Source organism: Lactuca serriola, chromosome 8 (assembly GCF_051521515.1).
Source record: "Lactuca serriola cultivar US96UC23 chromosome 8, Lser_US96UC23_V15, whole genome shotgun sequence".
Classification (NCBI taxonomy): Eukaryota; Viridiplantae; Streptophyta; class Magnoliopsida; order Asterales; family Asteraceae; genus Lactuca; species Lactuca serriola.
Window position 1 is genome coordinate 134,938,504 of NC_136415.1, and position 72,089 is coordinate 135,010,592.

At 37.7% G+C, this 72,089-nt stretch overlaps 2 protein-coding genes, 1 non-coding gene and 2 pseudogenes across 4 annotated transcripts; 3 read left to right on the forward strand and 2 right to left on the reverse strand.

Moving 5' to 3' along the window:
- Window positions 1-1,402: 1,402 nt before the first annotated feature.
- Window positions 1,403-1,509, reverse strand: LOC145071627 (small nucleolar RNA R71). The gene has a single exon (XR_013690634.1). It is a non-coding gene; the product is annotated as a small nucleolar RNA R71 (small nucleolar RNA).
- A 12,806-nt stretch (window positions 1,510-14,315) lies between these two features.
- Window positions 14,316-16,282, forward strand: LOC145070854 (uncharacterized). Of its 2 annotated transcripts, XM_079017810.1 has the most exons (5): window positions 14,316-14,584; window positions 14,780-14,995; window positions 15,109-15,694; window positions 15,773-15,911; window positions 15,987-16,282. In XM_079017810.1, the coding sequence occupies exons 3-5, from the start codon at window positions 15,109-15,111 to the stop codon at window positions 16,072-16,074; spliced, it is 813 nt and encodes a 270-aa protein (XP_078873936.1). In that variant the 5' UTR covers window positions 14,316-14,584; window positions 14,780-14,995; the 3' UTR covers window positions 16,075-16,282. The 2 variants fall into 2 exon arrangements, with proteins under 2 accessions (XP_078873936.1, XP_078873935.1); XM_079017809.1 differs by lacking the exon at window positions 14,780-14,995.
- A 7,302-nt stretch (window positions 16,283-23,584) lies between these two features.
- LOC145067429 (uncharacterized) lies at window positions 23,585-24,505 on the forward strand (annotated as a pseudogene).
- Window positions 24,506-30,981: 6,476 nt separating this feature from the next.
- LOC145067430 (uncharacterized) lies at window positions 30,982-37,497 on the forward strand (annotated as a pseudogene).
- A 13,206-nt stretch (window positions 37,498-50,703) lies between these two features.
- Window positions 50,704-53,818, reverse strand: LOC145066271 (peptidyl-prolyl cis-trans isomerase FKBP62-like). Its single transcript, XM_079013479.1, has 10 exons — window positions 53,505-53,818; window positions 53,324-53,410; window positions 52,583-52,843; window positions 52,420-52,494; window positions 52,255-52,335; window positions 51,982-52,176; window positions 51,824-51,898; window positions 51,573-51,748; window positions 50,979-51,488; window positions 50,704-50,872 (listed from the first exon to the last, which is right to left on the reverse strand). The coding sequence occupies exons 1-10, from the start codon at window positions 53,692-53,694 to the stop codon at window positions 50,819-50,821; spliced, it is 1,704 nt and encodes a 567-aa protein (XP_078869605.1). The 5' UTR covers window positions 53,695-53,818; the 3' UTR covers window positions 50,704-50,818.
- Between the last annotated feature and the right edge of the window lie 18,271 nt (window positions 53,819-72,089).

The following is a 72,089-nucleotide window of genomic DNA, read 5'->3' on the forward strand; positions in this document are numbered from 1 at the left end:
TTGCTTATGTATGACCATACAAGGTAGTTCATGAATTTGTGAAAATATTAGTAAATTTGGACTTGAATTGCTAATTGAATAATAATTGGTAACCAACTTTAATAATCCAAAATTAGTAGCTAACCATAGAGGAGAAGTGGATTCGAACTAAACGTTAGTGTTTTTAGAATATTGATTAAAACTATTAGTTAATTATCTAAGTTTGTGTCTGAACTTGCAAAATCAGATAAAAAACCATTTTAAACTTTTGCTTGTTTAGGTTAATTTTTAGTAATAAGGTTAGTTAACTAAATTTGTTCCCTTTGTTCGATACCCGATTGTTTGTGCTATATTTTTTGCGAGCAGGTCCACTACCTTAGTCATAATAGTTAGTTAGATAGTTGGTAAAACTAATAGGTGTAATATTACGAACATCAAGTTTTCGGCGCCATTGTCGGAGAACGGCTATTTCAGTTATTAGTTTAATTACTTTAGGTTAATCGATCATTTTTGTTGGGTAAAAAACCGCAAAAAGTTATTTTTTTGCAAAATTTAATTTTTGCTCAAAAACATCGACTTCACGACGTGGTGGCCTTCTCCACGACACGATATCGGTGATATTATTTTTTTAAGTGTTTTTTCGTTCTATCGACTTGTTCTGCTTCACCACGAGGTGGTACCACGACGTGGTTAACGATCAACAGGGAATTTTTAATTACTTTTTGTTCATTTTTATGTTTTTATTTATGTTTTTGTAGTACTATATGACCCGTGGATCAAACACACCTTTGATACCACCGTTTGAAGATCCAGAGTAAGCTTTACATAAAAAGAATGACAAGAACGAATGAGAGTCAAACACACCAAGGAAATCACTATTCAAGGATATAAAATCAATTTTTCATAAAACGAAAGGCAAGCATGTAGGAGAGTCAAGCAACATCCCGAAAGACGAAGGCACTTTTGAAGGCGTTGAGAACACTCATAATAAAAAGGAAACTGGTTACGAAACAGACAAACATAGTGAACCCGAAGGCGAGCCAAAAGACAAAATGGTGGACATTGCTGACATGGCAATGGAGGCCTACAAGAAAACACCGGTCCTGGACTTGTGCAACCCACAATTCCCGCTAGTACTACTTTCGAGCTTAAAAGACATATCCTTATCGTTCTAAAGGATATTCCATTTTCCGGAAAAGACAATGAAGATGCATACAAGCACCTCGATGAAGTCAATGATATAGCCGAATATTTTAACATTCCAAATGTTCCTCGAGATAGTGTCTTATTATGAATGCTCCCGATTACTTTTAAAGGAGCAGCTAAAGACTGGTTAAAGGCACTTGCGCCAGGTACAATCACCACTTGGGCGCAGATGTGTGAAGAATTCCTCCAACAATTTTTCCCACCATCTAAAGTTTCTAAACTCAAGAAGGCCATAGAAAACTTTGAGCAACAAATAGGGGAGTCCTTGTACGAAGCTTGTGAGAGATACAAAGGGTTAATAAGAAATTGTCCCCAAAATGATTTAACAAGCAGCAAGAGGTTTCGATCTTTAATGATGGGGTGAATGTCACTACGAGGCAACTCTTTGATTCACACGGACCTTTAACTAAGAAGAATCCCACTGAGATAAAAGAATTAATAGAAGAATTTTCAAAGCACTCATGAGAATATTACATCCCTCGTAATGATGGAACAAGGGGAATCGGGAATGGTGCATCGGAAGATATGGCGGCGGTTAAGGAAATGCTAAGTAACATGGATAGAATAATGAACAAGATGGACCAATCCATACATGCAATACGTGTAGGCTGTGAGACGAAAGATTGCCATCTTGATGAAAATGGGAATAAGAAGGCTTTAGTCTTCTACTCAAGTGGAGACTGATATGATGAAGACTAGAGGAAGCCGAAGAAGGAATGGTTGTCTTATAACGAGTACAAAAAGAAAAAAAAAGAGAAGTATAATCAAAATGAAAGAGGGTTTTATTAAAAAGAAGAACTGGCACCCGAAAAGAAAACAGACTTTGAAACAATGCTCGCCCGCTTTGTAGCTGCGTCAGAATAGAGGCATGATGAAACAGACGCATCAATGAGATCAGTTAACCCTAATAAAAGATCAGAAAGCTTTACTTAGAAATCATCAAGCATCAATCAAAAAAATTGAAGCTCAACTCGAGTAGTTGACTACGTTGGTTAACGAGTGGCTACCTCCACCAATTCACGATAAGAAACCACCACCACATGTCATGGCCATTGATACTGAAGAAGACACTATTTCTGAGTTCGTAGAAACCTTGGAAGAAGAGACAAAGCAGCCCGGACCATAGCCAAAGCGTTCAAAACTCAATGATCAAATTTTTGCTGAATTACCATCATCACGACGCGAAGATTCACTCTCCACGACGTGGCCTAGGTCTGAATAGAAAAATTCTTCGTGTGCTCAAGTTTTTCGTCCTCTGCTACCATTTCCTTCTCGAGCCGAAGTTCACCCACTGGAGCAAGAACATAAAAAGTTTATGAAGCAAGTTAAGGGTATTCCTATCAATACTTCTTCTATTGAATCCTTAGCACAAGTACCCGAATATGCCAAATTTCTTCAAGATTTACTCGATACTCGTCTACAATTAGAAAAGGCCTTCAAGATAGTCCTTAGTGAGCATAGTTTTAAGGTTATTATGGAGGGGATACCAAGGAATATGGGAGATCTTAGACGCCTTACACTTCCATGTGAGTTCGTAAATAATATGAAGACATATGCTTTAGACAATTATGGAGCAAGCATAAATTTGATGCCCTATTCGTTCTATCAAAAGCTCAACCTTACAGAATTGAAGGCTACTAAAATGACAATTCATATGGCCAACCGTTAAGTAACTCATCCTCGGGGCATAGTTGAGGAAATTTTGGTAAAAATTGGAAATTTTATTTTTCCAATAGACGGTGTTGTACTTAATATAAAGGAGAATAAAGATGTCCCAATTATCCTTGGACGTCCTTTACTCAATACCGCACGTGCCTTGGTTGATATACACGAGTCTAAGCTAACCTTACGAGTGGGAGATGATGAAATAACTTTTGGATTAGAAGATGGATACAAGAAAAATTATGTTCAAAGTGAAGTATTTTTCATGCATGAAGAAAAAGAGCTTGAGGAGTTGAAGTAATTAATGGAAGAAGAAATTCAAATAATAAAACAAGTCAAGCGTACTAAGCCTAGAGCATCAATTCCAATGATGTTTGAAGTCTTTGCTTATAAAACTCCAAGTTCTCTAGTTAGCGAGGAAAGTGAAGAATGTTTGGTGTCAAGTGATGAAGAAGAAGAAGTTACACAAGACTTGATACAACTAACTTTGGATAAGGAAAATCTCGAGGATAAGGAAGTACAAAAAGAAAAAGAAGGGCCTAAACATGTTATGAAGAATAAAGGGGTGAAACGTAAGCACGAAGAAGGTGATTCTAAGGTAAAAAATGAGAACTCTAAGAAAGCTTATTTGAGAAGAGTGAAAGCGTACAAGAAGAAATGGAAGGAGAAAAGATGCAAGTGGAGAGCCCAATCCCAACCGATCGAACGTACGGTGTAACACCCATAAAAACCATGCCAAATTTAAACTTTTTAAAACGTTCAAAATCAATAATTATTACAAAATTAGTTTTCAAAATAGTTTAGTGTCAGAGTATCCCAAAATCAAATCATGAAAATATAAGGAGGTGTACGACCACACCTTCACCTTCCAGCGATCATCAAAAGTACCTGAAACAAAATCAAAAATTGTAAGCCCGAAGCTTAGTGAGTTCCCTCAAAATACCATTGCGATAAAATCATAATCATATCATATAAACAAACAACATGCATAATGAGCCTTCAGCCTGAATGGACTGCCTCGCAGGCCTTCAGCCAATCTGGACCACTCTCCGAGCCTTCGACATGTCTGGACCGCCTCGTAGGGCCTACCGCCTATCCAGACTGCTCGCCAAGCCTTCATCATGACTAGACCACCTCGCACGGTCTTCAATCTATCTGGACCGCCCTGGGTATGTTGGCCATCAGCATAAAGCAGGACCACCTCGATCCAACCCCCAATCAAACAATCATGTGTACATAAATAGCATATGCTAGCATATATAACAGTCAAACCGATCTAACAGATCACTAATCATAACAACATCCTATAACTAGGATACGGACCTAACTGGTCACTAACATAGCATCATCCTATATACCAGGATACCGACCTAACCAGGTCACTAAGCATATCACCATCCTAACTACCAGGATGTAAATAAATAAGCATATCATGCAATAACCCGGATACAAATCCGAAAAAGGGACGAAATTGGTAGCTTAGACCCTGTTGATATAGTGAGGAGAACTCACCTCACACTGCTGAAGTCCCGCAGACAAAACCCTAGTTGTTGGATGATAGATTCCCAAACTGTTAACATCAAAACAACACCCAATTAATAATTGGGTTCCAATACATAACCATAAGTCCATGCTTGGGGTAAAAGACTACTTTACCCCAACCTATCTTGATTCAAGCCCAAGCCCAAGGCCTAAACTCACACTCCAATGGCCCAAATCAATGGACCAAACCCAACATATGACCCAATTTTCCAAATTGGGCCTAAACCCTTCACATGGTCTTATCTTTAAGGCCCAACTATTTATTCTAGTCCCAACACTTGCATACGGATGGTCCAATACTCAAAATTATCAAGGCCCAACTATGGCCCATCTATGGCCCAATTTTCCAAATTGGGCCCAAGTCCCTCACACAGGCCTTACCCAAAAGCTCATCCAAATATTTTAGTCCTTTTACTTGTTCTTGGATGGCCCATTAATAGCCCAATCTTCGAATCCCAATAGAAAGGCCCAAACGAAATTAGGGTTTTTACATAAAATGACGCTTAGGGTTGAGTGTTTCTTACTTAACTCATTAAGGACTTAATCCATTAAGTCCATCACTCAACTAGATAGATCATATGGTGTGATTGGATGAAATTCATAATTCAATTCCATTGGCCCAAAACGCGGGTCCCGATAAGCCCAAACCAACAAGTCCAAATTTAGGGTTTTCTAAACCCTAAATAGGGTTTCCAACCCAATCGTGTGCCCATTAATCAAATGGTTAGTTTATTTTGGTCAATTAGGGCTTCATTAGGACTATTAGGGTTAGATAAGTCGGGCACCACCCACTACCACCTCAGGTGGCGGCGGTCAACGGCGGCGGCCACCACCACGTGGTGGTGGTTATGATATTTGGCTAAAAATATCCAAGCATCCCAAAATAACAATCACACACACAAAAGCACACAACCTCCCGGCGGTGACAGGTTGTTTTCTTTGATTATTTCGGCCTTACAATGCATTTTACATCGAAATATCCGAATAAACACACACACATAAAATAACACACACACACCGCCGCCCTGTGGCAGCAGGCAGTAGACGGAGGTGCTAGCCACCACCTCACGGTGGTGGTGGTGGTTCACTTTTGTTTCCTGATCACGCAACACACATCCATCTTTTGCTCGGAAAATGAGCACAGTCACCCACCTTACGGTGGCGTACAACGATGGTGGAGATTTGGAGTGGCGGGCAACAACATCGGTTCACATCGGAGACAACGTAACGTTTGGCGGTACCGGAAGTGTGGCTGACGACGGGACAGAAGAGGAAGAAGAAATTAACTACAACGGAGAGGTGGTGGTTATCCGCCACTAGAAAAAACCGTAAATGGTGGTTTGATCTTTCACTGCCCGGATGAACGTTGCCTTCGCCGTTCGTTGTTCGTCGTTTGTTGTTCGTCGTTCGTCGGTCAACAGAATAGCGAAGCGTTCGGCGGTCTTCGTCTTCAACTGCGGTGGTCGCGCCTCCACTGTAAAAACGACCACGACGACTATGGTTCCCGGTTCACCCGTGATTCCCCCGTCGATCTTCCATATCTCCAGTCATGATGGATGTCGTCGGTGCTCTTGGTCGATCGAAACAACAAGGGGTGTCGGGTGGCGGCTGCTGGACGATTGAGGAAGGAGGTGGCGGTTGGTGTATGATGCTAGGGTTAGGGTTACGGAGAGGTCGAAGGGTTATATACCCGGTTCATACAAACTTCAACCCATAATGGCGGAAATGGTCCCTCCTTCTCCATTTTCTTTCAAAACGGACCCTTAATTTACCCTTTTAACCCCAGGCATTCAAAATCCTTTCAACTAAAGTTCTTATGTTATCAAATGGCCCCTCACCTACAAAATCCTTTTTCAACTTAGGTCCAAAATTTACTCTTCAACTCATGCTTCCATAAATCCTTTCATATTAAGTCCAAATGATACCAAATACCCCCTGACTACTGAAAATCTTTACAAAATAAGTCCCAAAGTTACACTTTAACCCCCGAAACTCCAAATCATGTCATTTGGCTCCACTAAACCAACATCCCACTGATTATTATTTGATTTTGGGCTGTAATAATATAAAATAATACGTAAAAAAATTACCTCTCGGGGTTCCGGGTTTATTATTTAATTATTCTACTTTAAACGGAATGTTACATACGGCGGCACGGAGTCCGACTCATGACTCTTACAAAAGAAGCGCTTCTCATGAGGCAACACGAGCTCGGTTTGCGTTTTTCTTTTCATTTTTATTTTAGTTTTTTGCATTTTTGGATTCTAGCATATTTATTAGGACAGATCATAATCATAGTCATTTAAATTTTTAGAAAAAGGTAAAAATCAAGTGTGGGGTCCTTTTCGTAAACGAAAAATATTTTTATGAACAACATTTTTTTATAATAATATTTTTCAAAAACTAAATGAAAGGAAAAAAAACTACTTTTATGGATCATATGGACTAAAAGACTAATACCCAAATTCAAGGTTTTGAGCCCAACGTTCATCGGCCCATAAAAATTAGCCCAACCCTGGTCCACAACGTGAAGCCCAAGTTCACGACATGGAGTGGTCAAAAGTCACGAACTTCGGTCAGCATAACAGTCTCTTTCTTAAACCTCTTTTGATCATACATTACAACGTGATATCAGATCTGGTCCCCCTCCCCACACTTCGATTTCGACTGAATTCTTCGTTTTTCTTGCTTCTCTTCTACATTACGTCGTCAAGGGTAAGTTCTACAAGTTTATAAATCTTCAATTTCTTAGATTTTTAGGCATTTTGACTTAGGGTTTGGTCTTAAAGCTTTGATGCCAAAATTGAGTCGATTTGTCAAGTGCATCATGGTTGCATGTATGTTAAAAAGCCTTAGAATAACAGATTACACAAACCCCAAAAATCAGTTTGAGCTCGATTTAACCTTGATGAACGACTACATTTTTCGTCACGAACCGACTTCATGAAGTGGTCTTCGTGACCACGCCGTGAAAATTGGGCGAACAATTTTCTAGTTTGTTGGTATTTGCTTAATTGTTTGGTGGTTTTTGTGTTTTGTTTGTTGTTACTTTTTCAGGTACCATGGGACCAAGGCGTGCAATTCTGGAAAAACAAGAACACATTGATGTTCCAAGTATACATCCGTTATACCGATTTCTTCAAAATGTTTCTCTAACAATGCTCAATAATTATTCAAATAAGCTAGGATGGTTGTACAATCGAGAGTTTGCATTAGCACCATTGGTCTATTGGTCATGGCTACGTGGGGTTGATATGGTAGCGGAAGTGGAACGGTACTGGACAAAGTTATTTGTAGGAGAAGGTTTCACTTTCCAATGTAACAGGGGGCGCAATTTATTTTCTATTCAAGAGCCCGTTTATCGGGAATTATCCGTTGAATTCTTTGCAACAGTCAGTTTTGAAGAACGGACAACCGACCCGACATACAACCGAGTCCTTGCATTTTGACTGGGTGGTGTTTATAGAGAATGCCGCCTTTGTGAATTTGCTTGGCGAATGGGGTTATATATTAAAGAAGAAACACCATCACCCCCATTTTATCTTATTTCTACTAGGTTGTGTTCAAGATTTTACTACAGGATTGCTTGACGTACAGTTCTTGAGAAGCATTTCCAATAATGAGTATAACTCGCGTGGTGCTTGTGAAGGACATATTTGGTCTCCTATATATCGATTCTTACATCGTCTAATCACTTTCTCTATTAACCATAAATAAACATCATGGCAACAAGGTGCCTCAGCATAATTTGTTCTACCTTTGGAGCATAATCACGCCAGGAGTTTTCTGTGACCTACCATACATGCTTGCAAGATTTTTAGGGATGAAGGCGGCAAGTTCTCGGCCTGATAGTCCCATCACCGGTGGACATTTGGTCACTCTCCTAGCTCGCTCATATGGGATTTTGATTCCTAACTTTATTAGGAACTTGACACGTGTTAAAGATCCTGACTTGATGACTGAATTTTTGATTCTTATGCGAGTTGTGGTGAATACTAGCGGGGGATATGTCATACCCCCAGAAGATGTTGAACAACCAATTGGTCAACAAGGGGAGCAATCGAGGCAACGGGGTAGGAGGAATGTTAGAGCTCATGGGGAAAGAGGCCGACAACAACAACCACCTCAACCATTTGAGGGTGGGGTATCAACCGACCCATTCCAAAGTCGGGTTGGTACATATTTGGAAAATCTCCGTGGGGGTGTTAATTATCATAATCAAGTGATTGATGTTTTATTTACACACCTTAATGTTGAGCGACCGCCGACCATGCCTCTTCATTACCTGTATACTCCGACATGGGAAGAGTTGTGGGCGAGGCAAGGAGACATATTTGTTTTTTTTTTCTGAGTTTTTTTTGGCATGTTTAAAAACTTGTAACCAAATTATGTGATGGTTGTTTTTCTTCTTTCCACAAATTGTTTTTTTTTGTTGCAGATTTAGTAGAATATCATGAGAGAAAAATGAAAGAATAGATATAAGAGCGTACGAAGAAAACTATGTGCTTTAGAGTTACAGGTCAAAGCCCATAATTTTTTAATAAGTGTGGGGTCAATACCGTGCGAGAAAAGAGATTAGAGGAAGAGAGTGTCTAGAAATATTAAGTTTTGAGAAGAATCTTAATCCATTTAGAAGGTAAAATTAACATCACCTGCATGGAAGAAGTCTTGCAAAAACAGTTTTCTGGAACTCCCAATTTTCACGATGTGGCCTTTCTTTCCACGTCGTGACTTGGATGCCATCATTATTCAAAACTTGTTTTACATCGATACCACAACATGACCACTCTTTCCACATCGTGACCAGTAAAAGATGGCATTTTCATTCTACTCTTTCCAATTTACATTGTGACATATGTTTTCCCACATTAAGATGTATTGCTTTGAAGATCTTATACACTACACTTTTTGAAGAGGCAAGCTTCTTATTCACATTTTGCCATCACCTTCACATGTCTCATAAGATCCAAGTTCCAGTCACATACTCAAGGTGTTCAAGTTTACCACACGCATTCAAAATCCGATCTTGTCGCTACTAACCCAAGGGAGTCTGTTCATTTTTCTCCCTTTTATTACTTTTAAATTATTTTATGATTACAACGAGGGCATTGTATGTAATAAGTGTGGGGTAGGGGCGAAAAATTAAATTGCTAGAAATTTAGAAAATTTAAAAATAAAATAAAAATAGATTTGAACTAATAATCTAAAAATTGAATCTAGTGATAACTAAAAACTTAAGTTGCTAGTGTTGTGTGAGATGATCCAATGAAAGCTCAAATGTTTAATTGAACCAACATATGTTATAGTATATTTGTGGTTTCCCATGTTTTAGTGAAAAGTCATGAGATATGAAATGTAATCTGGTAGTTTATATGACATAATAAGTTTTGCAGCCTGTACCTGTAGAGTTTATGTAGTCACTGCACTTAGACTAATATCTCTAACCAATAAATGTTGAAGTTAAGCTCCCTTGCTTAAGCATATAGTAATTGAGCAAAAAAAAGTGAGTTATATTAAAAAAAAAAAGAGAAATTACAAAAAAGTTGTAAGAATTTTAGAGCTATCAAAGTATGAAGATCAAAAGATCAAAAATTCCGATGAATCAAAAATTGAAGATACCAAAAATCAAACCAAAAGATGGTGAATTCAAAGAAATCAAAGATTAATTATTCAAATAAGTGAAGACTTCGAAGAGCTTCATTATGGTATCAAAGTTGTAATTTTTTTCTAGATTATGTATCCTTGGGTAGCTTAACCAAAAATACCTTGAGGTTAAGAAAGATTTATGAGGATAAATTCGAAGAGTTGTAGAAATGAGTGTCGTATAAGCTAAGGGGTGAATGTTCATAAGGATTGTGAGTATTTAGGATTGAGAAGTTATTAAGAACACTAGACACAAATATGCGCATTGAGGTCTTCGTATAATGGTTGAGTTCAAAATGGATTGTCTTATATGATATTGGTGATGAGAGCTTAATTTAAGATTAATTAATTTTGCTTGAGGGCAAGCAAATGATAAGTGTGGGGTATTTTGATAATGTCATATTTATACACATTTTTAGGCAACATTTTAATACATTTTATTTAATATTTTGGTTATTTTCAAAGATATGTGGCACTTATTGAATTAAATTGTATTTTGCAGCCAATAGGAACATTCTTGAAGAATAGGGACCATAATTGACAAGAATTGGGAATTTGGAGGATGAAAGCTTAAAAGAAGAAAATTTCAGCGAAAAAACCCAAGACATGACGTGGCCATCAACATCATGACGTAGAGTGATTATTCTAGAAGATAAGTATGCTGGAAGTTAGAACCTTTGCCCGATAAGGATTTGAATCAAATTCATGACGTGAAATCCTTATTCACATCGTGATGCACGAAAATTCCAAAACTATAAATACTCCTTCACTCTTACGATTTGAAGGGGCTTTTGGAAGGTTTTTGGAGAGTTTTCTGGATGAGAATTATTCTGAGAAACCGAATTTAAAGTCTAGAAAATGCACAAAACATTCTTTGGAAAGAGAATTTCTTGGAGATCAAGAGATTCAGGAACACCTCATTACATTGGTTTGATTACTTTAATTATGTCAATTTATGTTGAACTTGTGTCTATGTTTTCAGCCATGAGTAGCTGAATTTAGTTGCTTTCGTTTAGCTAGATGAAGCTTTAACTCTATGGTTTATTTATCTAATTTATGGAACTTAATAGTTGGTTCTATGCCTGTGTTTGATTATTGTTACCTAGCATACTAATATTTGTGAGTTAGATTACTTGAATTTAGGTTCTGTGTAGCTTAGTGACCATTAAATTGTATGAACTTGTTACCTAGTAGTTTCGTGACTATTAAATTTCTAGAGCAATAATCGACCAAATCTTAGATAAGTGATAAAAGTAACTAATTTAGATGTGTTGGAGAACATAAATTATGACCATAATTGTGTCTGCTTAGATAAATCTTATTGTTGGATTAGGTGTCTAAGTCCATAACTATAATTGGTATGTACTTGAATTGATAGTGACATGGTCCTTTTTTGGTTGTCTTCACACGTGCAACTAGATAGAATGATTAATTAAGGAATATGAATAATTTATTAATTTTTTAATAAATTGGAATAAACGATTTATCAATATGTTATGGAAATAATATATTAATTAGTAATCATATTATTAATTAGTATATATTTAATCAGAAATTAATTTGAAATTAATTTTGGGATTAAATGAATTAATTAAAAGTGCAGGGACTAAAAGTGCAATTGTTCAATAGTTGAGCAAAAGGGTCCAGAATCTTCCTAGGGAAGTTAGTGGACGATTTCAATGATATGTAGAGTTATACAATACAACATTTTAACACACAATTTGTTGTGTACGGAAAAAATTTGTTGTGTACGAATCAACTCCCTTATAGAATATCTTATCATATATGGATAATAAAGGAGGTGGATAATTACCATATTTGAGATTAGGGTTATCCATGACATCCTTGGTGCACTGTAAATAGAGTCCTTAAGCCTTGGATTTTCGGCCACTCTTTAGAAGAAACAAGAACCAAAATTTTGATCATCTCCTCCTCTCTCTTATTTGCATTATGTGTTTATGAGACATTATTGGTGTTACACTTATGACACTAAGTTCTCAAGCTTCAAGATCTACAATAGAATCATTGTTATTACAATATAACAATCAAGGTATGTAACCAAACCCTAGTTTTATATAGATTTCAAAAATTGTAGACATTTCCTAGGGTTTCTCTTTTTTGTGTTCAAGTTTGCATGTTTAATTAGAGAAAACCTAGATCCAAAGCATTAGGGTTGGATGCATATTTAGGAATTGTTGATATGCTCAAAACCCATCAGTGGTATCAGAGTCAGGTTTAGTTTTCTGTTGAATATGATGCAATTGTGAATTGTTCAAAGGAGAAGGGAACGGAATCGTCATTCTGTTCATCGAACAAGTCGAGTTGGTCTTTGAACTCGACGAGTAGACATGCAAATCGACGAGGTCATGGCCCAACTCGACGAGTTGCACTGTCAAATCCTAAATTTTCGGTTTTGATAATTGTCTCATGGATTGATTAGAATAATTACCTTAAATTCGTTTTAATTGTTTAAAATTGGAAATTTTAATCAATAATTTTGTATCCTTATGATGAATTCATGACTTGGCTAAAGTTTTTGATAAAAATAAAATTAATTTGTTAATTTAGTTATTAAAAATTTAACCGAGTATTTTTGAAAAGTTTTAAAAATACATCCTTGGTTTTGATATTTAAAATTTAAATTAAATAGTTTAATTTTGAAAATTTTTAAATTTAAGAACCCTGATATTTTAAAAGTTTAAAATACATCTTTATATATATTGTAAAATTAAAAGTTAATATTTATATATATATATATATAAGAAAAATCAGTCTTACCATTAGTAGGCCTCATTCACGAAGTTGATCTATAATGGGAGTTTAAGGAAGCGGCCTATAAAATGACCGTCATTAGATATTCACTCTTACCCATCGCTCTCTTGAATAGTGGATGATCGTTAGCTGAATGGGTTTGATAAGACTCATTCACCATAATATTGATTTCTACATAACATTACTTGACACCACAAACATCTACGACCCTCGCACCGATGAAATTCTTGCCTACAAGGTAAGTAACGAAGCTCTGGTTTTAGCTAAGATTTTTTTATTTTGGTTGTCATTTAGAGAAGGATTATGAATCGATCCATGATAGGGATACCACACATCATTACACTCATTAATAATTGCAAGAAGGTTTGTTTTTGACATTGCTTGGTTGTTGGAATGTTTCTAATAGCCCTGTGTTCTTGAACCGATTTCCATTTTAAAAATATGATCATCTTATTTAAGTAGAAATTGTAACAAAAGGCGTCATTTTAGTGCATAAAAGATGAAACAATGCCATGTAAGTAAAGAACAAACAAACCAACAGTATGGGCCATAATTAGAGAATAGGAAAAAATGTAAGTGTTAATACAAAACTTAAATGACTAAATGATAACGTTTATGTAATATCGATGCCCATTTATATCAAAAGTCCTTGATTGCTATTTATGATATTGTCCGTTTATTGGGTTTGATCCAACCTCTCTCATAAGTTGGAAGTGATCCATTTTTGTATTGTAACTTCATATGTATAGTTTGTGAACTATAATGTTAATATGTTTATGCTAATCAAAAGACTTTTAACCTAGTGGCATCAAGGGTTCTCTTTAAGGATGAGCATATGGACCGGGGAACCGGCCGGAACCGGTACCGAAACCGAAACCGGCACCGGAACCGGAACCCGATGGAACCGGTCGGGCCGGGACCGGGACGTTATTTTTGTGGATTTTTGGAATCGGGAATCGGTAGGAACCGGCACCGATATAACTGGAACCGGTAGAACCGGCAAAAACCGGAACCGTATGATGCTATTTTTCGAATACCGGTTCCAACATTTGAAGACACGACAAGAACCGGTAGGAACCGGGAACCGGTAGAACCGCTGGGCCGGTTCGGTTCTTGATTTTGGCCGAAGCCGGTTCCCGGTTCCGGTCCGATTCGGGCCAGTTCCGGCCGGTTCGGTCATTTTGCTCATCCCTAGTTGTCTTTCCTTTTTGAGGTTGAATGTTCAAATCTTAGATATAAGTGAATTCAGGAGTATTGTATAATTAAATTATATTTGTCCTTCCAAAATATTAAAATAAATGTTTATGCTAAACATTCTTTAGATCTATTTATGCTAAACATTCTTTAGATCTATTTATGTAACAATGCAATTCAAATTTAGAAAATAAATAGGAAAATAAACAGCACTATCGCTAAAATTAAATTAAATATTCTTAAATAAAAACGGACAAACAAAATATAATTTAAAAATTAAAATGTCATTGTAATCGGAGTTAAAATATATAAGCAACGGGTAGAAATTTATGAAGATTGGGAAAGGGGAGAACAGACATCCCTCTGCTCTTGTGTTCATAGAATTTCGGAATATGTTCTTCAGCATTTGATAATTATCAACGATAAAAAGCCGGCTCGATTTTTTTATGTATTGTTCATCTAATCTCATTGCATTTGCTCGACAAATGTTTTAGTTTGGAAACGCGATTGAAAATTTTGCGGCATTGGAAAGGTGTTCTGTTGACGACGATCGGTGTTGCTTGAAGACGCTCACGCTCCGGCGGAGGTAATACGCTTTTTTCCTCAATCAGCTTCTTGTTTTATGTTTCGTGCTGTTCTATAGTTATGACGATCGTGTCCACCGACGCCGCCGATGATGGCGTAGCCGCCGGTTCGCTGTGGAATTTTCTTTCGTTTCGTACACGTTATTTGCGAAGTAGGTCAAACGGATAATGTTTGTTTTTGGTTTTTTCTGATTTAGAAGCGGTGGTTAGAAACTATCTAAACAGGAATACAAGATACTTTTTTAACCTAATTTTGGTCGAGTTAAATCCATGGGCCTGCTTCTTCAATCAATCATAAATCTAACGATTGCGATGCAATCTATGGGCGACTTGTCATATTTAATTTATATTTGAGAAGATTTTCCTATGATTTGTCAGAAAAATCCAGAAACAAACCCTACCAATGATTTAGGGTATAGTCACCGATCTAAATTCTGATATGTTTTATTTTTTCTTTTACATCTTCTGATAATGTTTTCTATTCTTTTCACTATTCACCATGATGATAAATTGACTACGTGATCAGATGGAAACCAATCAACCGCCAAAAGACAGAGACACCATTGTTGACATCGTGAGCAGTGAAAGTGAAAGTGAATGCGAAGGTAACAAAAGAGCAAAAACTGTGGTTCGATCTGCTGCTGGTAGAACAGCTTTAACTGTTGAAGCATCAGAGGAAGGTGAATGCAGCAGTAATTCCTACAGAAACTCAGTGAAATCAAGCGATGATGACTACGAAGATCTGGAATCATTAACATACCACAAATTTGTAAAGAATGGTGAACATAATACACCTCTTTTAGAAAAGACAAGTCTGAAAGAAAAGCGCAAGATTCCACATACAAAAAAGGCTCCAAAACCACCTAGACCACGTAAAGGTCCATCTTTAGACACAGCTGATTTACAACTGGTTAAAGAGATTGCTGAACAGACAATGAAAAGGCGTGCAAGAGTTGAAAGATTGAAAGCATTGAAGAAGAGAAGAGCAGCTAAATCATCGTCACCATCATCACCATCATCATCATCATCATCATCATCATCATCATCATCAAACAGCAGCCTCTTTGCTATGGCCATAACTGTTCTCTTTTTCCTTGTCATAATTTTCCAAGGTATGAAATACAATCAATCATATTATTTTATAGCTGTTTTGTATGTAGTTAAATGATTAGTGTTGACCTTTGTTGCAGGTTTTGGTTCAGGTCAAAGTTCAAGTTTGAGTTTTGATGATTCTCCAAAGTCATCAGGGGGAGCACCATCAAGTGGTTTGATCTCCATTGAGATTGGGAATAACTTCAATGATGTTCAACAAATTGCAAACCCTCCAAAGTATGTTGTCAATTTGGTTATATTTTATTGATAACAGATAAACTAATATTTGGTTATTTTGTCTTTGTATTTCAGAAAACATGTGACACGTAAGATATATGGCACCAGTTCCAGTTTTGTGGAACAAAAGTCTGTTTCTGAGTCTAGGACTTTGGTTGAATGAGGAAGTTAAAACATAAAGCATGTGGCTGCATAGGTGGATAATCGTTTTTTGGCTTCTTAGGCTAAAATTGTTTTTACACATGTAGTTGCTAGTTTTTTTTTACTGTGCATAGTAATTTTAGACTTGATTTTCATTTCTAGAATGCCATCTTTGTTGTTATTTATTGAAACATCAACATTTTTCTAACAAGTAACCGTTGTTTCTGTTCTTTGTTGTTGTTGTTTTTTTTTTTCCTTGTACATAGTTTGGATTACATTATTGGTGTCTTTTGTTTGTTGTGAAGTAGGGACAGATTTGTGAAGAAGTTTTGCGTTTCTGTAAATTTATTCCATGGATTAACAGAAATGGATGGTTGGTTAATTTTGTAATGTTGAGTATGTCGGGTGGACTTTTACCAAACTAATGAACTACCTAAAATATCAAATTTGATGCAACGTTTAACATTGGTATGAATACAAACTAGATTATGACCCGCGTTAAACGCGGGGAACACATAAATAAAATACAAATTTATGTAGATATTACAAAATAATTATAAAAAAACAGGGTTATCTTTATTATTGTGTAGAAATTACACTAAAATAGGTAAATATATATAACGTTGAAGGACCTCTTTATAGACAATATTTTTTGTTTTATTAGTTCAATGACCTTTCTTGTCGTATATAAGTATCTTCAAACATTTTTTACTTGTGACACGAAAAACAACTATATACAACCAACCATGCGTGAAAATGGGTCTAAACAAGTATAATCCAACATTTGACAATATACTTTCAAAATATATTGTTATTTTATAGCTATATTGCGAAATATAACTGTTTATTTCAAAAAATAGCAACTTATTTATGTTCCTTCAAAATGAACCACATAAAACCCCCCACAAAGAAATTATAACCAATAAATCTGCAACGAAGCTAATCATCCCCTTCCACTTCATCTCTAATATCATGTCTTTTTTTCCTTAATCTGAGTTGGTGTCACTATCATCGATAATGTTAAGATTTATTGATGACTTCTTTTTTATTTTCGGGATAACTATGACATAAATCATTTATCAGGTCCATCATTTATGTTTATATCTTCGTTTTTTTTTTTTTTTTGTTAATTTTGATATGCCTTCTTCGGTTTACCACCATTTTTTTTTTCAGAATCCTTTTTTTTTTTATGAAATAACATTTTTTTGTGAAATCCGTTTTACGGTTTTTAGTATGTGTAGGTACGTTGATTTTTTTGAAGTAAAGAAAGTAGGATTTTTGTTCGATGTTGGTTCCTAGGTTTGGTTCTTATTTTTTGTGATTTCTCATAATCCATTGCGTTTTATTTTCCATCTTTATCTACAATCTTTAGGTATAGAACATTTTATTCATATATTCATTCACTACAGAGTTTAATAAAGGAAAAAAGAAACACCCCCTTAGTTTTATTTACTTTGCAGATCATCGAGCCTCCATGCAAAGCTTACAACATAATGAAAAAAACAAAAAACCCTTATGAGATAAATGCCAATTACGATTCTACACATTTTCCTCTGGTAACAATTGTCTCACTTCAATACTTCAAAACATCTGTTTTTGTGTTTAAACATATTATTGATAGCATGAAAGATCCAAACATTGTTGCATTTTGGTTAATCACAATGCCTCAAATTATGGGAGGATTTAAATATGATGATGACGTTAAACATAAAATATGATGGTAATACAAGGTTCGTCTTCTTCTTATTTATTTATTTACTTATTTTTTAATTCAACTTTATTACAAAATTAAATAACTTTTTTTATTGATATTAGAGTTTTTTATTTAGAAAAATATGCGATATGATCAGCTTCTTATGCTATAGCAATGAGAAAACTTGGATGCGCAGGAAGTGAGATAAATTTATAATTTATTAACTTTAATGAGTAATTAGTTAATTACAATTTTGTTATTGAATTTGAAATACAACAGTGATTATATCAATGGATCCTGAACGTGCAAGAAATGATCTAGTAGTAGCAAAGAACATTCGTTACTATAAAGCAAAGAGCAAATTAGAGGCAGAAGTGATGAAGCTCTATCCACCACCATGACCTCAAAACTGTGTGTGTGTGTGGGGGGGGGGGGGGTGGGGGGGATAAGTGTAAACAAAAGTTTTTTCATTTATTTTTAGTAATTTACATATTTGGTCCCTTTGTTTAGTTGTCGGTTTTGGTCCCTAAAAGAATCAGGTTGTAGTTTTCGGACCTTGTTTCACTGTTTCATAAAACTTTTATGATTGCCTAAGTTAACAGCCTAACTGTTAGTTTTTTTTAAATGACCATTTTGCCTTTGAACCAAAACTAAAAACCATATAGCATAACAACAAAATTTATATTTTTCTTTTTTTTTTTTTCTATTTTTTACTTAAGTTTAGAGAAAATTACATTTTGGTCCTTGAGTATACCTGATTTTTTTTTTCAGAAGATTCTGATGGGTGTTTTTGGTGTTTCAAGGTCAAATGCTGACTCTAGTTGAGTACACACTTCTACTATACCGTGCATTCTTACCTGCCCATGTATGGTACCGATTCTTTTTGAACAAAGAATACGGGAGCCTATTTTCATCATTCACAAGATGCTTATATTTAACTTTAAAGCTCACATCAATTGTTGAGAATGTATATTTCTTATTGTTATTCTGTTACTACCGGAGACATAAGAAAACTTTTTAATGAGGGCTTTCATGTCTTTTGTACAACTCGTCTGTTATATTATGTCATGTCATCTCTTGTCTTGTCTATTGATTTTTTACAAAGGTATACACACACATGTAACATCATAATTTCAATATATATAACATCAAATTTTAACATTGAGTTTATCGTTTTCGAAAATAGGATCATAGTTACCGATTAAAAAGATGGAACCAAGAACAAAACACAACATTAAAAAAAAATCAAAAACAACATTATACATCCAAATTATAAGTAGTCAACAAAGAAACATACGAATGAGTAAAAACATATAAATTCCAAAACAATATCAAACTTATAGATTAAAAGGATTTAACGAAGAAGTACATACATTTATTCGACTAATTCGACTGATGAGAAGGTTGAAGTTTTTTTGCATTTGTTTTCTGCGGAGGATTATGACATAATGTCTGTGTAAATCGATTATTAAAAAGGTTTGAAATATATATACAAGTGAATATGATGAAAATTAGCAGGTAATCAATTGAAATCCCATTTAAACTTAAAATAGAAGATATTATGCTTCAAAGTGTATTGGTTCATAATAATATCCGAAACTTTTGAAATTTGAAATTAATAGTTTCCGAGATTTCAACATATAATATATTTAGAAAGCAATTTTGAATGGAAATAGAGCCTAAATTTAAGGTTTAAATTAATAAGGAACCAATTTTGTAGTTGTAAGTTTGGAAAGAATTCAAGTATCATTTTCATTCAATTCCTACATTTAATTTCCTAATATAACGGGTTGACTTCTTGTTTGATCAAGGTGACGTAAGCAAATTGATCTAAGGGTGTAAAACCTATAAAGAAAATACAATCAACGGCGCAGATTGTTTTAGATGATGTCATAAGGTTTCTCTTTTAATAATATTTAGAGATGCCAAAATATCTAAGATATCAAATTTGATACAACTCATGTAGCTACAGTAGTGTTGAGTGCACACTAACATGATGGATGGTAGGGGTCGAGGGGCAGAGCCCGTTTTCGGTGGTGTTAGCCTATTAGGTTTGTGGAAAACCGAAATAGAACTATCGTATCATAATAAGGGGATGAAATTTGATTCTTAAGGTGATATATGCCAATGTCAATCTTCCAAAGACAACTAACTACACGGTGGTGTATGTGGTAAGCCGCTTACATGAACATTTTCATATTGTTCTGGTTACGTAATTTTAGGGGTGACAATTTATGATAGGACACGACAAAAATACACGACACGAAACGAAATTGAGACGAAATAAAATTTGAATTTGTGTTCGTGTTAGCTGTAAAAAAACGATGTCGTGTCGTGTTCGTGTTCGTGTTCAAAATTTGACACGAAATTGACAAGATTTAGCAGTTCTTTATCGTTTTTTTCGTGTTTGTCGTGTTTATATTTGATAAAGTATTCATTAAATAAACTAGTATTTAGTATATGTTATATTTGTCGTGTCGTGTCGTGTTTGTCTTTTTTAATTCGTTTGTTTTTGTGTTAATTAAAAAAACACGACATTGTGTCGTGCTGTGTCGTGTCAGACAGAAACACGAAACGATAACAGGATTTGTCACCCATACGCAATTTGATTCTTAAGGATTAAATTAGTTATCCTAAAGATTTGACGAAAGTTGATTTCGGGCTATGGCATATCGCATTCTTTAGAGGGTCGCAACGCGATGCATCAATGCATTGATGCAGCGTGTCACCGCCACACCTCAAAACCCTAAGTCTCGGGTTTTGGACCACATTTAAAGGCTCTAAATTCAAGGATTTCTCTCTTATCAGCCTCCATCAGATAGAATCCCTAGAGCAAGCAAACCCTAGCCTCATCTCCTTCATTCTTGGTGTTCTTGAGCTTTGGTGTTTTAGGTGAAGAAGAAGATTGTTGTTTTGGTGTAAGGAAGCAAGATCCAGTGAAGTTCCAACCTTCTTGTCACATCATTTTCCCATGTAAGTGATAAAGTTCCAACCTTTGTGACTTTTCTTCGTAGATATAGTAGTTAAAAGTGTTTTAGTGCATTTTGGTCCCATTTAGTTCATTAGTTGACATTTGGAAAGTTGAGCCATGGATTAGGCCTTGGGTGGTTTTTGGTAATTAGGCTCTTATGGATTATATAGTTTAGGCCTAAGTCTTGGTCCAAGAGAGGTTATGGGTAAATTGGTCTTTTTACCCCGAGTATGGATTTATGATATAGATTGGAACCCAATTGTTTATTGGGTGTTGTTTTGATTTTGATAGTTCGGGGATTTGTTAGCTAGCAGCCAAGGATTTTCTGTATGATTCGGCAGTGCGAGGTGAGTTTCCTTACTGGGTTTAGCGAGTCTAAGGAACCAAGGCCGACCCTCGATTGGTTATGTTATTATACTTGTTGTTTGTGTGATACTTGTATGTACTTGTATATGTATGTTCATTGGGTGGGGCCCGTCATTCAAGTGTGGGCGGGACTCGTATCTCATTGTTATTCGAGTGTGGGCGGGGCCCGTTATATGATATGTATGGTATGTGGTATCTTGGGGAACTCACTAAGCTTTGTGCTTACAGTTTTCAATTATGTTAAAGTTACTTTGGTTTTCAAATGGAAGAGCTCGGGATGGTTGTGGGACACACACCACATATTTTCCACATTCTATGATTTACTTTGATTCAATGATGTTTTGCTAAATCTTGATTACCATGGTTTTATGGAAATGATATGTATTAATGACTTCTTTATTTGATAAACGATGTCATTATTTTTGGGACGTTACACTAATCTCTATAGATAATCTACAAATGATTCATGACAATCATAATTCACTACTTACTTCCAAAACTATAGACGACTGTATAATTTGAATAATATCAAAATCACCTGGGGAAGTAAACGTACAAAGTGAAACACAATAATAAACTAATTAATTATGGTATCATACTCCTTGAATATAAATAAATCCCTATTGTCTAATCACCATAACAATTATGAATTTATTCATTATATATTGTTTCGAGTAGTCAACTAATCACTTGAATTAAATAACATCAGTCATGTTATGTTATAAACATGCATACAATGCCTCTCTATGGTCATTTCCTTTTGTGAACATATCGAGTGGACATTACTCCTATGATACTCATTTCACAACTCCTAATTCTTATTATTATGAAACAAAAACTAAGGCTTAGTGATAAATATATCTAGGTTTTTCAAAAGGAAACGTTAAGGTGTTAGGAGAAGCTCTACCCTAATCACAAGTCATCCATTTTACCAAGTGATTACATATTTACTTTCATCTTACATAGATATAAAGCATTTAGATGATTAAATTTTATATGTGCTTATTATCTGTATTCATGATTTGTGTTAGATGAAACAATATGATTTTACTTGAATTGATTGTATACATATTTAGGTGGAGGAGGGTTATGAAAGATGAAATGATGATGAGAGGTCGTGACTATTATAGTACTAGTGTACAAATGAATAGTCATCAAGAAGGGTATAGATGACGACTACAAACTATTATAGACAGTCCATTAGAACTCTAGCAGGCTCGCAACCTGTAGGTGTTAATTAACCATATGTTCATTCGATGTACTCTATCCCCTCATGGTTTCCTTATTCACTTATATTGCTAAAGAAATGCACGAAGCAATATTGTCTACTCGTTGCTTACGTTGATCCTTAGGATAGGTCCCATGCGATCAGTATCTTAGGATCAGAAAGTGAGAAGAATGGGAATGAGTAATTAGGTTAATTATTTGATGTGAAATATATAATTAAAGGAATTAATTATTATGGGTTAAAAACCCTATATGTTCCCCAGGCTCCCAAGCCTGACCCACTCAGTTTCTTTGTATCACATGTAGCGGTAAGAAAACACAAGGATTGTGACTTTAAATCTACTGAGAGATTTAAGAAGCTTTTAGGCCATTAGTATAATAAATTATAACAATTCTATGTTTATGTTTTGTATCAGTTATGACATCACAAGTTTTTAAATATTAACGAAAACAATTAATTTGGAAATGATTTGATAAATGATATTATCTCACAAATGTTTTGGGAACGAATTCCACACAAATAAAAGAATATTCTGTTTTAAAGAAGCATAAAGAAAAGTTCTTTTCTGACCGTGAAATTGGGGATGCCATAACATATGTAACACTCGGTTTCGAATCGCTTCATTATTTGGGGTTGTGTCTCGATCATCAGTTATCATAAGGCTTAGGGCCTTAGGAAAGAAAGGATTTGGCCCTTTTTGGATGTGGGTGCTATAGTCTAATTGATCCGAGTATTCGATGGTGTTTCAGAGCCTAAGGGTATAATTGTAATTTGATAACTCAGTCCTTTATGGATTTTGGGGTTTTGCACTACTAGAAAACATACCTTAATGACGCGCTTTTTACGATACGCGATAATTAACGATACGCAAAAGGACGTGCCCTTAAAATAGCGTCATCTTTCCAAAAATTTTAAGGATTTACGTCACGCTTTATTGGGTGCCCTTAATTTAGTGTCTCAAGAAAAAAAAATTAAAAACACGGAGGACGCTTTTTCTTAAACGCGCGTCGTCTGTACCTGTCGCTTTATAATTTTAATGAAACGCGCTTTTAATAGACAAGGGGGAAACGAAATCCCCAAAATTTTGAAAACCCGCCTTGTTTTTTCTATCTTCTATCTATCTTTCATCTTCACAATCACGTCCATTCAACCTAACAAGGATGAGCATTGCACTCTTGATTTCCCTAACTCTTTCTCATTTTCTGATTCAAACTTGAAAGAATCGAAAAAAAATCTATCAATTTTGAAGCCTAGAGAATCACAACAACCGACTTCATTACATCTTCATCTTATTCACATTACCACTTCGAATCTCCTACCCTAATTTTCCCTCAGCAACAATTCTAGCAGCTTCGCAGACATGGCTCAAAAACCCAGATGGGGCGAATTGGAGGAAGAAGATGATGGCGGTGACTATGACTATTTGTTGCCGCCGAAACAGGTTATTGGACCCGACGAACACGGGTTGAAAGTACAAATTCAATGACGAAGGTAATCGGGTTAAGATTACCACCACCACACGCGTCCGTAAACTCGCTAATGCTCGGCTGAGCAAGCGCGCCATGGAGAGGCGTTTTTGGCCTAAGTTCGGTGATGTCGTTCAAGAGGACATCTGCGCCAGACTCACCATGGTTTCTACCGAGGAAATCATCTATGAGCAACCAAGGGCTCCAGGTACGTCATCCCTAGATCTGAAATTTCATATAATTGTAACAATCATGTATAATTATTTATGTGAAATTGTTAAGACATATGTAGTTTAAGAAGTTTATTACTTTATTTACATCTAGCCCTAGTTCTTTACATCAGGTTTATTGCCTAGATCAACAGTTTCAGTTGCGATTCACGATGCACATATCAATCATCATGACAATAGTCAATCACTACCGATTTAAAAACTTAGGAATCTATCTCAATTTCATTGCTTCTTGTTAGATATGCAGATTGTGAATGCGAAGTTTTGTCTTTTAGGTACAAAAGTTGAAGACTCAAATGCAGCTGGAGACCCATTAGCCCAAATGTCGAAAGGAGGAGATGTATTGATGGTATGCAGGACATGTGGGAAGAAAGGAGACCATTGGACCTCAAATAGTCCTTACAAGGACTTGGCTCAGCGTACCGAGTCCTTCTCTGAGAACCCAAACCCTTCAGACTCATCAGCCACGGGTGAATTTGGACTCTGGTTCCCATCATAATCGCACTAATTTTCTTACACTTATAGACCTGATGATTTAGGGCACTAATACTTGATTGAAGTGACTGATTAAGATGAAAGCATTCAGTTCTTTCTTTTTCTTTTATTTGACAAGTGCCACCACATATGAACTTCATATGTGGGTTGCCCTATTGCAAAGCTTGAAGGATGGGGACCTAAACGTGGGAGGAGAAACAAGAAGTAAGTTTGATTCTCTGTAGACTTCATTTTAGTGATTTAACCGTGGATATTATGTATGATTAGCTTATTATGAATTCATATTTAGTTGTTTGTGAATCTTTACTACGAGAACAACTTGTTGGCAACATGGTTTAAGTTCTTTTTCGCATCGATGATCAGGGTTACATTAGTTGATGAAACTTGAAAGAAAGAAGCTTTAACAAATTGTCCAGTTGAAGTCAGGTTGATAGTTTTCACATGTTTGCCTGTTCTAGATCAAGTGTTAATAGAAGGAGAAATGGTTTTTTGATTGAATGTACTTTGATCTTTTTTTTATCTTTATTGTTTATGGGGTTATGTTTATCTAGCGATTAATTTGTTGATAAACTTGTGGCTTCCAAATTCACAGGTCGATTTAAATAATTTGGAAGAGTACATTTCACTGGTGGTTGATGCTACTGTCAAGACTGGTATCACAAGGCAATTGGAAGCATTTAGAGTTGGCTTTAATCAGGTCATCATCTTTTTCCAACATTCTAATATGCTAAATTGTTTATGGAATTAGAAAATATACAAAATAATTTTTTAAGCTAATATTTTATCTTATTACTATCAGGTTTTTGATGTTTCAAGTTTACAAATACTTTCTCCAAGTGAGTTGGATTATTTACTCTGTGGGCGTAGAGAAATGTGGGAGGTAATTTGCTCATCTTTTTTCTACTTAAACATAACATGTATTCTTTGTGAAAATGATATGATGTTGAGAATTCATGTTTCTTTTAAATGCAGGCTGATACACTTGTGGAACACATAAAATTCGACCATGGGTACACATCCAAGAGCCCTGTAGTAATTAATGTGAGTAATTTATTTTTTTAGCGATATTCAAGGAAGATTTATAAATTTATAGTATAGTTAATATTAATAATTTTGTTTATGTCTCTTTGTTAGTTGCTTGAGATAATGAGAGAGTTCAATCCAGAACAGCAAAGGGCATTCTGTCAATATGTTACTGGTGCACCTCGGCTTCCTCCAGGTGGCTTGGCTGTCTTGAACCCTAAGTTGACCATTTCCAGAAAGGTAAAAACACCCCCCTCAACCACCCCTTGTTTTCAAAATTTTATCTAGGTGAATTACGAAATTGCCCCTCCTCAGTCACTAACCCTTTATTAATTACAACACTCTTTAAGATCCAACAACACTGCATCAAATGTTGCGGGTGGAGTGTCGGAATCTGCAGATGATGATTTGCCAAGTGTCATGACATGTGCCAACTACCTCAAGCTTCCTCCCTATTCCACCAAGGTAAACAAACTTTTCATTTCTTTCTATCACAAAGAAATGGTTTTTTGATTGAAGAGTATTGTTTTCCCTCTTCTCAATAAGACTTTGATGCAAATATAGATCAAAATGTCTGGATTTTAGACAAATCTGATTAGAAATAGTTTTGAATCAAATTGATAAAGAAGTCACAAAACCCTAAATTATCTGGATTTCTTTTACACTTGAGTTATGATGTTTTGTGGTCTAAGTCACCCTTATGTCATATTCTGTGTGATTTGGCCGGAATTGGAATTGGGATTGGAACTGGAGTTCGATTCCTTTTAACCCTGCATCATGTTTGCAACATTGTCTCTTTATAAATACTAAATACTCTAACTACCCTTTTAACCCTATATCTCACAAGTAAACATATCTCTTGCATTGCCATCTACTTTTCCTCTTCATATTGTTTACAAATTCCAATCTATTTCTTATCAACCAAATGTGTGAGAGAATCCAATTTCTTCAGATTCCAGATCCTTCAAATTCCAATTCCTTTGAATATGGTTCATTTATTTGTGTATTATATAGCATCATACTTTCATTTCTTTCTTTAAGACATTCTATTTTCAAATTTTTTTCTTATCAAGGCATTGTATTTTGAAAACTTTACCCAATTATAATATTCTTATTGTTTGCATTTACACTTCTTTACACGTCCCAATTTCAATTCGTTTATTTAAAAATTGATCATTTTAGGTTTTAGATTTTATTGATAACAGGTGAGACATGTGATATTGAAAGAATCAGCTAATAAAAATTAGATATTCACCTCTTTTTCTATATTTTGTACGATAATAACATACAAAATTTGTATATTTGGCAGGAATTTGAGTCTGAATGGAGGAAATCATGGCTGATACTTGAGAATGCAGTTGTTGTGGGTTTCAATTTCATCTGTGTTTCTTGTTTGTCTATTATTATTAGTATTACGGAAGGTTTAGTATGTTTTTACTTCTGATTTGTGTGTTTATTTTTTCTAATTATTGCCTTTGCTTCGGTTTCAGAGAAACCTTTATTAATTTCATCTTTATAGTTAAGCATAACAATCTTGATACTTGATTTTGGCATTTTTCTGCAGTTTTATTTATCAACTGGGGCTTGCAAATATTGGAAATCTTGTTGTGTAAACTTTCATATACATGTATCTGTTATGTATCTGTCTCTGCTTGCAATGAATATGATTTCTCATGGTCTAAATTACTACGACTTTTATTTTCAGATAGAACTGAATGGTGAACAAGCAACAAAATGGGGTCCTTCTTGCTAATAAAATACCACTATTCAAGGAAGCTGGCTTGGCCAAAGGGAACCACCCTTCTAGAGCAATGCACAATGGAACCAACTCAGAGTAGAGATTTTCTAGTAAAGTTGTGGGTTCTAGATCCAATCTACTCATTACAAGGGGCATATATGGGCCAATCTTATAGTTGGATTTGAACAGGTAAAAAAAATAGTTGTGTTATTTGAAATTGATACATTTTAGGCGAAAAAATTTGAAATATTTGTTTTAATCAATTCATTTGGTATCTGGTAGCATCTATACAAAAGAGCTTTTATATAAACGTTGTCTAAAAAGCCAACATTGATCTTTTTGTTTTTTCAATTGTGGTAGTTGATGAATATTGTTTGTTGGGTGTGTAAGGGTAAAATGGTCATTATTTCTATTTTTTTTACTTTTGATAAAAATCTTTCTTAATAATTTTGCCTACTTATTTACAGTCTAGCATTCCTTGTTAATTATTTGCAAGATTTATTTGATATTTTACAGGGCATCACCCATGACATGGAAAAATAGAGCAACTTTTATTGTGTTTGGTCTTCATTGGACTAAGACAGAAACTTTGACCAGGACTTGTTTTCAATCTCTTGTGTGTGCAAATGACGTAACTACCCCTAGAAAGTTTTTTAAGAAAAATAAATTGGAAGCAAGCATACCAGATCAACATCAGGATCTGAGGAAGGCACCATGACATTAACTTCAGTTGCTTTAGCAGTTGTTATAGAAGTTTCTAGAGACTCTCCGCTCAAGTACAACTGGCACCCTACTGTATTATCTATAGAAATCGTAGGGGTTGCGCCCTATACATTTATATAATAACAAAATAACATATTTCTCTTTCACCATATTATTATTAACTAACATTAACTCAACAAAACTAATATATAGTATACATTACCTGGTCCCATTTAGTTCATTAGTTGACATTTGGAAAGTTGAGCCATGGATTAGGCCTTGGGTGGTTTTTGGTAATTAGGCTCTTATGGATTATATAGTTTAGGCCTAAGTCTTGGTCCAAGAGAGGTTATGGGTAAATTGGTCTTTTTACCCCGAGTATGGATTTATGATATAGATTGGAACCCAATTGTTTATTGGGTGTTGTTTTGATTTTGATAGTTCGGGGATTTGTTAGCTAGCAGCCAAGGATTTTCTGTATGATTCGGCAGTGCGAGGTGAGTTTCCTTACTGGGTTTAGCGAGTCTAAGGAACCAAGGCCGACCCTCGATTGGTTATGTTATTATACTTGTTGTTTGTGTGATACTTGTATGTACTTGTATATGTATGTTCATTGGGTGGGGCCCGTCATTCAAGTGTGGGCGGGACTCGTATCTCATTGTTATTCGAGTGTGGGCGGGGCCCGTTATATGATATGTATGGTATGTGGTATCTTGGGGAACTCACTAAGCTTTGTGCTTACAGTTTTCAATTATGTTAAAGTTACTTTGGTTTTCAAATGGAAGAGCTCGGGATGGTTGTGGGACACACACCACATATTTTCCACATTCTATGATTTACTTTGATTCAATGATGTTTTGCTAAATCTTGATTACCATGGTTTTATGGAAATGATATGTATTAATGACTTCTTTATTTGATAAACGATGTCATTATTTTTGGGACGTTACACTAATCTCTATAGATAATCTACAAATGATTCATGACAATCATAATTCACTACTTACTTCCAAAACTATAGACGACTGTATAATTTGAATAATATCAAAATCACCTGGGGAAGTAAACGTACAAAGTGAAACACAATAATAAACTAATTAATTATGGTATCATACTCCTTGAATATAAATAAATCCCTATTGTCTAATCACCATAACAATTATGAATTTATTCATTATATATTGTTTCGAGTAGTCAACTAATCACTTGAATTAAATAACATCAGTCATGTTATGTTATAAACATGCATACAATGCCTCTCTATGGTCATTTCCTTTTGTGAACATATCGAGTGGACATTACTCCTATGATACTCATTTCACAACTCCTAATTCTTATTATTATGAAACAAAAACTAAGGCTTAGTGATAAATATATCTAGGTTTTTCAAAAGGAAACGTTAAGGTGTTAGGAGAAGCTCTACCCTAATCACAAGTCATCCATTTTACCAAGTGATTACATATTTACTTTCATCTTACATAGATATAAAGCATTTAGATGATTAAATTTTATATGTGCTTATTATCTGTATTCATGATTTGTGTTAGATGAAACAATATGATTTTACTTGAATTGATTGTATACATATTTAGGTGGAGGAGGGTTATGAAAGATGAAATGATGATGAGAGGTCATGACTATTATAGTACTAGTGTACAAATGAATAGTCATCAAGAAGGGTATAGATGACGACTACAAACTATTATAGACAGTCCATTAGAACTCTAGCAGGCTCGCAACCTGTAGGTGTTAATTAACCATATGTTCATTCGATGTACTCTATCCCCTCATGGTTTCCTTATTCACTTATATTGCTAAAGAAATGCACGAAGCAATATTGTCTACTCGTTGCTTACGTTGATCCTTAGGATAGGTCCCATGCGATCAGTATCTTAGGATCAGAAAGTGAGAAGAATGGGAATGAGTAATTAGGTTAATTATTTGATGTGAAATATATAATTAAAGGAATTAATTATTATGGGTTAAAAACCCTATATGTTCCCCAGGCTCCCAAGCCTGACCCACTCAGTTTCTTTGTATCACATGTAGCGGTAAGAAAACACAAGGATTGTGACTTTAAATCTACTGAGAGATTTAAGAAGCTTTTAGGCCATTAGTATAATAAATTATAACAATTCTATGTTTATGTTTTGTATCAGTTATGACATCACAAGTTTTTAAATATTAACGAAAACAATTAATTTGGAAATGATTTGATAAATGATATTATCTCACAAATGTTTTGGGAACGAATTCCACACAAATAAAAGAATATTCTGTTTTAAAGAAGCATAAAGAAAAGTTCTTTTCTGACCGTGAAATTGGGGATGCCATAACATATGTAACACTCGGTTTCGAATCGCTTCATTATTTGGGGTTGTGTCTCGATCATCAGTTATCATAAGGCTTAGGGCCTTAGGAAAGAAAGGATTTGGCCCTTTTTGGATGTGGGTGCTATAGTCTAATTGATCCGAGTATTCGATGGTGTTTCAGAGCCTAAGGGTATAATTGTAATTTGATAACTCAGTCCTTTATGGATTTTGGGGTTTTGCACTACTAGAAAACATACCTTAATGACGCGCTTTTTACGATACGCGATAATTAACGATACGCGAAAGGACGTGCCCTTAAAATAGCGTCATCTTTCCAAAAATTTTAAGGATTTACGTCACGCTTTATTGGGTGCCCTTAATTTAGTGTCTCAAGAAAAAAAATTAAAAACACGGAGGACGCTTTTTCTTAAACGCGCGTCGTCTGTACCTGTCGCTTTATAATTTTAATGAAACGCGCTTTTAATAGACAAGGGGGAAACGAAATCCCCAAAATTTTGAAAACCCGCCTTGTTTTTTCTATCTTCTATCTATCTTTCATCTTCACAATCACGTCCATTCAACCTAACAAGGATGAGCATTGCACTCTTGATTTCCCTAACTCTTTCTCATTTTCTGATTCAAACTTGAAAGAATCGAAAAAAAATCTATCAATTTTGAAGCCTAGAGAATCACAACAACCGACTTCATTACATCTTCATCTTATTCACATTACCACTTCGAATCTCCTACCCTAATTTTCCCTCAGCAACAATTCTAGCAGCTTCGCAGACATGGCTCAAAAACCCAGATGGGGCGAATTGGAGGAAGAAGATGATGGCGGTGACTATGACTATTTGTTGCCGCCGAAACAGGTTATTGGACCCGACGAACACGGGTTGAAAGTACAAATTCAATGACGAAGGTAATCGGGTTAAGATTACCACCACCACACGCGTCCGTAAACTCGCTAATGCTCGGCTGAGCAAGCGCGCCATGGAGAGGCGTTTTTGGCCTAAGTTCGGTGATGTCGTTCAAGAGGACATCTGCGCCAGACTCACCATGGTTTCTACCGAGGAAATCATCTATGAGCAACCAAGGGCTCCAGGTACGTCATCCCTAGATCTGAAATTTCATATAATTGTAACAATCATGTATAATTATTTATGTGAAATTGTTAAGACATATGTAGTTTAAGAAGTTTATTACTTTATTTACATCTAGCCCTAGTTCTTTACATCAGGTTTATTGCCTAGATCAACAGTTTCAGTTGCGATTCACGATGCACATATCAATCATCATGACAATAGTCAATCACTACCGATTTAAAAACTTAGGAATCTATCTCAATTTCATTGCTTCTTGTTAGATATGCAGATTGTGAATGCGAAGTTTTGTCTTTTAGGTACAAAAGTTGAAGACTCAAATGCAGCTGGAGACCCATTAGCCCAAATGTCGAAAGGAGGAGATGTATTGATGGTATGCAGGACATGTGGGAAGAAAGGAGACCATTGGACCTCAAATAGCCCTTACAAGGACTTGGCTCAGCGTACCGAGTCCTTCTCTGAGAACCCAAACCCTTCAGACTCATCAGCCACGGGTGAATTTGGACTCTGGTTCCCATCATAATCGCACTAATTTTCTTACACTTATAGACCTGATGATTTAGGGCACTAATACTTGATTGAAGTGACTGATTAAGATGAAAGCATTCAGTTCTTTCTTTTTCTTTTATTTGACAAGTGCCACCACATATGAACTTCATATGTGGGTTGCCCTATTGCAAAGCTTGAAGGATGGGGACCTAAACGTGGGAGGAGAAACAAGAAGTAAGTTTGATTCTCTGTAGACTTCATTTTAGTGATTTAACCGTGGATATTATGTATGATTAGCTTATTATGAATTCATATTTAGTTGTTTGTGAATCTTTACTACGAGAACAACTTGTTGGCAACATGGTTTAAGTTCTTTTTCGCATCGATGATCAGGGTTACATTAGTTGATGAAACTTGAAAGAAAGAAGCTTTAACAAATTGTCCAGTTGAAGTCAGGTTGATAGTTTTCACATGTTTGCCTGTTCTAGATCAAGTGTTAATAGAAGGAGAAATGGTTTTTTGATTGAATGTACTTTGATCTTTTTTTATCTTTATTGTTTATGGGGTTATGTTTATCTAGCGATTAATTTGTTGATAAACTTGTGGCTTCCAAATTCACAGGTCGATTTAAATAATTTGGAAGAGTACATTTCACTGGTGGTTGATGCTACTGTCAAGACTGGTATCACAAGGCAATTGGAAGCATTTAGAGTTGGCTTTAATCAGGTCATCATCTTTTTCCAACATTCTAATATGCTAAATTGTTTATGGAATTAGAAAATATACAAAATAATTTTTTAAGCTAATATTTTATCTTATTACTATCAGGTTTTTGATGTTTCAAGTTTACAAATACTTTCTCCAAGTGAGTTGGATTATTTACTCTGTGGGCGTAGAGAAATGTGGGAGGTAATTTGCTCATCTTTTTTCTACTTAAACATAACATGTATTCTTTGTGAAAATGATATGATGTTGAGAATTCATGTTTCTTTTAAATGCAGGCTGATACACTTGTGGAACACATAAAATTCGACCATGGGTACACATCCAAGAGCCCTGTAGTAATTAATGTGAGTAATTTATTTTTTTAGCGATATTCAAGGAAGATTTATAAATTTATAGTATAGTTAATATTAATAATTTTGTTTATGTCTCTTTGTTAGTTGCTTGAGATAATGAGAGAGTTCAATCCAGAACAGCAAAGGGCATTCTGTCAATATGTTACTGGTGCACCTCGGCTTCCTCCAGGTGGCTTGGCTGTCTTGAACCCTAAGTTGACCATTTCCAGAAAGGTAAAAACACCCCCCTCAACCACCCCTTGTTTTCAAAATTTTATCTAGGTGAATTACGAAATTGCCCCTCCTCAGTCACTAACCCTTTATTAATTACAACACTCTTTAAGATCCAACAACACTGCATCAAATGTTGCGGGTGGAGTGTCGGAATCTGCAGATGATGATTTGCCAAGTGTCATGACATGTGCCAACTACCTCAAGCTTCCTCCCTATTCCACCAAGGTAAACAAACTTTTCATTTCTTTCTATCACAAAGAAATGGTTTTTTGATTGAAGAGTATTGTTTTCCCTCTTCTCAATAAGACTTTGATGCAAATATAGATCAAAATGTCTGGATTTTAGACAAATCTGATTAGAAATAGTTTTGAATCAAATTGATAAAGAAGTCACAAAACCCTAAATTATCTGGATTTCTTTTACACTTGAGTTATGATGTTTTGTGGTCTAAGTCACCCTTATGTCATATTCTGTGTGATTTGGCCGGAATTGGAATTGGGATTGGAACTGGAGTTCGATTCCTTTTAACCCTGCATCATGTTTGCAACATTGTCTCTTTATAAATACTAAATACTCTAACTACCCTTTTAACCCTATATCTCACAAGTAAACATATCTCTTGCATTGCCATCTACTTTTCCTCTTCATATTGTTTACAAATTCCAATCTATTTCTTATCAACCAAATGTGTGAGAGAATCCAATTTCTTCAGATTCCAGATCCTTCAAATTCCAATTCCTTTGAATATGGTTCATTTATTTGTGTATTATATAGCATCATACTTTCATTTCTTTCTTTAAGACATTCTATTTTCAAATTTTTTTCTTATCAAGGCATTGTATTTTGAAAACTTTACCCAATTATAATATTCTTATTGTTTGCATTTACACTTCTTTACACGTCCCAATTTCAATTCGTTTATTTAAAAATTGATCATTTTAGGTTTTAGATTTTATTGATAACAGGTGAGACATGTGATATTGAAAGAATCAGCTAATAAAAATTAGATATTCACCTCTTTTTCTATATTTTGTACGATAATAACATACAAAATTTGTATATTTGGCAGGAATTTGAGTCTGAATGGAGGAAATCATGGCTGATACTTGAGAATGCAGTTGTTGTGGGTTTCAATTTCATCTGTGTTTCTTGTTTGTCTATTATTATTAGTATTACGGAAGGTTTAGTATGTTTTTACTTCTGATTTGTGTGTTTATTTTTTCTAATTATTGCCTTTGCTTCGGTTTCAGAGAAACCTTTATTAATTTCATCTTTATAGTTAAGCATAACAATCTTGATACTTGATTTTGGCATTTTTCTGCAGTTTTATTTATCAACTGGGGCTTGCAAATATTGGAAATCTTGTTGTGTAAACTTTCATATACATGTATCTGTTATGTATCTGTCTCTGCTTGCAATGAATATGATTTCTCATGGTCTAAATTACTACGACTTTTATTTTCAGATAGAACTGAATGGTGAACAAGCAACAAAATGGGGTCCTTCTTGCTAATAAAATACCACTATTCAAGGAAGCTGGCTTGGCCAAAGGGAACCACCCTTCTAGAGCAATGCACAATGGAACCAACTCAGAGTAGAGATTTTCTAGTAAAGTTGTGGGTTCTAGATCCAATCTACTCATTACAAGGGGCATATATGGGCCAATCTTATAGTTGGATTTGAACAGGTAAAAAAAATAGTTGTGTTATTTGAAATTGATACATTTTAGGCGAAAAAATTTGAAATATTTGTTTTAATCAATTCATTTGGTATCTGGTAGCATCTATACAAAAGAGCTTTTATATAAACGTTGTCTAAAAAGCCAACATTGATCTTTTTGTTTTTTCAATTGTGGTAGTTGATGAATATTGTTTGTTGGGTGTGTAAGGGTAAAATGGTCATTATTTCTATTTTTTTTTACTTTTGATAAAAATCTTTCTTAATAATTTTGCCTACTTATTTACAGTCTAGCATTCCTTGTTAATTATTTGCAAGATTTATTTGATATTTTACAGGGCATCACCCATGACATGGAAAAATAGAGCAACTTTTATTGTGTTTGGTCTTCATTGGACTAAGACAGAAACTTTGACCAGGACTTGTTTTCAATCTCTTGTGTGTGCAAATGACGTAACTACCCCTAGAAAGTTTTTTAAGAAAAATAAATTGGAAGCAAGCATACCAGATCAACATCAGGATCTGAGGAAGGCACCATGACATTAACTTCAGTTGCTTTAGCAGTTGTTATAGAAGTTTCTAGAGACTCTCCGCTCAAGTACAACTGGCACCCTACTGTATTATCTATAGAAATCGTAGGGGTTGCGCCCTATACATTTATATAATAACAAAATAACATATTTCTCTTTCACCATATTATTATTAACTAACATTAACTCAACAAAACTAATATATAGTATACATTACCTGGCATTGCACCTCAATACTGCTACACTTAAGTCTCAAAAGCAAAGTGTTGGAGTAAGGTATTTTCATTAATGATTTTATAAGCACTTTTCATATATATAATGAAAGCCTTGTATGTTCTCTAATCTGTATCTTTTCAAAACTTATCCCGATTTGATCGGCCAACATAGGACAACATACCGAAGTTTATCTTGGGATCTGCACTATCATTGCGTCCATATGGAGGGGTAAGTTTCTTGCAGAATGCTAATTTAGTTGCCTTTGACTTTCATCCATTATGCAGTTTTCCATGTTGACATTTCATCCATTATTTACTAAGTGAACTGTTAGAAAGACACAGCCATGATAAGTCCCATCAAATATTGTCAAAGACAGAAGTTCAAATCCTATGTCTTCTACTAGAGTTAATTTCTCTAAAAACTTTACAGAATCATAAGCCTTTAAAATCTCATTCTTTCATTGAATTAATTATTTCTCCCTCTTCTTAGAGCGGTACAAAGCTTACGTCAGCAACTGGTGGGCCGCTGTTGAATCATATATTTTGAAGGCTCTTCAGGTTGATCATTCAAACTCTGAAGATCAATCCATCATACAGCCATGCTGATCAACATTTCTGTGCAAGTAACTATTTTATTCATATCTTGTCTCTCTCTCTCTCTCTCATGTCCAAATCACTTTTCCATTCTATAGTATCTTAAGTAGCAACATATTTTCAAGGAAAAAGCACATCTGATGTGCTGCAAAAGAGACTCACAAACTTGACTTTTTAAACCTGATGTTTAAGACTACATTGACTGTGAGATAGAAGTTTATGCAGAGAAGGAAAAAGATAGAAGCTTATGCATTAAGTACATCCCCAACAACACCTTCTCTTACTATGATCAGGTCCTTGACACCACTTCCATGCTTGGTGTTGTCCCCTCAAGATAGAAGTTTTGCCTTTTCTATTCAAAATTATAACTTAAAAACACCACTTGTTCCCTCTTTTCTAGCTTGTATTATTGTTGTTGGCTTCCAAATGAGGCCTTAATTGGCATAAACATTCTACTATTAGATTTGGCCCTAATTTCTTTAATAGTCAATGATAGTGGGGTAGCATATTGAACTATTTGTTTAAGAAAGACATTATATCTTGTCCAATTTATATTTGAATTCAAGTTATGCATAATGTCAATATTGTTGGATTAATAAATACATTATACCTAAAGAATAAAGATTGTATGATGAAAGAAAGATTGTAAATTACCAACTATTGGTTTATCATCTGCTAAGTTAACCTACATTTTTTTTTGTAGTTTTATCTTGTTTCTGATATAGCCGTGAAAGAACTCATTGCAGTTGCCACCAACAGAGAAGGTAAGCTATAATATGCCAAAGTTGAATTACTTTTTAAGAAATAGCAACCTACTTTTAGTGATTTGTTTATTATATCAAACTTTCATCTCTTCCTACTACTACAACATTGAAAACAAAAACAAAATCATATTTTCATTGTTTTAATTGGATATATTTTAGCTCCCAAGATTTTAAAAGGTTATCAATTTGTTTTCTACAATTATAACGTTTTTTTAATAAATTTCAAATCTTGAAATGATTCGTTTAACCCTTAAAACACAAAAGCATATGATATGTAATTACCTTCTGTTCAAGCTTAACCTTCTTTCCTTCCCCAAGAATCTCCTGTAAAGTGTGAAACTTTACACATACAACATCAGAACACTTCACGTTGCAGTTGCAAGAAACAATGAAATCGAAGCATCACTTGTGGTTTAATTCAGATTCTGGGACAAAAAGAGTCCTAGGGGTATTTTTGGAATATTTAGTTTTTCTAACTTTTATGCGTAGTCCTAGGGGCTACAAAAGGTGCTGATGTTAGTGATGAAAGCTTGGTTCAGATTCAAAAAGTGTTGTAGAGCTAACAATTGGTTCTTCAGGTATGCAATACTCTAGGCATAATTATAATATAAAACTATAAAAAATTTCTTTTTTGATATATATATATATATATATATATATATATATATATATATATATATATTTGTTTTGCAGAGGTTACTAAAGAGCAAATCTTGCAAAGGATATTTTTTGTTTTGTTTTGCAGAGGATACCCCTCACATTTTCCCAAATTACCCCTTCCTTTACAATGTTTTTTTTGTTTCTGTGTATTTTGTGCATCAGGTAAAGTTGGTGGAAGAAAGGAATATGAAGCCACTTGATTCAAGTCTTGCAACATTATCAGCAAGATGCAGTAAAGACTTGGAGTTGAATTTGGCTAAGTCATTCTTGAGTGAGATGGGCCAATGTACAACTGCTTATCCATATAATTAGCTGCTTGGAGCATTAGTCTTAAAGAATTATGAAAGGCAAGATGAAACTTTACTTAGTTGGAATTTGATGTATATAGTAGATTAGATGCAATTTTAGATATTGTAAAAAATAGAATTGTATGACATTAAATTTTATGCAATGGATTGCATTTTTTGTATATGATATTTTATTTCTATTATGAGACATTAAATGCAAATTTAATTTAAAAATTAATAAATATATAAATATATTTTTTTAGAACATTTAAAATTATGATACGCAAAAATGTGTGTCATCTTCATTTATGACATGGCCTTTCTTGACAGGGGCTTCCTTGATACGCATTGCGTGTCATAAACACGCGCGTCGTAAGGTTACGACACGCAAATGCGTGTCGTCTTCATTTATGACAGGGCCTTCCTTGATACGCATTGCGTGTCATAACCGCGCGTCGTAAATGTGCGTCGTCTCTCTTTATGACAGGGCCTTCCTTGACGCGCATTTGCGCGTTGTCTGAGCGTTTTACGACGCGCAATGAGCGTCGTAAAAGGCCTTTTTCTAGTAGTGATGGTTCGGGAAGTTTTAAGGCTAAGGTGAGTTGTTAGAAGTGTACGGCTTCTAGTCACCTTTCCATGGATATAAAGTTCATCGAAAACGGGCTTATAGCGAAGGAGTTAGGGCCAAATGAAGTTTTAGGGTTTTAGAGGTTCAATGAGTACGCGGGACGTACTCGTCGTGTACGCAGGGCGTAATGGTTAAGTTGATTGAGGGTGGTTTTTAAGTACCCCAAGCGTACTCAGGGGTACGCGGGTGTACTCCCTTCAACACCAAACCCTAATTTTGGGGTTTTACCCCTATATAAACAACATTATATCCTTCCAGTGGACATTTTAGGTCAGCCTCCATCCCCTTTAGCATACATTGAAACTCTAGAGTGCCTTGAGTGAGTTTTGGAGCTTGGAAGAGTGTTTATGGTGGTTTGTGTAAGAGAAGAAGAAGGTTGAAGACTCATTTCTTGGAGAGGAGCTAAGAGATCCAATGCTAGCATCTTCATTTCATAACCTTGGAGGTATAAAGTCCCTATCTTGTCTACTCATTGTATAGATCTTCTTTTGGGTTTGTTTATGGCCATTTTAGCCTCTTTTGGTTAGTTCTTGTGAGCTAAGGTTGTTTCAGAGGCTTAATCTTGTAGATTTAGACGTTTTAGGTGTGCTAAAGGCATAAAAATGTGATCTTTATGGTTTATTTGGACTCATGCATGTGTTAAGACCCTTCATTAAGCTCTTTTGCACTCTAGAGCCCCATTAAGCCATGCATGCAAGTAAAGTTTCCAACTTTACATGACAAGTCATCCATAGGAATCAGATTTGAGAGTTTGGAGCAAGGACTTAATTTGTTAAGTGCTTAATAGAGAAGAATGGGGTTTAGGGAGTACGTTGGGCATACCCATCTGGTACGCTACGTGTACTGGCCCCAAAGGGTGTACGCTGGGCGTACTAGCTAAGTACACGTGGCGTACTCAGCATGTTTGACTTTTTTTGTTTTGTTGACTTGTTGTCCATGGATCGTTGTCTAGAAGTTTGACCAGGTTTGACCATTGGTTATTTTGAGCCTTATCGGGTTAGGCACATGATGGGTTTGGGTCCAATTTGGATATTTGGGCCTTATTGGGCCTTGTGGTGTCAAATGAGGGATTTGGGCTTATGATGCTAGTGTATTGGTCTTGGATTTTAGCAAAGTAAGGAAAAGGGTAAAATAGACTTTTACCCTAAAGGTTGGGTTTTTGGTCTAGAATTCTTGGTTGAATTGGAATTAATTATTGATAAAATATTAGTTGTTAATGTCAATGTGAGGTTTTCGGTAGCAGCAGTTCGAGTTTTCGGTTATCTTGGATTGAGGTGAGTTTTCTCACTATGTCCATGGGTCGAAGGCACCAATGTCAGCCCATTATTTCTTTTGTGGAATGATAGTTGTCTCTGTGATAATTATATGAAAGACCATGGGGGTAGCCCGTGGAACTTGGATGCCTGACCATGGGGGTAGCCCATGAAATTTCAAGGAAAGACCATGGATTTCAAGGAAAGACCATGGAGTAGCCCATGACACTTGGATGTCAGACCATGGGGGTAGCCCATGGCACTTGGATGTCAGACCATGAGGAGAACCCATGGATTTTTAAGGAAAAGACTATGGGGGTAGCTCATGCTAATTATATATATGGTATGAGTTATTTTTGGGAACTCACTAAGCTTTGTGATTACAGTTTTCAGTTTATGTTCAGGTACTTCTATTTTCAAAAGGAAGAGCTTAGGATGATTGCAGAGCACGCACCACCTCGTTATGTGTTTTCTTAAATTACTCTGATATGATGTAATGATTGACACATTTGTTTTACCTGGATTCTTATGTCGATGTCTCCAGAATACTGGTTTTATGAATTTAAATATGAAATCTTTAGGTCTTATTTTTGGGACGTTACAAGTTGGTAATAGAGCCTTGGTTTGAGGGATTCGGGCACACTCTCGAGTGTGACTAAACTCAAACTGAGGAGTTGATGATTTTATTAAAAATAAAACGGGTTTTAAAAATATTTTTGTAAAAGGAAAGAGAATACCAAAAATAATTTTTGTAAAGGTAAAGGGGGTTTGATGCATGCAATCAGCCAAACTCAAGTAAGTTTTCCCAAAACAAACGTACATGTTATCTGGTATGATTGGACCTATAAATTTGTAAATCGCATGCTAGTTAGGGCTAAGGATCTGCTCAGTTTTATATGATAAAATGCTAGGAGAGATGCCTTTGTGTGGCTATTGTATAAGCTGGTAGAATTTCATGTTACTGCTGATTAGTCAGTTATAGATTGGCCTGATATGTGATGCCTTGTAGCCTTGGGAGAATTGGATGCTATGCTGGAATGGGAATATCTATTGGTATCAGTAATTGCTAAGTGTATGCTTTAAAAATTGTGTACAATTAGGATCTTATAGCCCTTGAATAATTGATTTGGCCTTATTTCCTATTCCTCAGTTGGTTGTGGTCCTAAGGTAGAGTCTTTTATTCGAAAATCTATTTGATCATGTTATGTGTATAATTTGCATGCATAAGGTACCCGGCAGTGAGGGTGGAAATTCCTAGCATGATTTATGGTGTGTGAGTTCGAATATTCTTTGATCATTATGTGGGTTGGAGTGCTACTGCTCGAATGTTGCTTTCTTTGTGATTTGTGGGACTCTTAAGTGATGTGAGTTAGTTGTTAAGTGAACATGTTAAGTCACATGTGATAAAGATTGAATAATCTCAGAGCGATGGATTTGACCCTATTACGCAGCTCTCGTTTGAGTCTAACCGTTGTAGGGATGAGTCTTTTACTCGAAGGATTATCTGAGCTTTGTTGCATGTGATTGTGTTCACGAAGTAACTAACTGACATTATGAGGGGTCCTTCAGCAGCTGATGGAAGGGTGAGGTCGGGAACCTAGGAAAGCCTAGGGATTGCTTCTGTGGGTTTTGTTGCGTTAGTTAGTATTTGCTTGGTGTATGGATTTGGGAAGGTGACTTAGAGGATTCAGGATGATTCCTGAGGAAAGTATGGATAGGTGTGGAAGGTAGTATTGGGTCCGTACTACTGAAAGCACATGATCCATACTCGAATCGGGGAGAGTCTTGGAGAATCTAGGAAGCCAGTGGGATGAGGATCCTTCGGTATGTTCTGATATTTTTCTTGTTAATTTCCAGGATGGTGTTGAGTGCTCAGGAAGAGGGTTCAGGTTTTGGTTCCGGCTCAGGTGCAGGTACTGAGCCGATTGGTGAGCGCATGCGGGAGTTCATCTCGTCGGAGATTACCCTCAATATTCTAGAATGGACTCCTGTGATCTTTGGTTCGGTCAAGGAAGGGATTTTGGAGCTATTGGATGGTCATCTATGGGCCTTTTGGGCCAAGATTGTATCTGGGCAGCTAGGTGCTCATCTGGAGCCTGAAGCTTGTGGATTCCTAGAATCCTTCAAGAAGGAGGATTCAATTGCTAGTTCTCATCATTTGGGATCGGAGGTGGGTCATGCGCCATGTTTTCAGAAGGTTCGATTCCATGATCGGATTGCCGCGGAGGTTTCGCGAGCCCTACGCGAGGAGTTAGCCGACATCATTGGGCATGTCACAGATAGATTAGTCGCCAGGTTCGAGGGTCGAACCTTGGTTGTTCAATCGATTGATGGGATGGTCTGGGTAACCCGGGAGCAGGAGATTGGTTTGGATAGGCAACTGGGGAAGAGGAAACAGACTCATGGTCTGGCTAGTGTCAAATCCCCAAGGGGCCGTAGTGGTAGCACGAAGGATGAAGGAGCACATGAGGATGTATACATCAGGTCTAAGTGTGGCAAGTACGGATGGAAGGGTCACCTCCACCAAGAATGCACATTAGATGTAGAATTGTGTCATCGTCATCATCAGCCTGGTCATATCAGGGCGAATTACCCCCACTTAGTGGTTGGGGTAGCTCAGGTTTCATCGCAGGTACTTCGGCAAGAAGAGAGATTCAGGGTTTCTTCAGACGATATTGTGGGTATGTTATCTTTTTCTTTTTTCTTGGTTTTCAGAACCTATATTGCTTTTGAATTTTGTTTTGGTTTTGGTAAGCATTATCTCTGGTTTGGTTCTCTACTATTGCATGGGTTATTATCAATGATTGTTATATGCCTTTCTACATGCCATGAATTGTTAGTGGTTCGGTAAAGGGTTGTTTCTTGTTGAGCGGGTTTTAGTGTGTTCGGTTGTTGATCCGGTTCTTGTCATCATCAATCCAGGGGTATCTTTTGGAAGGTCTATGGTCAAGGTCAGCGGGGTGGTTCTCCAGTTAAGTCAGGGTTCAGTGGTTTTAGCATTTGATCTGGTGGGATCGGCAGTCACCCGTGGAAGGAGTTTTAGGTTCAATCACTACCATCGCTAAGGAAGGAGCGGTAACAAGAAGGTGGTGGCATCAAACACATGAGTTTGGGTGGTCACTGGAGGTGCTAAGGAGATATATTTATCATGAGGGTTATGATCCTTGTCACCAACATAAATGATTTCAGGATTTGGGGGTTGTATCATCGGAAGCATTTGCGGTTGTCGGATTTGCTGAGATTTCGGGGAGTGTTCATCTGGTCTTCAAGAGTTTTGCAGTCTTTGGGTTTGGCTAGTGATGGAGCACTAGCATTGGTAAGTGCAGGTTGTCATCGGTTCAATCATAAGGTGTAAGATGGATTAGGAATCCTTCAAACTTTGAGTGTTGGGAGAGCTTCGACGAATTCAAGTGGGGGAGAACTGTTCATATTTCTGGAAGCCAAATCAGTCATGAAACTAGTATGAGTTTCACATTCTTGTTAGGAGGGAAGATGACTCAGGTGGCCGTCTAGATTGAGGATTGTGTGATTTGGGAGTTCAGGAAGTTTCCAACAGTTGGTTCGCGTCTTCTTGGTGATGGATAAAAGGATTTTGATGGACCCAGGATGGGGTTCGAAGCATGACCCGAGCCTCTGTTTAGGGTGCATAGTCTGGTGCGTGTTCGACTCAGGATGAGAATGGATGGATTGATAGATGAGCATTAAGACCATGGGAAGTGTCCATGGCAAGATAGGAGTGTTGTAAGACTATGGTGGTGGCCCGTAGCATTCCCTAGTTAGCAGGTAGTATAGGAGTGTTGTAAGACTACGAGGTAGCCCGTAGCATTCACTAGGTTGGTATTTAGTTTGGAAGTGTTATAAGACTGTGGGGTGGCCTGTAGCATTCATTGGTCCCTGTGCAACAATGAGGGTGTGGCAAATCCATGATTGGTCATGGATTTCTTCAGATTGATTAGACCAGGATGGGTCAATTCATAATATTGTGGGAAGGCCACGACATGCATGGAATCAGGAAGTGGTAGGTCGTTGGAGGCCGGTTGTGATATAAGACTACAATTGGTTATATAGCATTCACCTTTAGCATTGGATTTGATGGCGTCAGGTTTTTCGGACTGTTATGATCGGTTGGAGCCATAAGTGGCAAGATAGCCTCATCAATTATCGCCAGATGAGGCTTTCATTAGGAAGTCAAGTAGGGCGACTGTGTGGCATTTGACTCGGAAACCGGGCGGGAATCCGGTGTTTCGGTTAGTTGGTAGGAAAGTGGGGACCAAGGAGGTCTCGGCTGCTTTTGGAAAATAGCTAGGGCCATCGACATAAGTCAAGCCAGTATTGTGATTTGGGACTCGTGTGACATCCCCAAATTTCACGGCTAGAAAAAACCGATTTGTTTATGCTTTGTTTTAAAAAATCAGAGTAATCTTTTAAAGAAAACTGTTGCAAAATTTGTTCCCATAAAACATGATAAATACTTTATCTGAGCATCTCCAAAGAGATTTATTTTATTTGTTTTAAAACATTTGGGATGTCTTGGTCAATACAGACACATAAGCATAAACCGAACTTACATTCATCTACACTAATGATATACATCTCTTTAATCTCTCAGTGTAATGTGTCTTTGTATCGATACCTGTGATACAAAAATATTCAGTGGGTCAAGTTTGGAAAATCTGGTGAGTACATAGGGATTTCAATCCCACAATATTATAACATATATATAATTTAGAATTCACACAATATAAAATTTTCTCTCTCTCTCTCTCTCCCTCTCTCTCTCTCTCTCTATATATATATATATATATATATATATATATATATATATATATATATACATATATATATATATAACCAACTCTTACCCCACCCCGTCAATCCTCTCAACGAGACTAAAAACTAACCTCTCGACCTGATCCATACTCCTGAATCTAAAACTAACCTCTCAACCTGATCCATACTCCCGGATCTAAAAATAACCTCTCGACCTGATCCATACTCCTGGATCTAATAACAAATAACTATATCCTGTCCATACTCCCGGACTAAGGACAACTGACTATGTCTTAATCCATACTCTCGGACTAATGACAGATTATATGTCCTGTCCATACTCCCGGACTAAGGACAACTGACTATGTCTTAATCCATACTCCCAGATTAATGACAATTGACTAAATCTTAATCCATTCTCCCGGATTAATGACAACTGACTAAATCTTAATCCATACTCCCGGATTAATGACAATTAACTAAGTCTTAATCCATAATCCCGGATTAATGACAATTGACTAAGTCTTAATCCATACTCCCGGATTAATGACAATTAACTAAATCGGACTAGGGACGAATAACTATGTCTAATCCATGCTTCCGGATCAATGACATATTTTAAAGTTCTATTCTCCATATATATCTCACTCGTACTCATAAAGAGATACTACCCCATAACCATTATAACAAATCTTAGGTTTACTCTTTAACCTAAGTTATCATAAACAATCAGGTATGTTCTTTAACACTTAATTCATACATCATCAAATAACTCACATAAAACATATATTTAATACATTCAAACAATACTTGTATTAAAATCATGTTCATGAAAGGGACTATGCACTCACTTGATAAGATGATTATCGGACAGCACTACGGCTCTTCAAGCAGTATTCTTTGATGAAACCGGAATGTTTTCTAAGAAACCGGACTTCTCGCGGGTAGAGTTTCGACTCGAAAACTCTTTCTCTCAGGATCTTTGGGTATCGGGATGATACCGGGGCTTCGGGGGCACTTCAAGAGGGCTAGATAGGGAGTAGGAAGTGAGAGAGTGAAGGAATTAGCAACCATGGCCGGCTGCCTTTCGGTTTTTATTTATAGGGTCATTTTTCTGGATTCACGTTGTGAATCTCAAATATTCACATCGTGAGTTCAGTAGTCATCAGGTGCATCATCGCAACTTGCGTCTGTCAGGCTCCAGAAGGCATAAGTACTGAGTTCACGTCGTGAATATTGTATTCACGTTGTGAACTCTGACACGGTGTCGGGGTTCACGCCCCGAACTTCAGAAATTCATATCTTTCGCATACGAGCTCCGTTTTCGACGTTCTTTATATCCACGTGTAAGTGAGATTATGCTCTAAAACTCTAGTTTAGACTCCATCGGCTAACTTTGACTTTATTTTTTATTATATTATTTTTTAGTAGGCAGGGACAGGAAAACTCCGTTAGGAATTCATAACTCCTTCATCTGACGTCCGTTTTCGTCTATCTTTTCACCGCTGGACTACTATCGACGAGATCTTCGATTCTCCTTTAGATTGTTTTGGCTAAAAATCACTCGATCTCATATTCGAACTTTGGGTTGCATACCGCTAAGTCGAAACTTGGAAAAATCATAACTTCCTCATATGAAGTCAGATTTAGACGTTCTTTTTATGCACGCTCTCGGTTTAATGTATTCTACGACTTTCACTTAGATCACTAAGGCTAAATCTCTCTCTATCATAAATTCACTATTTACGTCGCGCAGTGTCGTGCCGGTTCTGTCACGAAACTTCAACAGGTCATAATTTCTTCGTTATAGCTTGGATTTCGGCATTCTTCATATATCCGGAACCCTTGTCACGACCACTACAACTTAATTGAGATTATTCATTCTAAATAATCTTATCAAAAAGTCAATTTTGATGCTTATCGTCTCTATATTGACTAGCCCGGATCTACGGGCGTTACAACTCATGTGTGGAGTCGCTTGTTATTTGGATAATGTGCTAATTCACTTACAGCTTGGATTAAATATTCTCAGAGTAAATGATTTGACCCTGATACGCAGTTCCCGTCCGAGTCTAACCGTTGCAAGGATGAGTCCTCTACTCGAAGGATTATCGGAGCCTTCTGTCAAGTATAAGTGTTCCGCAACATTAATGGTTATTGATTTTGTTTCCATTAGAAGCATCAAGTCAATCAAGGATTGGAAGCGTACTATTTAAGTCTAGAGTTCAATGAGGTTTAGGCATGGTAGTGGTTCAGTATGGGCGGTCTATCGAGGAGTCAGACCAATTCGAGATTTCAGATTTCAGGTAAAGTAGGTTTGGTTTTCTGCATGGGATTATGGATTCATCTTCTTCGGGTTGGAAAGTTCTTATTGGGTAGGGTTTGGTTGCCTTGGGAAGTCCGTTGTATGCTCAAGGTTGTGGTTGTGTCCCTCGAGCTGTCGGGCTTGCCGGGGATGGTAAGGAATGATTTCGAGGACGAAATCGAATTTAAGTGGGGCAAGTTGCAACACTCAGTTTCAAATTGCTTCATTATTCGGGGTTGTGGCCCGATCATCAGTTATCATAATGCTTACGACCTTGTGGAAGAAAGGATTTGGCCCTTTTTGGATGTGGGTGCTATAATCTAAGTGCTCCAAGTGCTCGATGGTGTTTCGAAGCCCAAGGGTATAATTGTAATTTGATAAATCAGTCCTCTATGAATTTTGGGTTTTTGGTTTAGGAAGTTTTAAGGTTAAGGTGAGTTGTTAGAAGCATAGGGCTTCTAGTCACCTTTCCGTGGATATAAAGTTCGTCGGAAACGGGCTTAGAGCAAAGGAGTTAGGGCCAAATGAAGTTTTAGGGTTTTAGAGGTTCAATGAGTATGCAGAGCGTACTCTTTGTGTACGCGGGGCGTGATGGTTAAGTTGGTCACAGGAGGTCTTTGAGAATGTCGAGCGTACTAAGGGGTACGCGGGGTGTACTCCCTTCAACACCAAACCCTAATTTTGGGGTTTTACCCCTAATATAAGAAGCATTATATCCTTCCTCTGGACATTTTAGGTCAGCCTTCATCCCCATTAGCATACATTGAAACCCTAGAGTGCCTTGAGTGAGTTTTGGAGCTTGGAAGAGTGTTTATGGTGGTTTGTGTAAGAGAAGAAGAAGGTTGAAGACTCATTTATTGGAGAAGAGCTAAGAGATCCAATGTTAGCATCTTCATTTCGTGACCTTGGAGGTATAAAGTCCCTATCTTGTCTACTCATTGTATAGATCTTCTTTTGGGTTTGTTTATGGCCATTTTTGCCTCTTTTGGTTGGTCCTTGTGAGCTAAGGTTGTTTCATAGGCTTAATCTTGTAGATTTGGATGTTTTAGGTGTGCTAAAGGCATAAAAATGTGATCTTTAAGGTTTATTTGGACTATGCATGTGTTAAGACCCTTCATTAAGCTCTTTTGAGCTCTAGAGCCCTATTAAGCCATGCATGCAAGTAAATTTGCCAACTATACGTCATAAGTCATCTATAGGAATAAGATTTAAGAGTTTAGAGCAAAGACTTAACTGGTTAAGTGCTTAATGGAGAAGAATATGGTTCAGGGGAGTACGTTGGGCGTACCCATCTGGTACGCTGCACGTACTGGCCCCAAAGGATGTACGTCGGGCGTACCAGCTGAGTACGCGAGGCATACTCGGCATGTTTGACTTTTCTTGTTTTGTTGACTTGTTGTCCATGGATCATTGTCCAGAAGTTTGACCAGGGTTGACCATTAGTTATTTTGAGCCTTATCCGGTTAGGCACATGATGGGTTTGGGCATAATTTGGATATTTGGGCCTTATTGGGCCTTGTGGTGTCAAATGAGGGATTTCGGCTTATAATGCTAGTGGATTGGTCTTGGATTTTAGCAAAGTAAGGAAAAGGGTAAAATGTACTTTTACCCTAAAGGTTGGCTTTTTGGACTAGAATTCTTGGTTTAATTGGAATCAATTATTGATGAAATATTAACTGTTAATGTCAGTGCGAGGTTTCCGATAGCAGCAGTTCGAGTTTTCGGTTATCTTGGATTGAGGTGTGTTTTCTCACTATGTCCATGGGTCGAAGTCACCAATGTCGACTCATTATTTGTTATGTGGAATAATAGTTGTCTCTGTGATAATTGTATGAAAGACCACAGAGGTAGCCCGTGACACTTGGATGTCAGACCATGGGGGTAGCCTATGACATTTCAAGGAAATACCATGGGGATAGCCCATGACACTTGGATGTCAGACCATGGGGGTAGTCCATGACATTTCAAAGAAATACCATAGGGGTAGCCAATGACACTTGGATATCAGACCATGGGGGGAGCCCATGGCTTTTCAAGGAAAAGACCATGCGGGTAACCTATGGCAACTGTATGTGTGGTATGTGGTATTTTGGGGAACTCACCAAGCTTTATGCTTACGGTTTTCACTTTATGTTTCAGGTACTTTTGTTTTCAAAAGAAAGAGTTTGGGATGATTGCAGAGCACACACCACCTCGTTCCGCATTTTCTTAAATTACTATGATATTATGTAATGATTAACACATTTGTTTTACCTGGATTCTTATGCATGACGATGTTTCCGGAATACTGGTTTTATTAATTTAAAAATGAAATTTTTAGTTCTTATTTTTGGGACGTTACAACACAACACTACAAACAAATGCTAAATCGTGTCAAATTCATGTCGAATTTTAAACACGACACTTAACACGATTTTGAATTCCAATTACGTTCAAATTTTGTTTCGTATCGTGTATTCATGGTTTTAAAAATTGGGTGAGGCGTACGCCTTGAGGCGAGGCATTGAAAAAACAAACTTGAGGCAGTGCATTATGGTCCAATTGAGGCGAGCGCCTCAGGTGAACGAGGCGGGGACATGCGACACCTCGAGTGCATGGTTCTTTGGTAACCTCTAGTTTGATCAAGGAAACCACAGAAAATGAATCTGCTAATGAAAAAAGAAGAGAAAATATTTTTGTCAAACTTTTTTACCTAAATAAATCAAGAAATTATTTTTTTATCTAAATAACCTAATTAACTATCATACATGATTAACTTATATTTACATAACTTTGTTTAATATTTGCTTTGTTAATACATTCTTTAAACCTTAGTTGCCATCTAGTCATATTGTATGACAATGTTATTAAAATTTCTTTAAATTTGTTTTCTTGTTAATTATGAATTTTTATGTATTTTTATTATATTTTTATTAGTTATATAATATTAATTTTTTTTATTCGTTCTCGGGCTTATGCCTCGGTTTGCCTCGAGGCTTACGTCTCATAAGACAGGGAAAACGCCTCAAGGCTAGATTCCTTACTTTTAAACCTTGCATGTAGTTTTGTCACAAAACACATTTAAATACAAAGTCTACTCCCGACTTGCATACTTTTTAATTGTACACAAAGCTACAACCTGTCAACCAGAGCCTTCAAAAAAACAAGACACCACCAATACGACAATAGAAATTCGTTTATGACATGGAAGTTGAGACAGGCTACAACCAAATCAAATCCAACCTCCATTGCAACTCTTCATAATAAGCAAGGTAATTTAGTTTTTAAGTCATTTTCTTGGTAACCACTCATGCCGTTGTGTTACAAGCCTAAAAAAAGATGTACCCAATCAATTTTCAACAAAACAGACTGAGAGCATATTCAAGTCGGGTGAGAGAGAAATAAAAAGGTTTTTTTTTTCTTGTTTTCACCAATGTTTTAAAAACCAATTTTTTAGTTAAACCGGTTTGATGATAAGTTTTTGGTTTGACTGCCAGCTCTAACACTTTTTTTTACAGGTTTGATATCATTATTGATCACAGAAATAATTCAAATTTTGTATTCATCATGTTATTGTTTTCTGGTTGTGTACACCCCGGATAACAATCGATCAAGCTGTTTAATTCGTTTTGGAGATTGTTGATGTTAACTTGGAGAATGTAACTAAACAAATGAACAACCAAAAAAACAAAAATCCCATAAAGCCCCTACATTCTTGCCCGCTGGCAGCCTAAGTAAAAGCCGTAGTAGACCTTTTTTTTTTGGAATTGAGTATCCCATTAGTGTTTTGTTCAAGAGAGCAATTTGCCTTGTAGATGTATTCCAAATTTCTCATCAAATCTAAATCATAAGACAATCTTCAATGATTTCAAAGCATGAGCTTCAAGGATGAAAAAAATCTTTATTCACTCAAATGTATCCTCATTACATAACGATTTAGACCTCCAAACAAAAAAGCAAAAAAAAAAAGGTGATGGAAATGGGAACCTTTGTTTATTACGCCTTGCTGTCAATTGTCATTGGAGCTACCTCCTTGGGAGCCATCTTCTTCTGCACCAAAACCAAAACCAAAACCAAAACAATGACATTAAGAATCAAAAATCTTTTGAATATTACGTATCAATCAAACAAGCAATACAGACAGACTAATACTTACTTTCGAATCAGCTCCCGACAGCTTAGCAAACATATTCCCATAAAACTTAGCATCCTTCTTATTATACTCCCTCATCTTCTCCTTCAACACCTTATACTCCATCTTCACATCCCTATTCTCAGGCTCTATTTCAAGTGCCTTTTTTATATCAATTTCAGCCAAATCCAAATCACCAACATTAATATACGCTTGAGCCCTCCTGTACAACGCCTTCACATTCCTGCTCTCCATTTCCAACACCTTCGTGCAAAGCTTCTCAGCCTCTTTGTACTCCTTCATCTTCAGCTTACAAGCTGCGTTGTTCAGATTGCAGGAAACCTTCAACACTTTCGCTTGCTTCTTTTCTTCCTCACTAAAAGAAGCGTCATAGTCAATGTACTTCACACCCTTCTCATATCTCTTTGAAGCTCTCTCATATTTCCCTGCTTTAAACAACATGTTCCCTTCTTCCTTCTTCTTCCCAGCTACTTCGATCTTTTCTGGAGTGATCATATCCCATGATTCTTTTTCCTGGAAAAACAAATACCAACGCGTGTGTGTCAATTACCCTTCACTGGAAACAACTTAGTATTGAAATGAAATTACTAAACTGACCTTCACAAAAGAGATAAGCTCGATTTCATAGATGACAGTGGAGTTAGGAGGAACTACTGCTAATTCTTGTTTGGACTCTGAAGAACCAAATGCATACTCAGGTGCGATTGTTAGAACAGCTACTTCGCCTTTCTTCATTGTTAACACAGCTCTATCAAGCCCATCGATTACTTGCTCTGTGAAATAGACTAGTGAGGACAATTGAATTTCAAGTATGGAACTTTATCAAGATTCTTGATGTTTTTATATACCTTCGTCTGTTTTGAAATCAAAAGGATCGGCTTTAAAGAATATGGTGCCATCTTGCAGCTTACCAATCAATGTCACTGTTATTTTAAAAACCAAATTATCAGAAACCAATGTGTTGTAATAAATTGTCAAATTATAATGAAAAGACCCACAAGTTTACATTGAACAATAGCTCCTTCATTTGGGCGCTCATATCCTTCTCCTTCTTTCAAGATTTTCTTTACAACCTTTTTGTCAGTGGTAATGTTTGAGACGATATTCCATGATACAAGCTCTAAAGTAATTTGAAGTGTAGCATTTGCTGGAACTCCAGTTTCATTACCCGAAGCTTGTTTCCCCTTCTCCCCAAATCCATCTGCAACCATGAAAAAACCAAGTCATAACTCATACCTAACAACGAAATTAACTTTGTATTGAAAAGAAACACACTTACATTGAGGTTTAACTGTAAGAACGGCCTTCTCTGCTTTCTTCATTGTTTTCACAGCCTTTGACAACGCAGGGCAAAAGTGTCCTGAAGAAACAATGACGTCAGTCAGCAATAAACAAAAGCAACCACAACAGGAGTAGAAGAGTATTTATCATCCAGGCAATTTACCATCTTGGACAGTGAACTCTACTCCATCAGCTTTTGCGACTAAAGTCCCATCCTCAAGACGAACTTCATAATTCACTGCAGAAACATTAGCAATGAACGTGGTGAGTTCAAATCAACAAGATGTTTGTGAATCAAAAGGCTATGATGATAACAAAAGAGATACCTAAAACTTCATCAAGGTCCTTTGGGTTCTCCCACTTCTCTCCTTTCTTAACAATCTTCTTGAAGATTCCGCCATCCTTGCAAATGTCCTTGACACTAGACCAGGAAAGTAGTTGTACATCGAATTGTAGAGTGGCGTTTGGAGGGATAGTTGGAGGTGAACCAGAAGCGCCATATGCAAGCTCAGCAGGAATGGTGAAGAGTGCATTCTCACCCTTCTTCATTGTTTTGATTCCCTGATCCCATCCTTTAATTACTTGACCTATCCATAGTGAGCAATAGTGTCATTTAGTGATATAAATAACACAACACAAGAAGTGCGGACTGTTTCATTTATTGATATATGTTTTCATGGTTGAGAAATTATATATTATTATATCCTATTCGACGCAAATAATGAGCAGACAAGATGTGCATTGGATCATATGAAAGCTTCATAGTGATTTAAAACAAAAATAAACATCATGAACGTTTTAGCAATAAGTTCATCTAGATTGAAAAAACAAAACCTAATCGCCATTGACAGCTGATCTAAGGTACCGAGAATCAATCAAGGATAACGATCATTTATATTTATCACTAGTGCATCTGCATTAGATGAATAAACATGGAAAACTATCTATTAATAGCACCATAACGAGCATAATCAATCAAATAGACATCACAAAATAAGATCGTCAATGATTTAAGACTCAGAAGAAGAAGATAGATAACTACATATCGTAAGAACGAGAATCCTCACCTTGACCGAGAGTAAACTTGAACGGAGTTCCCCTATCACGGCTGGAATCGAATTGAGTCCCATCAAGCAAGGTTCCAGTATAATGTACTGTAACATATTGGAATTGAAATCAAAATCAATACAATTACGAGTTCGAACATAAATAATAATCAGCAGAACCGGCATCAATGCTGAATTATACCTTCGACCTCATCGCCATTTTCTGGAGTCTCCCAACTTTCACCTTCCTTAAGAAGTTTCTTCTTCAAACCTTCATTACCGATCTCCTTTTCCTCGCCAACCTTCAATGTCCCCGGAGCATCATACGGCGTATCATCCATCATTTCATCGTTCATTCCTCCAGCTGCGGGAAAGTCAAAATCATCCTCCATTGTGTTATACCGATATCAAATCTCGCTGCTACAAAGCAAAATCAACAAGCAAAAAAAAATCTCAAATCCGAGAGAAAGGATTGTACGTATGAGGAAAATCGAGATTTTGAGGCTTTTATAGACAGATGGCTGTAAATGGAAAAGGGTTCTAGAGGGTTCCGAAAGGGGTTAGTTACTTAGACGAAAAAAAAAAGAGGTTAAGAAGGGCCAGGATCATTCGAGAGATATCACATTTACGTTTGCAGGAGTACGTTATCCTCTGTGTTGCGGATCACAGGTTCGTTGGTGGAGACGCAATGGTGTGAATCCAACGGTAAGCAAACCACGTGTTCTTGTTTTCTGTTTGGAACCGGGTGCGATAATTTATAGGTTTAGTCTTTAATTTATCATTTTAACTTAGAAAGTAATTATAAATTGTTTTTATTGCGCTTTTGATTATCGTCTGACCTAAAAAAACTACTATGCTTTTATTAATTTCTATTTTAGTTAATTTTATTATTTATGTAACCTTATTTATTATTTTGTATTAAAAAACCATTCTTTTATTATAATTAATAAGAACGTACAACTATTCAAAGCATACGTACAACCATTATCACACCACATGATCTCGTTCTTATGTATTTTCCGACCAAACAGCTTCCATGCCTCCTATGTCTTTCTCCAACGAGCTCAAAGAGTGGTTGAAAATTTAGTAACACCAATAAAACACAAAAAATGAAGTCAATAGCTTTTTTGTACCTGAGCAAATGAGTATTACAAGTAATCACAACATATTAATAAACAATAATAGAAAAATAGGAAAGAAAATATATATATATATATATATATATATATATATATATATATATATATATATATAAAAGGGTAAAGTAGTCTTTTTAAGTTTTATAAAGACCAAATGTGCAACAAAAACATACAATATAGACATTCCAAGTTAAAAAATAAGTTAAGCACCAAACATTCAAATTACTCTAAACCACATAGACCATTCGTGCAATTTTTTCACGCAACCTTTTGATTTCCGATTTCATTTCCTAGATTTCTTATTTCAATATTTAATATTTATTTATACATCGATATTAATAATTTGATATCACATATCATTTAAAAAAATCAAACCAATATTCGTGTTAACCTGATAGTTGGCAGTCTTACCAATTCTGATTTCTGATTTCTAATTCGTGTTAATCTGATTCTCGATTCATGTAAATTTTAAGATTTTGTTATTGTTCTTGACTTCTTTCATGTTAATTTTCTGATAAACAATTAATTTATGTGATTTTTTTTTATATTTTATGGATAACTTGAAACTTCAACATCACAAGTTTTGAAATTCTTATTGTTGGAGCCTAGAAAACGATTGAAAAATCGTTATCCTTGCTGTTGAAAAACAATTCTAGAAACAATTTCGCATCACAACTTCACACCTAAGTTTTTTCATTTCATTTATTTACTTTTTCTCATTATTTTATAAGTTTAAAATAATATGTTACCTAGAAAACTTTAATCTAGTAGCGAGAAAAGAAAAAAATGGACGATTACGGATAAATTTATAACAATGACCTATTTTATAAAAAAACAAAAACAAAAATTCATCCTCCTTAACTATCTTTTTTATTATAAGGACATCATTTTTTTATTTTGTTTGGGACCTCAAAGCGGTTTGGAATGGGTCTGGTCATGGCAACAATGGAGAACGCCCAATGAAAATACAATACTGATTTTTTTTTCTTTGACAAGCTGTTTGCAATGGCTATAAGGTTTTCTTTTTCAAAATTTAAGCACATTTTACCCTATAAATACCACACTTTACCAACAAATCGAAACCACAATGTTGACAATTTGTTTTGGCAAAACACAACATCTTGTCAATATCTAAACATCGAGTCACCCCAATGTGGTTTTGTAAACTTGCTCCAAAACGGATCCTTTATCCATAAGTACCACTTTTCAAGAAATCTGGAGTCTAGTTTTATCCGTCATTTTGAAGAAAAAATTGATCAATATTGTAACATCTCATTTGAAATAGAGTAATTAAATAGTAAACCCGGAACCCCGAGATATAAATTTATAATTTATATTACTTTATAATGGCCCTAAAATCCATAATATTTAGTGGGGTGTTGGTTTCGGGGAGCCAAACAATATAATTTAGCCCTTCGGGGATTAAAGTGTAAGTTTCGGGTTGGTTTTGTAAAGATTTTCAGAAGTCAGGGGGTGCTTGGTAATTATTAGGACTTAAATTGAAAGGACTTTGGGGTGATAGGGGTTAAATGGTAACTTCTGGGACTTCATTTGAAGAGATTTTGGAGGCTAAGGGATGTTTGGTAAGTTTTGGACCTAAAATGAAATGAAATTGGAATGCTGGGGGCTAAAGGGTAAATGTTGGATTTAAGTTGAAGAAGATTTGGTGGGGAGGGACCGAATGCGTGAAATGTGAAAAGGTTTGATTGGATCGGGACTTTAACTCGGCGTCTTCCTTCCCTCCTGTTACATTGCTTAAGCCCTAACCCTAGAGCGTCATTTCCCCAGCCGCCACTACCCTTGGAACACCTTCATCCGTCGTTGCTTCGCTGAGGATCGTCGTTATCCCAGCTTCGTTACCGGGAGCGTCGTGTACAGCCGGGATGGCCACCAAAGGCCGACGACTGAGCTAAGTTGTTGCTGCGAGGGTCGTGAGTGACTGAAAAATTGTTGGTAATCCCATCTGTCACCTATCCCTCTCCTCTCCTTCGCTATTCTTGTTGAGACGACGTCGTGTACGTCGGTTGCTGCCATCGGCAGCTCTATGGTTGTCGTTTTGCTTGTTCCAGCGTCCTCAACCACCTAGTCGATGGTTGGGAGTTGTGGTCTCACGTCTTGAACAGATGATGTTGCGATTAGAATCGTGAAGACTTTGTAGGTGCTTAATTGGCCAGAAAACCCAAGGAAAAACCACCATGGCTGCCAACCATGGTGGCTGCCGCCATAACATCCTTTTCTGCCGCCACCAGCCACCGTGAGGAGGGGGTTGTGTGTGTAGGTATGTAGCTCATGAGCCTAATGATGTATGGTTTTCTCTTGGCCAGGAAAACGAAGAAAACTCATCCCTACCACCTGTTGTCGCCGTGAACCACCGCCAACCACCATTGCCGAGGTGCTAGTGGGTGGTACACGACTTGATTAGACTTTAATTAATGTAAAAACTTAACTATTGGATTAATTGGTTTTGTGATTGGTTGGAAACCCTAATTAGGGTTTAAAAAACCCTAATTTTGGGAATATGTATTTTGGATTTGTCGGGACCCACGTTGGACCATTGGTTTTGGAATTTTGGATGATGCCCGACTAAGTTTGGTTAAGTGAAGTAATGGACTTGATGGATTAAGTCCTTAATGAGTTAAATAAGAACACTTAACCCTAATCGTCATTTTATGTGAAAAACCCTAATAGGGTTTGGGTTCTTGTTGGGCCATTTCTTGGACTGGTTTGTTACGGACCTTCGTGGCCCAAATGGGAACAAGTTTGTGTTGGATTAGTGTCTAAGTCCATAACTATTTTGGTATGTACTTGACCCGATGGTGCATGGTCCTTTTGGGTTGCCTTCACCAAAGCAACTTGATAGGATGAATTATGGAGAGAAAGGATTAATTATGATTTATTAATATATTATGAGAATAATATATTAAAGGAGAAATCATATTGTTTAATTAGTCAAGAATTAATAAGAATTAAGTTTGTGGCTAAAAGACATTAATTAAACTTAAGGGACTAGAACTGTCAACTGTGTGATAGTTGAATATTAGGCTAATGGACTCCATATTAGAGGGGTGGACGAATTCTATGGGAAAACCCATTAGAAATCATCCTAGGCCTCTAAAAAGGGAGTCCATGGGTTGCTTAGGGCCTAAGCATCCAAATTAGGGTTTCCTTGTTAGATAACCCTAATAGCCTCACTATTTAAAGGATCCTTGAGACTCACAAACGTGGTGAACTAATTGATTAGGGTTTCCAGCCGTTTTTGGGTGTCTCCTCTCTCCTTATTCTTTATCCTCTTGCTCTTGGTGTTTGTGAACCATTAGAGGAGTGACATTTGTGACTCTAAGCTTTCTAAAGTCATTACAATGAGGATTTGAGATTGTTATTGCTACATAACAATCAAGGTAAGATCTTAAACCACATTCATAAGTTAGTTTGATTAATTGTATACTAGAACTAGGGTTTAAAGTCTTGGAAGAATTGCATGTACAATAGAGAAACCTAGATCCAAGCATTAGGGTTTGTATGAGCACATAGGATTGTTCTTATGTCTAAAACCCATCAGTTTGTGGACTAAAGAAATTATTGGACTTTAGGATAAGGCCCATTGGAAAGGCTTGGGCCCAATTTTCTGGCCATAATTAGGCCTTGATGATAATGAGATATTGGACCATCAGAATGCCAATTGTTTGGACTAGAATAAATGGTTGGGCTTTAAGTCCATGTAGAGGTTTGGGCCCAATTTGGAAATTTGGCCATATGTTGGGCCTTGGTTCATTAATTGGTTTTTGGGCCTTCAGAGTGTGTTCCTGGACCTTGGTTTGGGACCAAATTAAGTTAAGGGTAAAATAGTCTTTTTACCCCAAGCATGGACTTATGGTTATGTATTGGAACCCAATTATTATTTGGGTATCGTTTGATGACTGACAATTCGGGAATCTGTCAACCAGCAGCTAGAGTTTTATCCGCGGGACTTCAACAGTGTGAGGTGAGTCTCCTCACCATACCAATGGGTCTAAGGCACTAAGGTCGGCCATTTTGTGATATATGATACACTTGTTGTTGTAGAGATATGTGGTATGATAGTTAGTTATGCTTAGTATTATGCTAGCTATATATATGATACTTGCAAGGAAGACCATGGGAGGAGCCCATGACACTTGGATGTAAGACCATGTGGGGGAGCCCATGGCTATTCAAGTAAAGACCATGGGAGGAGCCCATGACACTTGGATGTAAGATCATGTGAGGGAGCCCATGGATTTCCAGCTAAAGACCATGGGGGAGCCCATGACACTTAGGTGTAAGACCATGTGGGGGAGCCCATGATATCCTGGAGTAAGACCCTGGGAGGAACCCACGACATCCTTATGTGTTTATATGAAGTGTTTATGTGATATGTGGTATACTAGTTGTTTATGTGATGTGTGATATTCTAGTTGTCTTTGTGATACTTGCATGAAAGACCATGGGGGGAGACCATGGCGCTTGGATGTTAGACTATGCGGGGGAGCCCATGGCTTTCCAAGTAAAGACTATGGGGGAGCCAATGACACTTATGTGTAATACCATCTGGAGGATCCCATGACATCCTGGAGTAAGACCCTGGGAGGAGCCCACGACATCCTTATATGCTTATGTGATTGATATGCCTTATATGACTGATATGGTTTATGCGGTAATGTGGATTATGATATGCCTTATATGACTGATATGGTTTATGCGGTTATATGGATTATGTGGGGTATGCTCTGGGGAACTCACTAAGCTTCGTGCTTATAGTTTTTGTTTATGGTTTCAGGTATTATTGTTTGGAAAGGAAGGGCTCAGCTTGATCGCAGCGCACACACTCGTGTTTTCCGCATTATGGGATTTTGGGATATAACTCTGATCAACGATTTAATTAAGTAATGTTTTGAATGATTGAATGAAGTAACATTTGTGTTTGACTATAATGAAAAATGAAATTTTTACCCTTGATTTTTGGGTCGTTACAAATATATCAAACTACAAGAGGATGAAGTTTGGATAATGAATCGGGTGGAACGACAACGCATAGAAATGAAATTGGCATTATTAATGATTGTTGATTCATAAGTTTTGAAAATGAAACTCAACGACTATGGGGGCGAAGATTTAGAGATATTTCTTACGGTGAAAGAAACTGTTTAAACGAAATATATGAACAAGAATTAGTTTTATTTTTCAATGTACTTTTTTATCGTATTTTTTTTAAAAATTTCCATGTTTTTTTTTAATTTCCATTTTTTTAAATAATAAATGTAATTTTAAATTTCAATGCAAAACTCGTTTTTTAATTTCATTATTTAATTTTTTTTAGATTGAAAGAAAATAATACATAATGGTGGGTATATCAAGCTAATGTGATATGTGTATGGTGATTGATAAGGGACATTTAACAATATGTAACATCCCAAAATACAGGCCAAAAATTTCATTTTTAATTAAGTGATTTGCGAAATGTTTGTAATAAAATATCATTCGACCATATCATTTAATAAAAACATGTCTCGTGTCAGTAAACCAAAACGTAGAACATAATAATGTCAGAGTACAAATCCCAGAATGTCACATAGTGCGGAAGACAAAAGCGTGTGTGTGATATGCCGCTACCGCGCCAGCTCCTTCCCCTTGGCTGAAGAGGTACCTGAAACAACATCTGAAAACCGTAAGCACGAAGCTTAGTGAGTTCCCCCACCGTACCACATACCATATAACCACATAACATACATATATTGTCAGGCATATCTGGGTGCCCGACCTACCCCTTCGGTCCTCTCGACCAGATACTGACTAGCATATCTGGGTGTTGGCCTCCCCTTCGACCCTCTCGACCGGATACCGACTAGCATATCTGGGTGCTGGTCTCCCCTTCGGTCCTCTCGACCGGGTACTGGGGGCTATTTCACCCCCTACTACTACCACATATCACATATCACATAATCTATCTAGCATGGTTGGGCATGACTGCCCCTTCGGCCCCATCGACCTGTAATCTGGGGACTATCTCCCCTACTGACACTAGCATATAATATCATGTCATACTAGCACATAAACATATCGCAGGTAGTAGCAAACCTAGATGGATATCACAGAGACAACCATCTAATCATACAACTCCTACTGGTGGGCCGGCATTGTGGCCGTAGACCCACCGCTACTGGAAGGTAACTCACCTCGAAAGTAGTTGTTGAAAGTCTGCTTGCTAAGCGCCTGACTGCTGAACCGGTAATCCTCTGGCTATAATTCAAGAACATAGATTAGACACTCATAAATACCCTTAGGTCAAATGACTGACCCACCCCTGGTCCAAGGTCAACTCCTTGGTCAAAGTCAACTTCCAGTTGATTGGACTCGCCGAGTCATGGCACAGACTCGTCGAGTCCTTCTCCTACTAACCCGGCCCTACTCGAAAAGTCCCTCTTCCCACTCACTGAGTCACCCTTAACTCACTTCTTGGGACGATTGGACACACCTGCGATCCGACTCGCCGAGTCCGAGAACAACTCGCTGAGTTCCCACGAGTAGATCTCCTACTCGCTTCCAAATCCTCATCAGATCATCATTTATGAGGATTTGGCTTTCTGGGACCATTGCTACACGTTAAATTACTAATTTCGCATACAGATACGAGGGGTTGGATCGCCAACACTTAAACCCCTCCTGTTTAGTAACAGCTCATATGACTCAACGAGTTTGAAGAACAACTCAAAGGACTCGCCGAGTTGTTCATCCAACTCACCGAGTCTATGGCCATCTTCATAGAACTCGCCGAGTTCCACTTTGGGACTCGTCGAGTCCCTTCGACCCATTTTCCATACAGACCAAATCTGAGACATAAAACGCTTCTAAACCATAGATCTATGCTCCTAGGGCATGCTTATCACGTAAAGTTGCAAACTTTACGTACATGCATGGCCCTATAAGCTCAAAAAGGCAAATCCAAGCTCTTTAAGAGGTCATGCACTCCATAGGGACCTCAATAACTCCAACCACAGAGACTTTACACTTCTAATATGTCCATAAGGTCCAATTCTGAAGTCCTTTCAGAACATAGAGCATAACACATGGAGTTTGAGGTTTTAGGGCTTGAAAACCAGTAATTTGGGACAAGAAGGGAATCTAATGAACTAGTGATCAAGGTAGGAACTTTTCTACCTGAATGGAAGCCTCTTGTAGGGTAGATGTCGGATCTACTCCCCCTCCTTGCACTCTTCCACCACCTTCTTCCTCTCTTAAGCTTCAAACTTCCTTCACAAGGCCAAAATCACTCACAAGAACAAAAGGGGGCTAGGGTTTCGCTCTACAACTCTCCAGGAAGTGTTAGGGACAAGGGAGGCCGAGTTAGTGTGCTTAAATAGGGTGCAAACACCCGGGTTAGGGTTTTTGCCCAAACAGGGCCTACTCGTCGAGTCCGGGAACCGACTCGCCGAGTTCAAGGCTTAGACCCCGCGCGTCATCCCGCTTCTACTCGGCGAGTTGGTCCTTCAACTCGACGAGTCCAAGGCAAAATTGCATAAATTACGAAATATATATTACAAGGAGTACGTACCAGGAACCAGGTGCTACAAATCTCCCTCACTCATTTTAGACTTCGTCCTCGAAGTCTGCTGCTCGATCCCGAAACAGCTCCGGGTAGTGCTCCATCATCTCTTCCACCTGCTCCCAAGTCCACTCTGATCCCTTCCGGTGCTGCCATTGCACCTTCACGAGTTCCACCCTCTTGTTCCTCAGATCCTTTGACTTCCTGTCGAGGATTACCACAGGCCGCTCGATGTAATTCAGGCTGTTATCGACCTGAATATCCTCCAAAGGCACCACTGCCGAGTCGTCCACCAAACACTTCCACAACTGAGAAACGTGGAAAGTGTTGTGGATTTGGCTGAGTTTGGCTGGCATATCCAACCTATACGCCACCTTGCCCACCCGGGCCACAACCCTAAATGGCCCGATGTACCTTGGGCCTAACTTGCCTCGCTTTCTGAATCGAATGACGCCTTTCCATGGCGACACCTTCAGAAGAACCATATCCCCGACTTGGAATTCCAAGTCTGAACGGCGTTTGTCTGCATAACTTTTCTGCCAACTCTGTGCAGTCTGAAGCCTGCTCCGAACCTGCTGAATCTTCTCGGTCATCTTGAGCACCACTTTGGTGCTCCCCATGACCCTCTGGCCAACTTCACCCCAACATATCGGGGTCCTACATCTCCGTTCGTACAACATCTCGAAGGGAGGACGGTCAATACTCGCGTGGTAGCTATTGTTGTATGAGAACTCCGCTAAAGGAAAATAGGTGTCCCAGCTACCACCGAAGTCTAGCACACATGCCCGCAACATATCCTCAAGAGTTTGGATGGTCCGCTCACTCTAACCATCCGTCTGTGGGTGAAAGGCAGTGCTAATATGCAGACGAGTGCCCAACTCATTATAACACCCCCCCCCCCCTCTGGCACGTATCACAATATTGTCCGCTTTGGGAAGGAGAACTAAGCATTCCTTATAAGGGGTGTGGATACCTTCCCTATCACAATGCGTTTTAAAGCCGTGAGGGCAGCAGATCCCATAAGAACTGTGCAGTTAAGCGTGCTCAGGCGGGAGTAGTACCAGGATGGGTGACCCCCTGGGAAGTCCTCGTGCCGAGTGGCCTAAAGCGGACAATATTGTGATACGTGCCAGAGGGGGATGTTACAAATGGTATCAGAGCTAAGGCACGGGTCGATGTGTTCGACAGGGACGTCGAACCCTATAATGGGGGGTGAAGGTGGATTGCACCTGATCCTACATCGGCTTGGAAGGAGAATGAAACATCTCCTTATAAGGGGTGTGTTACACTAATCATGAAACTTCTTCCAAAACCTGGAAGTAAAACGCACATCTCTGTCCGAAATCATTGATATTGGCACCCCGTGTCGCGCCACTATCTCCCTGATATAGATGTCGGCCAACTTCTCGGCCGAGATGCTTTCCTGAATCGGGATAAAATGAGCGCTCTTGGTCAATCAATCCACGATGACCCATATAGAATCCACTCCTCGCGCGGTCCTGGGAAGCTTCGTGATAAAATCCATTGTAATATCTTCCCATTTCCACAATGGGATATCCAACGGCTGCATCTTGTCGTGCGGTCTCTGATGCTCGGCCTTGACCTTCCTGCAAGTTAAGCACCGCTCGACGTACCAAGCCACATCCCGCTTCATGCAGGGCCACCAATAGCCCAGACGAAGATCCCTATACATCTTCTTCGCCTCGGGATGAATGGAGAATCGGGATTTGTGCGACTCCTCCATCAAGATCTGGCGCACGCCTCCGAGGTATGGCACTCACACCCTGCGGTGTAACGTCAATAATCCCTTGCTGTCATAGTCGAAAGAGGAAACCTGACCCACCATGCGCTGCGCAATCTATCACCGCCCCATTAGGGCTTAACCAGTACATGCCTATAATCACCTTGTTCCCACGAAACGGAATGGGAACCAAATCCACCAAGTAGCGCTCCTCAAACAACCTTAGAACACAATCCCTGAACATTGTTGATGCTCGCACCGATCGATCATCGGCAATCTCTACCTCTAAAGGGCAATCCAACATGCCCGAAGACTCCGTAAACTTCTTGCTAAGCGCAAGAGAAACAAACAATCGGGTGGCACCCGAGTCAAACAACACCTGAACTGGGATACCGTTCACATGGAACGATCCTAGCGTATACAGAGCACATAACATCATATAAATAAAATAGAAGGAAAGAATCATACCCGTCACCACATCGGGTGCGGCGCCTGCCTCCTCGGTAGTCAACTGGAATGCCCGGCTCCTCACCACTGGAGCCTCCGCCTTGCCCTGCTGGCCATCAGTAATCCGCAGGGTCGTTGGAGCTGGCGCCTTCACTGGCGCTGCTGCTGTCAACTGGGGGCAGTTGGCCTTCTTGTGGCCCCTCTGGTTGCAATGGAAACATAGCAACCCAGACGTCTGTATCACAGGTGTAGGGGCGGTACAATCCCTGCTGAAGTGCCCTAACTTGCCGCACTTATAGCAGCCTGACGATCCCAACTTGCACGCTCCCTCGTACGTCTTGCCGCATTTCCTACAGCGGCCTCGCCCCTGTTGGCCTTTCGGCCCCTCATTTGGTCCCTTGGGCTTCTTCCCCGAAGCCCCCATAACCTGCCCCTCCTCCGCCTTCCTCTTCCGGATGTGCTCCAGATCTATCTCCCTCTCCTTTGCCCTAGCAATCATAGAGTCCAGGGTAGGGCAAGCTGAAAAACTGACATGCTCCCGAATATCAGCTCGTAGCATGTCATGATAGCGGGTCCTCCTCATATCCTCATCACCCGCGTACTGGGGCACCAACAACGCCCTCTCCCGGAACTTGGCAGTGATCTCCGCCACAGTCTCCGTCGTCTGCCTCATATCTAAGAACTCCCTGGCCAGCTGCTGAAGCTCGACAGCCGGCACAAACTCTACCCTGAATCTGGTCACAAAGTCCAACCAGGTCATATCCTCGACAGCCGAGGCTCCCAATGCGTCACCGACAGACTCCCATCAATCTCTACGCTCATACTACCAGGCATAACCTAATTAGGCTATCCTACTACTCTCTACTCAATACTAGCATGTAATTCTCATAAGTTGAAGCACATAAAGCAGGCACATAAGACATCACTCCTAGATCCTTAGCCCTATTCTAGCATGCTGTTCTACTGAAACTGTTAAACATAACATAAACTTGTATGGGTACTTTGGGGAATACTTACTTGAGCTTGACCGGTCGCGCACATCACACACTTCGTTATTTCTTAAAACTCTTTACTTAATCCTTTAGAAAACTTTTTCTTTTTCAAAATTCCTCAATCCCTTGATTTGAGTTCAGACACCCCCGAAGGTGTGTCCGAATCCCTCAAACCAGGGCTCTGATACCAACTTGTAACATCCCAAAATACAGGCCAAAACTTTCATTTTTAATTAAGTGATTTGCGAAATGTTTGTAATAAAATATCATTCGACCATATCATTTAATAAAAACATGTCTCGTGTCAGTAAACCAAAACGTAGAACATACTAATGTCAGATTACAAATCCCAGAATGTCTCATAGTGCGGAAGACAAAAGCGTGTGTGTGATATGCCGCTACCGCGCCAGCTCTTTCCCCTTGGCTGAAGAGGTACCTGAAACAACATCTGAAAACCGTAAGCACGAAGCTTAGTGAGTTCCCCCACCGTACCACATACCATATAACCACATAACATACATATATTGTCAGGCATATCTGGGTGCCCGACCTACCCCTTCGGTCCTCTCGACCGGATACTGACTAGCATATCTGGGTGCTGGCCTCCCCTTCGACCCTCTTAACCGGATACCGACTAGCATATCTGGGTGCTGGTCTCCCCTTCGGTCCTCTCGACCGGGTACTAGGGGCTATTTCACCCCCTACTACTACCACATATCACATATCACATAATCTATCTAGCATGGTTGGGCATGACTGCCCCTTCGGCCCCATCGACCTGTAATCTGGGGACTATCTCCCCTACTGACACTAGCATATAATATCATGTCATACTAGCACATAAACATATCGCAGGTAGTAGCAAACCTAGATGGATATCACAGAGACAACCATCTAATCATACAACTCCTACTGGTGGGCCGACATTGTGGCCATAGACCCACCGCTACTGGAAGGTAACTCACCTCGAAAGTAGCTGGTGAAAGTCTGCTTGCTAAGCGCCTGACTGCTGAACTGGTAATCCTCTGGCTATAATTCAAGAACATATATTAGACACTCATAAATACCCTTAGGTCAAATGACTGACCCACCCATGGTCCAAGGTCAACTCCTTGGTTAAAGTCAACTTCCAGTTGACTGGACTTGCCGAGTCATGGCACAGACTCGCCGAGTCCTTCTCCTACTAACCCGGTCCTACTCGACAAGTCCCTCTTCCCACTCACTGAGTCACCCTTAACTCACTTCTTGGGACGATTGGACCCACCTGCGATCTGACTCGCCGAGTCCGAGAACAACTCGCCGAGTTCCCACGAGCAGATCTCCTACTCGCTTCCAAATCCTCATCAGAGCATCCTTTATGAGGATTTGGGTTTCTGGGACCATTGCTACACGTTAAATTGCTAATTTCGCGTGTAGATACGAGCGGTTAGACCGCCAACACTTAAACCCCTCCTGTTCAGTAACAGCTCATATGACTCGACGAGTTTGAAGAACAACTCTTCGAGTTCCAGGCAATCTTCAAAGGACTCGTCAAGTTGTTCATCCAACTCGCCGAGTCTATGGCCATCTTCATAGAACTCGCTGAGTTCCACTTTGGGACTCGCCGAGTCCCTTCAACCTATTTTCCATACAGACCAAATCTGAGACATGCAACGCTTCTAAACCATAGATCTATGCTCCTAGGGCATGCTTATCACGTAAAGTTGCAAACTTTACGTGAATGCATGGCCCTATAAGCTCAAAAAGGCAAATCCAAGCTCTTTAAGAGGTCATGCACTCCATAGGGACCTCAATAACTCCAACCACAGAGACTTTACACTTCTAAGATGTCCATAAGGTCCAATTCTGAAGTCCTTTCAGAACATAGAGCATAACACATGGAGTTTGAGGTTTTAGGGCTTGAAAACCAGTAATTTGGGACAAGAAGGGAGTCTAATGAACTAGTGATCAAGGTAGGAACTTTTCTACCTGAATGGAAGCCTCTTGCAGGGTAGATGTCGGATCTACTTCCCCTCCTTGCACTCTTCCACCACCTTCTTCCTCTCTTAAGCTTCAAACTTCACTCATAAGGCCAAAATCACTCACAAGGACAAAAAGGGGCTAGGGTTTCGCTTTACAACTCTCCAGGAAGTGTTAGGGACAAGGGAGGCCGAGTTAGTGTGCTTAAATAGGGTGCAAACACCCGGGTTAGGGTTTTTGCCCAAACAGGGCCTACTCACCGAGTCCGGGAACCGACTCGCCGAGTCCGAGGCTCAGACCCCGCGCCTCACCCCGCTTCTACTCGGCGAGTTCGTCCTTCAACTCGCTGAGTCCAAGGAAAAATTGCATAAATTACGAAATATATATTACAAGGAGTACGTAGCAGGAACCAGGTGCTACACAATAAGTAGTTGCATCACATGATCTTCGGATTTGACATGCCTTTTTAGTGCTTCTGGTTAAAACAATGAGCTCAACATTTTGGACATGTCACCAATATTCGAAAACTTTTTAATGGGTCCATGACAGTATCACTTAATGAAAAGACAAAAGTACTGGTATTATCTTGTTGATGGTATCTATCCTGAATTTGTTGTACTCGTGAAGACGTTGACATGTTCAGATGATGACAAATGAATAAAGTATAAAACAGCTAGTTGGGTGATCCTTGTGGCCTAATTGCATACTACAAGGCAACTATATCCTAACATACAAATGATATATACTGGATCACATAATATAACGAGAAAACTCACCTGGATAATTTGCTTAGACTACTGACAGTTATCTAGGTGATCTTACTGGCTATCCAACTAGCGGATAACATGCCTAATGAGTATTAACATATAATACTATAACTTATTAATTTCTATGACAATCTAGTAATGAAAGTTAGATCTTTCACTAATCTCAATGAATACTGAGAGTTCTATCAAATAAGGATTAACGAGGCCGGACAGTTGGGTGTCAGGACAATTTCAGCATATAGTTTTACTGAAATCCAACAACCAAGCGAAGGTGACCATTCTAGACACCTTTAACGTAAGTAGATTAATCAATATTATAAATGGAATTACTGATAAATCTTATTTATACATTCATAATAACAACTATGAATATAAATATAAGTTACATTTTAAGCGTAGTAAGTGTAGCCTAACTTATTGAAAGTTTCTAGCAAGAATTGGTATTTTCGTTGGCAAAACCTTGATATTGAGCACTTCTATTAACCGAGCCTAGATGCCCAGAGTGCCGCTAACTAAAATATTCTTTAAATCCCTAGGAAAAACCTGCCAAAAATCGAGTTTGAGAGTTGAGAGAGAAATCAGGTGGTGTGAGGAGAGGAATGGGGCTAAAAAGCTATTTATAGGCCGAAAATACCATGTGTGCGTTGCGTCCTAGCCTGGTCGCCCCTCCCAGCATGTGACACGTGTATGGTAGGTAGTGGAGTGATGTGGCAGCTTCTAGAAGCAGTGCGCCGCACCTTCTTGCGCGTGACGCTAAACATGAATATTGTAAATTCTGTACCTTCTTCATACGAGCTCCGTTTTCAGCGTTCTTTATATTCACGCGTAGTTATCGACGAGATATACCACTTTTGTTTAGACTTCGTCTGCTAATTCACGCTTTATTTTTAAAGTTATATTTTAACAAACTTAGATTGTTAAAGTTTGTATAAAAATCATAACTTTCGCATATGACATATGTTCTCGATGATATTTATATCGACATATTCCTATTAACGAGATCTTTGATTCTCATTTACATTGTTTCGGCTAAAAATCAACTCATCTAAATTTCGATTTCTGTGTCCGTATTGTTGCGCTGTAACTTCAAAAAATTGTAACTTCCTCATATGAAGTCAGATTTTGACGTTCTCTATATGCATGCTCTCGGTTTTATGATTACTACAACATTCGTTTGCATTACTTAGGCTAAAAGTAATCTATCTCTGATTTATATTTTTTACGACGCACATAGTTGTGTCGGTGTAATCACGAAACTTTAAAGAACCATAACTTCTTCATACAAAATTAGATTCAGACGTTCTATATATCTATGGAAATTGTATTGACGTTTCCTACATGTCTATGATGATTACTTTGGCTAAATATTAATATATATATATATATATATATACACCTCAAATTTTATAAACGTTGTTTATATTGAATTATATTGGAATGCGAAAATAGGGTGTTACACCTTGGACTCTAAGTGCATTTCCATAGAAGATTCAACACCTTGTGAATCATTTGAACCTCTATAAGTGTTCAAGTTCTCAAATTTGAGGTTTAAGCTTTCTAGATCTAATGTTTTGTGGCATTTGGGTAACTATTATGGTGTTGGTTGGAGTTTAGAAAAGAGCTCCCGATGAAGCTTGCAACTTTATCAGTCTTGAGTGTCCTTGGAGTGATTTACCTTATGGGTCTAGAATCTAAGGTTGTTTGGAGTCATGCATGGAGTAAAAGCCTCACCTTTACCATTTTGACCTAGTTTGGAGATGGACATGCATTAGACATGCATGTCCATAAAGTTATAATTTTTATGACTCATTTATGTGTATTGAAGCCTTCTGGAAAGTTGGAGGCCCGGTCTTAGCGGATTAAGAACTTAATGAAGAAGTGAGTTTTCCAAACGCACCATGGCGCGATGGACATTTGGTTCGCGTATGTTTTGTAGCTTAGTTACCACGGCGCGACAAGGGGGTTGGCCACGGTGTGGTGGTCCGAGAAGGGTGACCGTTGACCATTGACTTTTTGACAAGTTTGACATTTCATTCAAACTTGAGTAGAATGGGATATTGACTAAGGGCTGGTTTCGGTTTGGCATTAGGTAGCTTGTGTCAGCTGTTCTGTTGCTGATGTTGCTGTTAAGTTGTTGTTGATTAACTCATGTGAGTTTCTTCACTATACTATGCGTTACAATGTATATCCTTTCATGGGAGGATGTAGAGGAGTAGTGATATGTTGGTAAGAGTATCATTAGGATTGATGATCATCGTAGTGAATATTGTAGGTGTTGTATGTATTAATGTAATAGCATGAGAACTCTTGATATAGACTTTCTTGCATGTTACTTGTTTGGTTGTGGCTTTAGAGTATGATCATTTGTTTAACTGTCTATCTTATCTCTGATTACTTACAACTATGCATCAACTTGGTAATCTGTCACTTATAGCATAGAGTGTAGTATGAGCCCCTGGTATGTATGATGTGAACGTGATGTAGTAAGCGGTTATATCAGTAGACTAATTTAGGCAGTTGCTTATGGCGTTGGATTGTTTGCTTGCATGTTTGTTATATATGTCGACATATATTATGGTGGGTTGAGGGCGGTCCTGCTTTGTGCGGTAGGCCAAGATACCCGGACGGGCCAACGTTATGTTGAAGGCCAAAGTCATACCAACTTTATGCTACAGGCGAGTGGGGTGGACCAGTCGTGGACCGAAGGCGAATGTTTACATGTTTGTATGTATATTGTGGTGTGTGGTAATTTGGGGAACTCATTAAGTTTTGGGTTACAGTTGTGGATTAAATGTTTCAGGAACTTCAAATGATCGTGGGAAGACGAAGATGTAATTATACACACATCAACACCTTTTGTATTTTGAGATTTCGCATTTACGATCATACTCAGATTTTTGGGATGTAAACTTTCAGAACAAATGATTTTATGATGTTACCTTATGAAAATGGTTTCTTTTATTTAAATTAAAAATTGAAAGTTTTGTCTTGAAATTAGGACGTTATATCGTGGATCTGAGAAGTAGGTTGTTAACGAGTTCCAAGCCTGATTCTTATCAGCCATCATAAAGAAAAACCCTTAGAACCGCACCAAAGATTGTGCCTTCGAAGCATGCTCTGACAATCAATTTACAGAAAGAGTAAATCGTTGTGTAAAATGAGTTGGTTTCTCATGGCTGGAAAGAATTAGGGATCCCACCTCATACAGGAAAACGTGTTTTATTTATAAGGTTAGGTCAAAGAACAATTAGCTCAAACCATGGTCTAGTTTGTTTTGTTATGTAGCCAAGCAGTTTTGTCATGTCAAACGGTGTAGGACATACCAATGGACCTAACATCATCATATTGTAATTTTTATTTTTAATGTTATAAAATTTAATTTTAATGTTATTTGAAAAAATTGAGTTTGAGGTGAGGTGACGTGAGGTGGCAAGGAATGGCATATTTGAGTTTGAGGTGAGTTGACACCTAAGGGGTCGGTTGTTTACCTCTTAATTGAAAAACTAAGAGGCGATCTCTTAAAAATTTAGATATGATGTGTTTGGTAGCCTTTTATTTTTTGCCTCTTAAATTAAAAAAAAAAAAAAAAAAAAAACCTTCAATTTCTCAGACTTAAGGTTGTATCTGAAAAAAATAAAGCACGCGTGTGTTTCCGGTTTTGCCCAAAAACGTATTCACTCTTCCCTATTCTATTTCACGAGGCAACTTCTTTCTCCCTCCCAACCATCTTCGACGACCTGCTACCCTCCGCTATTGCTTTAGCCACCGCCCGGTCACCGCCTCCACCTTTACCACAGTTGTCGCCTGCGCTGCCTTCCACCCCCCTCAAACCCGTCGACAACAACATTAGGTAATAGCTCTCTGAAACGTATTTGTGTATCTAAAATCGATTATAGGGTTAATTTCTGAAACCAATTTCTGAAATCGATTTCTAGGGTTTATTTCTGAAACCTATTTGTGCATCAAATAATGGTTCTCGGTGTGCTCTTGTTGTTGGGCTTTTATGTTTTTTTATTATGATGCTCTTTTCGGTATTGATCTTTTTTCATCTGATGTATTGAAGATTTGAAGTCAGCTCTAGTATTTATTATATGTAGATTTGTGTTCTTTTGCAGTTTGATCAGTTTTTTTCCTCGTAAACTTGATTGGTTTTCCTGTATTTGAAATTAGAAGCTAGTTATCCA

What these genes read in the sequence shown, in the direction of transcription:
- LOC145070854 (XM_079017810.1), top strand. Translation starts at nt 15,109, where the DNA reads ATGGAAACCAATCAACCGCCAAAAGACAGAGACACCATTGTTGACATC. An exon ending in CCTTGTCATAATTTTCCAAG is followed by an intron (nt 15,695 to 15,772) that starts GTATGAAATACA and finishes CCTTTGTTGCAG; the next exon opens with GTTTTGGTTCAGGTCAAAGT. An exon ending in CAAATTGCAAACCCTCCAAA is followed by an intron (nt 15,912 to 15,986) that starts GTATGTTGTCAA and finishes TTTGTATTTCAG; the next exon opens with AAAACATGTGACACGTAAGA.
- LOC145066271 (XM_079013479.1), bottom strand. Translation starts at nt 53,694, where the DNA reads ATGGAGGATGATTTTGACTTTCCCGCAGCTGGAGGAATGAACGATGAA. An exon ending in GGACCTTGATGAAGTTTTAG is followed by an intron (nt 52,495 to 52,582) that starts GTATCTCTTTTG and finishes ATGTTTCTGCAG; the next exon opens with TGAATTATGAAGTTCGTCTT. An exon ending in AGAGTTCACTGTCCAAGATG is followed by an intron (nt 52,336 to 52,419) that starts GTAAATTGCCTG and finishes TTGTTTCTTCAG; the next exon opens with GACACTTTTGCCCTGCGTTG.